The following is a 72,089-nucleotide window of genomic DNA, read 5'->3' on the forward strand; positions in this document are numbered from 1 at the left end:
GAGGCTCAGAGCCGATAGCTCAAGAGGCTAAGGCGCTAGCGACATACACCAGAGCTGGTGGATTCAAATCCAGCCTGGCCCTGCCAAATAATGACAACTACAACCAAAAAATAGCTGGGCATTGTAGCAGGCTCCTGTAGTCCCAGCTACTTGGGAGGCTGATGCAAGAAAATCATTTAAGCACAGGAGTTGGAGGTTACTGTGAGCTATGATGCCATGGCACTCTACCCAGGGTGACAGCTTGAGGCTCTGTCTAAAAAAAAAAGAAGAATGGTTGAATCATTCCTAAAGATTTCTGCTGCCAAAAAGAGGCAACTGAGAAATGTTTAGAAGTAAACCTCAGTTAATGTGTCTTTGATAAATGAAGAAAGAAATTATTGGGCGGCGCCTGTGGCTCAGTGAGTAGGGCACCAGCCACATATACCAAGGGTGGCAGGTTTGAACACGGCCCCGGCCAAAATGCTACAAAAAAAGAGCCACGCATTGTGGTGTGCACCTGTAGTCCCAGCTACTCAGAGCCTGAGGCAAGAGAATTGCCTAAGCCCAAGAGCTGGAGGTTGCCGTGAGCTGTGTGATGCCACAGCACTCTACCAAGGGCAACAAAGTGAGACTCTGTGCCCCCCCCCAAAAAAAAGAAAGAAATTGTATACAAAAATGTGTGACTGACCAAAGTAGTTATGTTTTTGGAGAACATGAAATGTATTGGGGGAAAAACTACTCCCAGGTTCACCTTTGTTAATAAAAAATTTGACAGTAGTTGCTACAAAAACATAATTTGTGATTTTTCTGTCCTGAACCTCATCTTTGCCTTCTCAAAAGGCTCTGGAGAGATAGCTAAGACAGAAAGTAAGAGTGGGGAAGAAAAATCTGGAAAACAAGCATAACGAAGACTATCATGGGTCCAGATCTTTAATATCCAAGACCAAAAATATCATTATTTGGTGACGCAAAGAGGAGAATTTTTGAGAAGGATGATTTTCCCAGAAGAGCCACAGCAGGGGCCTGAAAGTAATATGGAGGCAGGAATCTCTTAGGATGACCCCAGGGTGGTGCCGGGATATCAGTCAGCATCCTGGCATCAAATAGGTAGCAGTCAAGCTGGGTAACTGAAGAAAGGTAAACAAAGCATATTTACTTGTGAGCACAGGTTAAGGAAACTAACAAAGACAGGTGGTGCTGCCCTGGCAGGGAACCGTAACCACCCCCAGGCCTGCAGCAACCCAGGGAGCAGCGACAGCAACAGCAAGAAGCGGACGGCTGCATGGACAAGGCCACCTGATGCCAGCTGGGGAGCTGGGGCCTTGTACTAGTCATAAGGATTTTGATGGTTGGGGGGGGGGAGGGTATGAGACAGAGTCTGGCTCTGTTGCCAGACTAAAATACAATGGCCTCATCAGCTCTGGCTCACTGCTACCTCAAACTCCTGGGTTCATGAGATCCTCCTGCCTCAGCCTCCTGAGTAGCTGGGACTACCGGCATGCGCCACCAGGCCCACCTAACTTTTCTATCTTTTGTAAAGACAGGCTCTCACTTTTGCTCAGGCTGGTCTTGAACTCCTGGCTTTAAGAAATCCTCCCAGGGGGGCGCCTGTGGCTCAGTCTGTAGGGCGCCGGCCCCATATGCCGAGGGTGGCGGGTTCAAACCTGGCCCCGGCCAAACTGCAACCAAAAAATAGCCGGGCGTTGTGGCGGGCGCCTGTAGTCCCAGCTACTCAGGGGGCTGAGGCAAGAGAATTACTTAAGCCCAGGAGTAGGAGGTTGCTGTGAGCCGTGTGATGCCACGGCACTCTACCGAGGGCCACAAAGTAAGACTCTGTCTCTACAAAAAAAAAAAAAAGAAATCCTCCCAAAATGTAAGGATTACAGTGTGAACCACTGCTCCTGGCCTTTGATAGCCTTTTGATGGCAATCTGCAGAACACCAGTGCATACAAGCCATGACCTCATTTTCTTCTTATCTTCTGATCTATCACGGCCTCTTCTGGCTGAACCCACCTGGAGGCCAGGGACAAAGTGGACAGAGGACCTGGAGAAGCAGACGGACGAGATCTATTCTAGGAGCATAATAGTAAGGTCAAGCAAGTGGGAATAACAAGGGTACTACACAGAGACAGACCTTACAAGACTTTTACACTGACTGGTTTTGAAGATAGGAAAAGTTAAGGATGATTTCGTAGTTTCATGCCCAAGTTAGAAAGATAACAACATGAACTGAGCCAGCTTTTACTAACCATTGTGCTCCCAGTACCAGCACAACGCCTCAGGTTTGAAGTCCTTCTATAAACGTTTGTTGGGGCGAAAGAAGGGGTTGGAAGGATGGATGATGAGAGCAAATGTGAGGGAAGATAATGTGTCATATAGTTTTAGACACATTGAGTCTAGAGTATGGTGAAAGAGTCCAGCAGAGAGTTGGAGATTTAAGCCTAGAGGCCTGAAAAGAAAATGAATAAAGATGTGCCTCTAAGAACCATCTGCGCAAAGGTGCCAACTGACACTATTAGTAGATGAAATGGCAGCTATAGAGGGAAAAGAAGTGGGGTCTGATGACAAAACTTAAGATCTCTCTGTATTTACGGGACAAAAAGAAGAAGGGAAACCAAGAAAAAAACAACGTTTTGGGATTTATCAGCATTCCTATATGTTGGGATTATCTATGTTCCTGGCGCAAAAGGGGAAAGGGAAACCAATAAAGGGAAAGAACAACCTGTACCACCATTTGCCATAGTATGAAAATATATTGACACATATTTATACATCTCTCATAGGATTTCTTTTTGTTGACATCGTATAATCTTGCCTAAAATAAGGATAATAACATATGCAAGCTGAAGACCACAACTTACCCACTTGCTTCAGTAAGAAATTTTTTGAAGCCTGAAATCCTGATTTTACTACTTTTGCTCACCTTGACTCTAAAACAACCAACATTAATATCCTTTTAATTTAAAAAGCCTACAGGGGCAGCACCTGTGGCTCAAAGGATAGGGCGCTGGTCCCATATGCCGGAGTTGGTGGGTTCAAACACACCCCTGGCCAAAAACTGCAAAAAGAAAAAAAACCTATAATTTTTATTTTCAATCATGTGCTGAATACCTACTATGCATCCAACACTATGTGAAAGTAAAAATTGGTCTCTATTCTTTTTTTTTTTTTTTTTTTTTTGAGACAGAGCCTCAAGCTGTCACCCTGGGTAGAGTACTGTGTCATCACAGCTCACAGCAACCTCCAACTCCTGGGTTCAAGCGATTCTCCTGTCTCAGCCTCCCAAGTAGCTGGGACCACAGGTGCCCACCACAACGCCCAGCCATTTTTTGGTTGTACCTGTCATTGTTGTTTGACAGGCCCAGGCTGGATTCAATCCTGACAGTTCCGGTGTATATGGCCGGCGCCTTAGCCACTTGAGCTATAGGCGCTGAGCCACTATTCTTTTCTTTTAATTAATTTTTTAATTGTTTGGGGTTCATTGAGGGTACAAAGAATTAGGTTACGCTGATTGCATTTGATAAGTCCCTTTTTTTTTTTTTTTTGAGACAGAGTCTCACTATGTTGCCCTCAGTAGAGTGCTATAGCATCAAAGCTCACAGCAACCTCAAACTCTTGGGCTTAAAAGATTCTCCTGCCTCAGCCTCCCAAGTAGCTGGGACCACAGGCACCCGCCATAACGCCTGGCTATTTTTTGTTGTTGTTGTTGTAATTATCATTGTTGTTTGGCAGGCCCGAGCTGGATTCAAACCCGCCAGCTCCAGTTTATGTGGCCTGCGCCCTAGCCACTGAGCTATAGGTGTCTAGCCAGAACACATTATTCTTAGTAAAGCATCACAGTAATGGAGAAGCATGAACCTTATGTACTCAATTTTGATATGAGGACAATTAATGACAATTAATGACATGGTGAGGGTGGGGAAAAGGGAAAGCAGAGAGAAAGAAGGAAGGACAGAGGTAGGGGAAAGGAAGAGCAGAGAGAGGGAAGGAGGGAGGGGGCTGGGAAAAGGGAAGAGCTAGGAGAGGGAAGTGGGGAGGGGAATGAGGGTCTTGGTGTGTGACACACCTTTTGGGGGCAAGACACAATTGTAAGAGGGACTTTACCTAACAAACACAATCAGTGTAACCTGGTTTCTTGTACCCTCAATGAATCCCCAACAATAAAAAATAAAAAAATAAAACAATTAGAGTTCAATTAAGAACGGACCTGGTGGGCATATTGGCTCACACCTATAATCCCAGCAGCACTTTGAAAGGCAGCGCATTGCCTGAGGCTGGGCGTTCAATACCAGCCTGGGCATGATAGACTCGAGATCTTACTTGACAAAAAATAGCCAGGCATTAGTTGTTATGGAGGCTGAGATGGAAGAATCATCCAGGAGTTTGAGGCTACAATAAATAATGATAGGGCCACTGCACTTCAGCCTGGGCAACAGAACGAAATCCTGTCTCTAATTAAAAAAAAAAAAAAAAGCTGACCAATATGATCCAGACTAAAAGACCAAATAGCATTTCATCCAGTGAAAAACATGTCTACTTTTGTTTTCTTCATTTAGAAGACTGTCAGGGGAATTAATCTTACATAGTTACTTCCTTCCAAACACACTAAACTGCATAGTAAATTTCTCTTTACCTACCTCTCTTCCCCAGTACTCCATAAGATCTCAATCACCTTCCTATCTCATATCTGGCACATAGTAGCCATTCAACAAAATTTTTGTCAAGTGAGTGAATCAATCAAAAACCAACTTAAGCCCAGAGCAGTCTTATCAATATCCTTAACTCTCTTCTGTGGCAAATTCCAAAAGTTTTAAGGTTAAGGCAGTTACCATACATGTCTTTGATGTTAAAGACTTGGTGCTCAGCTCGGCACCTGTGGCTCAAGCGGCTAAGGCGCCAGCCACATACACCTGAGCTGGCAGGTTCCAATCCAACCCAGGCCTGCCAAACAACAATGACGGCTGCAACCAAAAAAAAATAGCCAGGTGTTGTGGCGGGCGACTGTGGTCCCCACTACTTGGGAGGCTGAGGCAGGAGAATCGCTTGAGCCCAGGAGTTGGAGGTTGCTGTGAGCTGCGATGCCACAGCTCTCTACCCAGCGCAACAGCTTGAGGCTCTGTCTCAAAAAAAAAAAAAAAAAAAAAAGACTTGGTGCTGAGTGTTTAAGAAAAAGGCTCAGAAAAAAAAAAACAGCAAACGCTAAAATCCTTTTGAGTAAGAAAAAAGAAGGAACATCTAGTACAACCTTTGGATTTGATTCTATTTCCTAACCCTCATTATATTAATTTGTATTGGTCAATTCTTTTTGAAAGAAAAATAAATCCTATAAAGTAGGCTTGTTGTGGGGGCTCACACCTATAATGCTACCACTCTGAGAGGCCAAGGCATGTGGATCACCTGAGCTCAGGAGTTGGAGACCAGCCTGAGCAAGAGTGAGTTCACGTCTCTACTAAAAATAGAAAAACTATCCTGGCCTTGTGGAAGGCACCTGTAGTACCAGCCATTCAGGAGGCTGAGACAAGAGGATCAGTTGAGTTCAGAAGTTTGAGATTGCTGTGAACTAAGACACATAGCACTCTACCCAGGGCTACAGAGTGAGACTGTATCTCAATCAATCAATCAATCCTGTAAACCACACAATTGGCAGCATCCCTCAAACTTGAATGTACATACTAATCACCTAAAAATCTTATTAAAATAAGGGTTCTAATAAATTACATCTATTATGAGGCCTGAGAGTCTGCATTTCCAACAAACTCCCAGGCAATTCTATGCTGTTTGTTAGTGAATCACACCCATTTAGTATCAAGAGCTTGGATGACACCGCAGAGAATATGTATACAGCTTTAAAGTGAGAGTTAAGATACCTCCTGTTTCCACATTTCCATGTTGTATAACCTTAGATATTTCACCTCTCTCAGCCTTCCTTTTTTCATCAGTGGAAATAATATCATTGACACAATAACAAATAACATAGGAAACTACAATAATAGCTAACACCCAATTCTTACTATGTACCAGGAAATGTTTCATATTTATCAATTTATGAATAGGACTTAGATTAAACAACTTGTCCTAGTAGGTACAGTAAATGGTAAAGTGAAATCTGATTCCAGGCAGTTTAAAATAAGAAATCTAGTGTTTCAATGCCACACAACATTGCCTCTTCAGCCTAACTCCCCTTGTGAAGACTAAATAGGAAGTGGTATTTAGCTAACTTTTCTTGAGAACTCACATGTTCCAGGCCCTAGCCTAAGCGTCTTGTGAGGCACATTAGCCTATGTATCTTATAACAACCCAAAAAGTAAGTGCCATTAATATGCTCATCTTACAAGATTTCAAATAGGCCCAAACAAATTAAATAGCTGAAAGTCAAACAGTGGCTGAGTCCGGATGGGAACCCAGGCAGAGTAACTGCAAAGCCTGGCGCTCTTTTGCCAGAAGAGGATGTGAACCCAGAGCTCTAAATCTAAATGTGACCCCGCGCCCACCCAGGGCGCTCTAACTGCAAGCCCTGCTGACCGCTGACTCACAAAGTAAACCAAGTTTTCATATATTTGGCTTCGTATATATACATGAGTTGTGTCCTTCTTGGACAACATCTAGGGCCCTGAAAGCCAGTTTTGATTCTAGTGAAATAATATGTTTAGCTCTAAAAAGTAGTTATTAGCTAAACGTCTTTACAGCAGATTTACGCTGAAATTGTTAAGACACACTTGATCCGGACCCCACATCTTCCACCGCAGCAGAACTTGAACCGCCTGGGCGGACCCCTGTCTGCCCTCAGCACCGCCCCCAGCCATCAGGCCCTGGAACTTGTAGTCCAGACTCTGGCGTCGCTCCACCTCCACCCGGCCGCGAGCAGAAAGGTCCCGCCTCTAATCCCATCATCTGTCCAACACCGCCCTCTGCCGGCCCCGCCTCTGGACGCCCGGAAGGTGAGCCGGTTCCCGGTGCCCCGGAAACAAACCTTTCTCTTCCGGATTTAGCGTCTGGGCGTCTGCACGTGTTCGCGTTGTGGGTGCGGAGGCGCCGCGGTCCCAGAAGTAACTCGATCTATCGCTCCAAAGCAAGTGGGCCGAGACGGAGCCATGGAGGGACAGAGCGTGGAAGAGCTCCTGGCCAAGGCAGAGCGGGACGAGGCAGAGAAGCTGCAGCGCATTACTGTGCACAAGGAGATAGAGCTAGAGTTCGATCTAGGCAACCTGTTGGCTTCGGACCGGAACCCCCCAACGGGGCTGCGGTGCGCGGGACCCACGCCGGAGGCCGAGCTGCGGGCCCTGGCGCGGGACAACACGCAGCTGCTCATCAACCAACTGTGGCAGCTGCCCACGGAGCGCGTGGAAGAGGCTGTGGTGGCGCGGCTGCCTGAACCCACTACGCGCCTGCCGCGGGAGAAGCCGGTTCCCCGGCCGCGGCCACTTACTCGCTGGCAGCAGTTCGCGCGCCTCAAGGGCATCCGTCCGAAAAAGAAGACCAATCTGGTGTGGGACGAGGTGAGCGGCCAGTGGCGGCGGCGCTGGGGCTACCAGCGCGCCCGAGACAACACCAAGGAATGGCTGATTGAGGTGCCAGACAGTGCGGACCCTTTGGAAGACCAGTTCGCCAAGCGGATTCAGGCCAAGAAGGAACGGGTGGCCAAGAACGAGCTGAACAGGCTGCGGAACCTGGCCCGCGCGCATAAGATGCAGCATCCCAGCGCGGCTGGCCTGCACCCTACTGGATACCAGAGTAAGGAGGAGCTGGGCCGCGCCATGCAGGTGGCCAGGGTCTCCACTGCCTCCGTAGGGCGCTTCCAGGAGAGCCTGCCCAAGGAGAAGGCGCCCCGGGGCTCAGGCAAAAAGAGGAAGTTTCAGCCCCTTTTCGGAGACTTTGCAGCCGAGAGAAAGAACCAGCTGGAGCTGCTTCGAGTCATGAACAGCAAAAAACCTCGTCTGGACGTGACGAGGGCCACCAATAAGCAGTTGAGGGAGGAGGACCAAGAGGAGGCCGCCAAGAGGAGGAAAATGAGCCAGAAGGGCAAAAGAAAGGGGGGACGACAGGGTTCTGCAGGCAAGAGGAAAGGGGGTCCACCCAGCCAGGGAAGGAAAAGGAAAGGGGGCTTAGGAGGTAAGATGAATTCCAGGCCGCCTGTCTTGGGTGGCAAGAGGAAGGGAGGACTGCACCAGGGAGGGAAGAGGAGGAAGTAAAAGTTTCACTTGTAACTGTAAAGCAAAAACTGTGTGTATGCTAAATGTTGAATTCCATGAACTGGAGGTGGGGATGTGCACATTATTAGGGAAATAATTTGCTCAGAGACTGGGAATGAGTTCTTTTTGACTTGGGATATGAGATGAGGGAGGTTTGGTAATACTTCAGGGATTTACAATAGTTTGATTTATACGTTTCTGGATTATTTTTATAACAAACTTGTGTATTTATCAAAGGGAGAGGAGAAAGACTACAACCATTTTCCAAACTGTCTTGACAAGTAACTTCTAAAAGTTACTTAATAAAAGTGTGTGTATATCTTGTGCTGCTTTTAACTTTTTAACTATTGGTAGAAATCGTTAAGGGAAGCCAGTGAACCTGGATACCTGGTACAGATTGTTTACTTTCAGAAAAAACACAAGCAGTTAATTTATAATGGTTTCAGCAAGACCATTTTTATTAGAAAAATTGGTATCTTTTGAAATCAAATGTATTGAAAGTGTACTACAACTGAAGTCTTTTTTAAAAATGATTTCATATTTCTCTATTCTGTCCAACATCTGGACCTGCCAAAGAAGAAAGTAATTGCCTCTGGTTCCTTCCATGAGTTTTAGTTCACTGAACTCATATTGTAGGAAGAAAGACTAGTCTGTCAACACACCTGAGAAATTTGTCACAAAGCCTTTCTGCTCTGTGGGCCCAACAGACTTTGTCCCAGAACATAGTATGTTCTTCAAGCTCATTAAATCTCTCTAAATTCATCTGCACTTCCCCATCTCCCATACCCTCAAGAGGAAGGGTATATGACCCGTCACCACATGTACCCTGTTGTGTGTTGCTGTCACTCCGTGACTTTGTCCTTGTGCACATTAATAAATATGAATTTTCTTCCATTAAAAAAATGATTTCATGCTTTTCAACACTGATTTGCTGTGAATGATGAATTTGGGCCTCATTATATAATGGTAGTCATCCTTATTAATCCAGAAAATGCCTAGATCTTTATTAACAGTTATATCCCCAGCTTTTTTAAAACTTAACTTCAGGTAAAATCTGTTTTGGAAATAGAAAAACTTAAAAATTCCGTATTTAAAACATTATCTTCTGAGGTATATGTCAAATTAATCTGAGTTGGTTTGATTAGGAAGTGAAATACTTAGAGCTGCTCTGGGTCTTTTTCCTGTCCATCAGTCTTCCAGTTTTAGCACAGTAAAATCATCTCTGTAAAAAAAATCTCTCAAAAAGATTCAGATTTCATAATAGATTAATAAGAATGTAGATATTCGGTTGTTAACTATCTTCGGATACTTTCTGATTAAGTTAAAATGTTGAACTTTGCCTTCCTTAATTTTCTTGTCCACTAGGACATAATGGATATGGCCCTCTCAGAGTATAGTATAATCATGGCGAGTTTTAACTACTGGTGAACGTTGTAATGGCACTGTGGAAAGCAAAGCCGTTCACTGAGCATTTAATTTTTAAATTCTGTGTTTTTCTGTGGTTGCCTAATGTTCGGGGATTTTTTTTTTTGTTTTTAGGCTTGCTTAAGCAGTGAGATGCAGCACTGCTCCTGGTTTGGTTTGGTTTTGGGGGGCGGGTTTGTTTGTTTGTTGTTGTTGTTTGAGACAGAGTCTTACTATATCGCCCTCGGTAGAGAGCTGTGGCGACACAGCTCACAGCAACCTCAAACTCTTGGGCTTAAGCGATTGATTCTCTTGCCTCAGTTTCCCAAGTAGTTGGGACTACAGGCGCCTGCCACAACGCCCTGCTATTTTTTGTTGCAGTTGTCGTTGTTCAGCAGTCCCAGGCCGGGTTGGAACCCGCCAGCCCCGGAATATGTGGCTGGCGCTGTAACCACTGTGCTGTTTTTTCTTTTAAAGGACTCGGCTCTGCAAGTTTCTTGTTTACTGTTAGAACAATTTAAATGCAGGGTCTTGATATTTTAAAATACTTTGAGAAGGCAAAGTAAAAACAATATCCTTGTTCCTCTACTCTTCCCCAACATACCAGAAGTAGAGGATCCTAGGTGCTGAGGTGTAAGAGTACCCAAGACCCTACGGAGCAGTGGAGCAGTTACCTTCCACTGCAGCTTCAAAGGTGGGTGGTGGGACTGAAGCTGGGCAGTTGTGGGTCTGGTTGCGAGTCCTCGTGGGATGTGGGAGAACAGTTCGGAGCCAGGTCAGACCTTTGGCAGGTGACCTAGCGGGACGGGTGGGCAGAGTGCCTGAAGGGGCGGGAGGAGGGCGGCGACCAGGATTGGCCAGCCGAGGGGCGGCGCCCGCGGGCAGGGACAAGAACTCCGCGCAGCCATGGCCGCAGCTGCTAGAGCCCGGGTCGCGCACTTGCTGAGGCAGCTGCAGCACGCAGCGTGAGTCCGGGGTCGGGGGTGGGCTGAGGACGGCGGGGTGCAGCCGTGCCCACGCAGTGCCCCTCTGGTTACTTTAAAAAATTGGGGAAGGGGATACCGCAGTGCGCACCCGCCATGCCTCCAGAAATGCCAGGTACACAGTAGTCACCTGACAAATAGTTGATTGTGCAAGTGCACAAGCCAGCCTGGAAAAACAGGGAAGGGGGAGAAAGAAGAGACAGTGGAGACAATTTCAGGCAGAGGGAAGAGCAACGTCAGAGATGGAGAGATAGAGTTCTAGGATCAAAAAGTGAAGTCTGGACCTACCTCCATAGGAGGTGAGGATCAAGACAGTAGCTGGTAAAAGACCATGTGCCAGGTGCACTTTGAATGCACTATTAGGTAATAGTAACTTTAATCCTTATAACAACCCTCTGACGTACTATCTTCAGATGAAGGCATAGAGAATAATTTGACTTGTGCTCTGGGTTCACAGTTCTTGTTCTCAGGCCTATGCTAAGAAATTTGAATTGTGTCCTATAGATAATGGAAAGCTATTGAAGCAGTATTTCTCACCATGAAACACTAATACCTTGAAATTCCCCTTAAGAAAAGAATTCCGTGGCCAAATAAGTTTGGGAAACTACTAACTACTGTATTGTCCTCTTAGAAAGTCAAGATGTACATTGGAACAGGGAGGACTCTGAGAAGTTCTGCAGAAGAAAAAAGTTGTGCTGTGTTCAAATTCTTGATTTTTAAGCCTGTGTCATTATAAGAACTCTGTTATGCAAGACTATTCATTTCCCGTGGAACCAGTGCCATGCAAAATGTTTTTTAAATGGTTGCATAAGAAGAGAGTGTGGTTGGGTGGCACCTGTGGCTCAGTGAGTAGGGCGCAGGCCCCATATACCTAGGGTGGCAGGTTCAAACCTGGCCCTGGCCAAACTGCAACAAAATATAGCCGGGCATTGTGGCCAGTGCCTGTAGTCTCAGCTACTTGGGAGGCTGAGGCAAGAGAATCCCCTAAGCCCAAGAACTGGAGGTTGCTGTGAGCTGTGATACCACAGCACTCTACCAAGGGCAACAAAATGAGACTCTTGTCTCTAATAAAAAAAAAAAAAAAAGAAGAGAATGTGGCATGATTAGAATTATGTTAGCACATTCTGGTGGCAGTGTAGAGTGAAGGGGAAAAACTGTGGGTCATTGTAGTGCGCCAACTTAAAGATAATGGCTTCAGGCACCAGGGAGAGGCAGATAGGAGAACTGTTCGGGAATTGATTAGAATCTACAAGATTTTGTATCTGATGAGTGAGATGGAAGGAGCTGAGATTTCTAGCTCAAGCACCCAGGTAAACAGTGGGCCAGTTACCAAAGTAGGGATTTTAGGAGGGCTGGCTTTGGGAGGAAGATGGCAACTGAGTCTTGGGCACTTTGAGTTTGACATGTCTCTGGCATATCCAGGTGAAGACCAGTAGGTAATTGTGTTCTAAAGCTCAAGAGCAAGTTGGAAATTCATTGTGTGTACAGAGGACGGTTGAAACCACGGCTGTGGGAGCAAAGGCCCTGGTAAACTAGACCTGAAGGAAAGGGCTGAGGGGGGAACTGGGAAGTGGCACTGTCTTTCTTATGCATGTGGTTATTTTTCTCATAGGGTAAACTTTTAAAAAGTGGGAGGTTTCAGATAGAAATCTTGGAAAATTGGAAAATGGAGGCCCACACTTAGTCCAGAAAAAGTGAGCTGGGGCTGCAGTGAGATGGTGGCTGCCTCCTTTGGCCAGGGCATGCACCCCAGCCTCCACTGCCACTCACTCCGCATCGCAGGTGCATTGCCGGCCACCAAGTGGAGGGACGAGAACCAGCACCAAAGGAGACAGAGACAAGATGGGGGAACACCCTGGAGAGAGAGTCACTCTTCATAGATGTACTTTATTTGGCTGTGTTTTCCTCCCTGGGGCACACGAAGGACCAAAACAGCCTAACTAAGCCATCAGTGTGCTTACGTGCCAGTGTGGGGCATGGGGCACAAACCAGTAAAATTTAGAGTACAATAGCTGTTGATAGGTATTAAAGAGAAAATACAGGGGGATGGATGTTGAGGAAGAGATGCAATTTCAGAGATGGTCAGAGCAGCCCTCACTCTCCTAGTTTCCTAGGGCTACTGTCACAAATTACCATGAACTTAGTGACTTAAAACAACACACATTCTCTTACAGATCAGGAGGTCAGAAGGCCAAAATTAGTTTTACTAGACGGAAAGCAAGGTGTAAGCAGGGCCACACATCCTTTTGAAGCTCTAAAGAATCCATTTACTTTTTCCAGCTTCTAAAACCGTAGCTTGAAATAAATAAATAAATAAAGCAAGCCATAGCTTGCATTCCTTAGCTTGTGGCCTTTTCCTCCATCTTCGCAGCCAACACTACCACATCTTGCTTCATTGGTCACATTTGTGCCTTTTCTGTCAAATCTGTCTCTGCATTCCTAGTATAAGGACATGTGTGGTTGCCTTTAGGACCCACACAGATACTCCAGCATAATCTCCCCATCTCCAGAGCCTATCTTGATCACACCTGCAAAGTCCCTCTTATCATACAGGGTAACATTCACAGGTTCCCGAGATGAGGACTTTGTCTTCCGGAGCCCACCACATTCCCTGAGAAAGTACCAGAAAGACCATGGAAGGAGGGCATAAACCATGTGGTTCTCAGGGAAGGTATGCAGAGGTGGAGCACAACTGATCTGGTTTCAGAACAAGAGACTGAGGTAGATGGGGAGGGAACCAAGGATGACCTGGTGTTCTGGCCTGGAAGGATGAAATCGGCATTAAACTGGGATAGGGAAGACCCAGGAGTTCAGCCTTCAACTGGGAAAATGGGAGATGCCTCATGGACATCCAAGTGGAGATGCGCAGGAGGCAGCTGAATCTGGAGCTCAGGAGAGAGGCCCAAGCTGAAAGATAAATGTAGAAGTCATCCACATAGAAGGTATTCGAGGCCTTGAGACCAGGTGATGACATAGGGAATGAGCATGAAGCCAGAAAAGAAGGGTGCAAGGGCTGAAGTCTGAGCCCTCCAAGGTTCAGAGTCAAGAGCATGAAAAGAAAGGAGGCCAGGAACATCTAGTGCAGCAGGAAGAAAACCAAGAGTAGCCAGGGAAGAACGTGTTTCCAGGGGAGAAGAGGAACACGAGGATGTCCCTGACAGGTCAGGTAAGATGAGGATGGAACAGAGAACTGAATTCAGCTGGCAGAGGACAGTATGGAGCTGGGAAGCTTGTCAGTGGAGTTTGGGGCAAAAACCCATTGCAACAAGCACGTGAGAAGAGAAACTAGAAAGGTATGGTTAGCAGGAGAGGAGAAAGATTGGAACAGGAAAGGGAGAGGAAAGAGGGACAGAGGTTTCTGGTTTTGTAATATAATATGGGGAAAATAAGCTGACAAGTAACATCTGAAAGAGAGAAGTGCTGGTGATGTCCTTGAGTGCATGGGCAAGGCTGAGATTTAGTGAGCAAGAGGAGTGTCAGCCTTTGCCAGCCATGCTAGGAGTGTATCAGTGAAACCAGGAGGGAAGCCAGAATAAGAGTGCCAGAGCAGGCAAGGCAGGTGAGGCCCCTACTCTGAAGTTCACGTGCTTCTCAGGAGCCGATAGCCTATTCTCCCCACCCCAGTTGGGCTCTCTGTCTTTGCACATCAAGAAAAGAAAGAGGTGGGCCAAGGAAATGAAAATGTCCAAATTCATTTTTTATTCATTTAATCAGTACTAATCACTATCTTGTGCCCAGTACTGTGCTAACTACTACAAATAAAATTGTGGGGAAGGTTAAATCTTGCCTTGGCATCACTAAATCGACAGTCCACAGGCAGATGGAAATAGGAAAACAGCTAAACAGCTCCAGCAATACAGTGTGATAACAGTGGGGACGCCATACTGTGATTCCAGAGAAGGGGTGGGGGCCTGGGGCCTGGGGCCTCAGGGAGCATTGCCCCTGCTAGGGAAAGTACAAAAGTTATCTTGAAGAGGGAAGGAAAGCGTGTTCCAGACAAGGGCAAAGTTCTGGAGGGGAGAAAGAAAGATTGTGGCTCATACAAGGACAAGAAAAAGTTAATTTTCTAGGAGGCCTAAGCAGAGATGGAGCCGGTGGCCGGGCCAAAGCCGAGACTCCTCCAAGATCCCTGGGGAGCCACTGAATCAGCTTTAAACAAGGGAGCGACATCTTTGGAAACAAGCCCCACCACCACAGTGTGGGGAACAGAGGCGGCAAAGGCGGAGCCTCTGGGAGCTAGTCGGGAACCTGATGGGAGATGACAGCGGCACAGACAGCAGCAGGGTCCCGAGAGAAGGGGTTGGAAAGGGCGAGGGAGGAAGAGGAGTCAGAAGGGTCGAAGGTGGCCCGGGCAGACCCTGAAGAAGCCGAAGCAAGAACAGCGGGAGGGAGCCCGGCAAGCAGCGAAGGGAGCTCGCAGCGCCCCCAGCTGTCCGGCGAGGTGCTGGGCCAGAGAAGTGAGGAACAGCCCGGTTTCGGGGCCAAGGAAAGCGTTGACGACAAGAAAACGCTGCCAACAAACGTAGTCCAGGAGGGGAGCGCGCGGGTGAGGAGGGCGGACTAGGAAATGCTGGGAAGAAGCCAGCCCTGAAAAGGCTCGAGGGGGTAGGAGACAGACCACAAGTGAAGAAGTGGCAATGGGAGTTGGGGTGGCCTGAGAGCTTGAAAAAAATAAGAGAGAGGGGAAGGAGGAAGCACGTGCCCCAGAAGCATTCGCGCTACAAAGCTTTGAGTCTGGATATTTTTCTCCCCTTTGCCTCTCTCGTGGTTGCAAAGCGCACAGCTGAGACCGTTCTCGAAAGTAAAGCCCCCCGGTGCTGGGGCCGGCGCGGGAGCCCAGGGCGGCGCCGACCGCTAGGGGGCAGCCTTGACTTACGGAATCTCGCTCCCGGCCCCGCTCGGTTTGACTTCACAATTCGAATTTTCGAGATCTGGACGGCCGCTCACATCAACCCTTTTCATTCCTTCCCCCGTCTCCCCCTTCGTATGTTTTAATTCCAAATTTGAATTTTTGGCGGGCAGGAGGAAGTCACGCGCGCAGTTATCTCCCGAGACCCCACTACTGATAGGGGCCACTGGGCCACTAAAAGAAACGTAAAAACTTTTTTCTGACCCCCATTCAGAAACGGAGCAGAAGAAAGGCCAGAGAAGGGCCGGGCGCCAGGAAACGGGAGACAGCGGACAGGAAAGGGAGGCAGGAGCCAGGGGAGCGTTTCCAAAAGGAGGGCGTGCAGATCTGCGGAGACGCGGGCTGAGAAGTGGAGGCCCCGGCCAGCAGAGCGTGTCCAGCGTGGGCGCGCCCGGGTCGTGTCGCGGGCGGGCGAGGGTTGGGACCCGATCTGGGGACCTGAGAGTCCTGCCGGCTCGGGGAGGCTTCCCGGAGGCTCGAGTCTGGAGTTTGAATAAAAATGAAACACTTTGAAGACGCTGGGAAAACACAAGAGCGTTCCCAGCGTGGGGGAGATGAGGAGAAGCGCACCAGTGCAGTTAACCTCGGGTCAGTTTGGTCAAAGCGCCTCACCCAGTAAGAGCTGGGGCTGGTGGAAATCAGGGGCCCCATCCTAAACTTGCTGGTACCTCCAGAGAGCGTATCACAGCGCCCACAGGCATAGGAGTGAATGCCTACTAAATATAAATAAATGAATTCGTGAAAGAGTAAACCTGCTCCTCTGGAAAGACGCTGAGTTGACTCTGTAGTGGTTTCTGGTGGGTTTTCACTCTTGCACAGACTCTGCCAATAAACTGCCAGTTTGATAACATCTTAGAACGCAATGTGAGTTACCTAATTTAAGGCTTCTCATTTTGGGGTTTCCAGTCTCACTTTACTTTTGTTTTTTGTCTTTTTTCCTTTTCCCTAGATGCCAGTGCCCAACTCATTCTCATACTTACTCGCAAGGTAATACTTATATTTTTTTAAACTACACACAATTTTGATTTCTACAATTGGCACTTAGAATACATTTGGGCAAAATGTAAATCAGGAAAATCAAGGCGTGTGAGAGGAAGGTTGATGAAATTGGTAATACTCAGCTCTAACGATGCGGGTTACCTGAATTAAGCTACTGGGTACAAGTTTGGCTCAAATATACATTCACTGTCATTTATAATGCTTTTCTATTTTATTTTACTGTCTTTTGTTTATTTTATTCTTTTTTTTATTTTTTTGAGAGGAAGACTCACTCTGTTACTCTGTGTAGGGTGCTCTGGCATCATAACTCACAGCAACCTCAAACTTTTGGGCTTAAGCATTTCTCTTGCCTCAGCCTCCCCAGAAGCTGAGACTACAGGCCCCAGCTACAAACCCAGCTAGTTTTTCTATTTTTAGTGGAGATGGGTCTCACTCTTGCTCAGGCTGGTCTTGAACTCCTGAGCTCAGGCACTCTCCAGAGAGCTAGGATTACAGGCATGAGCTACCACGCACAGCCTGTTTTTCTATTTTAAATAGAATGTTTTGCCAGGCTGAGCTCCCATAGCACAGTGGTCATGAGGCCAACCACATACACTGAGGCTGTGGGGTTTGAACCCAGCCCAGGCCAGCTGAACAATGACATCTGCAACAAAAAATGGCCAGACAGTGTGGCGGGCACCTGTAGTCCCAGCTACTTGGGAGGCTGAGGCAAGAGAATCACTTGAACCCAAGAGTCTAAGGTTGTTGTGAACTGTAACGCCACAACACTCTACCCAGGGCGATATAGTGAGACCTAATCTCAAAAAGAAAAACAAAGAATGTTTTGCGAAAGCCAAAAATGGGGGACAGATAAGATTTTAAGAATGTCTGAGTTCATCAAACAGAATTAATCAAGACGAAGTCTTTAGAAGGTTCTGAGACATCTATAAAAGAAAGAGACTAAAAGAACAGTGTGGTTCCTAAAGAGAGAATGCTTGTTTGTTTCAATTTTTAGAATAATATTCTTTTTTTTTTTTTTTTTTGAGACGGAAGCTTGAGCTGTCGCCCTAGGTAGAGTGCTGTGGGGTCACAGCTCACAGCAACCTCCAACTCTTAGGCTTAAGCAATTCTCTTGTCTCAGCCTCCGAAGTAGCTGGGACTACAGGCACCCGACACAACACCCAGCTATTTTTTGGTTGAGGTTGTCATGGTTGTTTGACAAGCCCATGCTGGATTCAAACCTGCCAGCTCCTATGTATGTGTCTGGTGCCCTAGCCACTGAGCTACAGGAGCTGAGCCAATATTCTATTTCTTAATACTTAAAAATGATGACACATTTCATTTGCCACAAATATCTTAATCATTACCAAATTCACCGAACTCCATGGTCAAAGAGAAGCAGGGAGCTCCATATAGTTTTAGCATGTCCTTAAGAATGTCACGTGAGGCCAGGAGCGGTGGCTCATGCCTCTAATCCTAGCACTCTGGGAGGCCAAGCAGGTGGATTGCCTTGGGAGTTTAAGACCAGCCAGAGCAACGGCAAGACCCTGTACCTAATAAAATAACAGATTGTTATGGGTGGGCACCTGTAATCCCAGCTACCGAGGAGGCTGAGACAAGAGGATTACTTAATCCCAAGAGTTTGAGGTTGCTGTGAGCTATGACACCATGGCACTACCAAGGACAACAAAGTGAGACTTTGCCTCAAAAAAAAAAAAAAAGGGAACGTCACATGAATTACTGACACAAAAGCTGATTTTTGTCTCTTTGAAGGTCAAATCTAAACAGCAAGACAAAGGATGGAAATCAGGGGGTCTGACCATAGGGGATCCCAAGCAGAAACCTTCAGTGAAGGCTGTTGGGGAGTAGAATAGAGAAAGTAACTAACCTGAGCTGTGGCTGACCCTTCAGAACAAGCCTGGGAACTTCCTGGTCATTAACCACCATCCACCAGGCAGGAAAAGCATGCTCAGCTTTTAAGGACCTCTGAACATACGTAGAATTTTGTCAACAGCTAGATTTCTCTAATTCTTAGTCCGTTTCAACAAAGAATTAGAAATTTCCTATCAGAAGATTAAAATTAATAATTTAGAGAAAGACTCACTGTTTTCTAGGATCGTATTTATATCTTAAATCTTAGTGACAGGAATCATAGATTACAAAGAAATGTCCATAGTTGACCACCTCCTTCAATTGACCTAATTTTCATAGACCAGACATGAACCACAGGGGCATTTCAGTACAGTAGGCCTACTTCCTGGTATTGACTACTTTGGTACAGTCTCTTCAGTAGTCAGCTTACAGAGGTTCTACTGTATTTCTTCAAAGCCTAAAAGAATCAAAGATATTTGATTTGTAATTAAGGATGCCCTGATACCTCCTCTCAGGGAGCCCAAGGTAGATTGTTGTCCAGTTCCGCTCTCTTCTTAACAACAAAAGAAAAGTTATGAAAATTGTTTTGTAGACTTATCATATGTCTGACCAGGACTAACATAAATAAATAGACAAAAACAAGGATGAATATTTTGTTCCAATATGAAAAATGACAGAAAATTATGTAAAATCATGTATGGTAAAAACATAATTAAAGCCTGGTACTTTGCAAAAAAAAATGGCAGTTTATGTAAATTTTTACTGAATTTCACCAAGAAAACTAAACTTCATGTATACATAAGCCTGAAAAGCATAAATATTTGACTATAAGTTATCTTTATTTAAAAAACTTGGTTCAGGGCAGTGCCCATAGCTCAGTGAGTAGGGTGCCGGCCACATACAACGAGGCTGGCAGGTTTAAACCTGGCCCGGGCCAACTAAACAACAATGACAACCGTAACAAAAACTAGCCGGGCATTGTGGTGGATGCCTGTAGGCCCAGCTACTTGGGAGGCTGAGGCAAGAGAATCGCTTACGCCCAAGAGTTGGAGGTTGCTGTGAGAAGTGACGCCACGGCACTCTACCAAGGGTGACATAATGAGACTCTGTCTCAAAAAGTAAATAAATAAATAAATAAATAAAAATAAAGAATTTGGTTCACACAAATAATCACAGTTGCAGTAAGTGTAAGCAGGACTCTAAAGAATTCACTAGTAGTTGTTCTCTAACAATAATCCAACTCCAGATTCCAGGCAATATTTTCCCCCTAGAGGATTTTGTACACATTATGTTTTCCAACATATATTTTAATTTCAAGGGAGAAAACATTTAACTATGTTGTCTTCACAGAGTTAGCCTCAAGTTAGCATTTCATTATATCTTAAAATGCAAGTATGGATTCTAATTTGATACACAACAGTGAAACCTGAAAAAAATATGTTGTACTTAAGACTTCAAGGGAAATACTTATGTTTACTGCTAGACTTTACTATCAAAAACCTGTAAGCTTTGTTTTTGAGGCCTACTCTAATGTTAATTTTTACATTTCTAGCTCCTGCACTTTCACCTTCTGGGAAAACAACAGATTATGCCTTTGAGGTAAATTTACTCAACCCATTCTTTCTTTTATGAATGACCTGAAAAAATAAAACTAGAGCATCTGCTAGTGAATTATTATTTCATTTTGAATCTGTTACTAATTGATGTTTCATAATCTCTGTTTTGCCCTATTAACAAAGTACCTTGTTGGAATAATGGGATATAAATCTGAGAGCATGAACAGTGTCTAAAATACTGTCTTCTGTACAGACATCAAAATAGGATAAATTCCCTGTTATATTGTAGAGGAGAAATTCCCTATACAAATTCTCCAACTTTAATATGTTATGGGTGAAATCTTTCATTTTGTAATTATAACAATTCTAAAAGAGGTCAAAGAAATCTGTTGAAGCAAGAGTAAAGAAACAATTAATCTAGGCAGCGCCTGTGGCTCAGTGAGTAGGGCACCAGCCCCATGTACGGAGAGTGGCAGGTTCGAACCCGGCCCCAGCCAAACTGCAATAAAATAATAGCTGGGCATTGTGGCGGGTGCCTGTAATCCCAACTACTCGGGAGAATCACCTAAGCCCAAGAGTGGAGGTTGCTGTGAGCTGTGACATCGCAGCACTCTACAGAGGGCAACAAAGTGAGACTCTGTCTCTAAAAAAAAAAGAAAAGAAACAATTAATTCTGGGAGGCAGGTTCTGAGGGCGTGGCTCCACCTGACAGCAAGCTGGTGGGAATGCAGATGCCAGGTTATACATGAGAGAACAAAATTCAGACGGCCACATTTGGATTTTTTCATCCTGATTTTTAAGGGTCAGCCTATTCAGAGAAAGAAATTTTAACATAAGATGGGTCAAACAAAATGTGTCTTCTTGCCAAAAGTGATCCATTGAGCAGTGTGTGAAAGCTCCTCTCCAACCTGCAAGCTTTAGGAGGCGTGCGCTTGTTATTCACAGTTGTGTTACCAGAGGCTAGCACTGGGATCGGAACACAGCAAACACTCAGCAGCTGCGCCTGGGTGGGAGGACAGATGGATGCATGCTTGGGTAGGTGGCCGGATGAGTGAGCGAAGAGAGGTAGGGAAGGCAGGCATTTGGAGCTAAGAGACCAACTGATGGGATTGGGAAAAGACAAATCAGTCCAATGTGACTGGAGCCAAGTGCAGCGCATCGGAGGCCAGGTTGGGGATGACCCAGAAGACGGTGCTCAGGAGTATGGACTTAGTGCTACAGACAGTGGGAGATAATTTCAGGCTTTGGGAAATGGAGTGGCCAGCTTTTTAATACACCCTACACCTAAATCTTTTTTTTTTTTCCCCAGATGGCTGTTTCAAATATTAGATATGGAGCAGGAGTTACAAAAGAAGTGGGCATGGCAAGTATTTGAGACATCTCCAATATCCTACTGTAAATGTTACATGTCTTGTAAAACAAGTTAACAAACAAAAATCCAGTTTTTGTGACAGAATTTCACTCTGCTGCCCAGGCGAGGCTGCCGTGGCATCAGCCTATCTCACAGCAACCTCAAACCCCTGGGTTCAAGCGATCTTCCTACCTCAGCCTCCCAAGTAGCTGGGACAACAGATCCCCCACATCTCCCAGCTAATGGATTTCTCTATTTTTAGTAGAGACCAGGTCTTGATCTTGCTCAGGCTGGTCTTGAACTCCTGAGCTCAGCCTCCCAGAATGTTAGGATTACAGGCATGAACCACCACACCCAGCTTGAGTATTTTATTTCTTTAAATATGCGATGCTATAGTTCCCCAGAAGAGCTTATTGCAGTTCCAGTGCAATCGAATCTAACTTGTAACTTTTTTGTAGGATCTACAAAACATGGGTGCTAAAAATGTTTGCTTGATGACAGATAAGAACCTCTCCCAGCTCCCTCCTGTGCAAGTAGTTATGGACTCCCTAGTGAAGAACGGCATCCACTTTCAGGTGTTCGATAATGTGAGGGTGGAACCAACATATACGAGGTAATGCTTGCCTTGTTGTCTTCCTTTAAGCGGAAGCCGCCACACATCACTATGGATTAAAACTTGCCCAGGCCTTATTGAATGGCATGGTAATATATTTCCAAAAAACATGACCTAACGTTTTTTTATTTTCACTTCTCCAAGCTTCATGGAAGCTATTGAGTTTGCCCAAAAGGGAGCTTTTGATGCCTACGTTGCTGTGGGTGGTGGTTCCACCATGGACACCTGTAAAGCTGCTAATCTGTATGCGTCCAGCCCTCACTCTGATTTCCTAGATTATGTCAACGCCCCCATTGGGAAGGGAAAGCCTGTGTCTGTGCCTCTTAAGCCTCTAATTGCAGGTAAAGACTGTTTATTTCCTTGTTTTATTTTGCAGTTGGCAAAAGGCCTTAGGAAAAATGCAAGCCAGTCCTTTCAGCATATATGTTTCTAAAGCTTTCTCATTTGTTTATTTCAAATCAATGTCTGGTTTGGAGATCAAAATAAATAGCCATTTATTCCTTTAAAAATTCTAGTCTTTGTTATTATACAGATAGAGACAATTTGTGTCAGTGGTAGGTTTACAGATCTCAGCTATGGAGGAGGATGAAGGTCATCACTTAGGTTCCATAGATCCCTCTGGCAGCAGGTTTGTCCTCTAAACCCCACTGTTTGTCCTATTTTGCCAGCCACTGTGGAGTTTAAGGAGAACATTGCCTGTTATTTTTCTGGTGATGACTCAATCCTTTCTTCCACATAATGGCTCTTCAGCTGACCTCAGGCTTTGTCTCTTCCCTGGGACATGTGGCCAGCATGGCCACATCGCTCTTGCTACATCTACTATGTGGCTGCCCAGGGAAGAGACATAGAAATCCAAATAAGAACAGCTGATTTGTTTCCACAGGGAACCTTGGGGTTTTCTGTTCTATTCTTTTCTCCCATTTTTATGGCTGCTAGCATATTACTATTTAAAGTTTTACAGCTAAAATTCACTAACTGGTACCTGGGAAGTATCCTCAATGCAAAAGTTTTGTCTTCTCCGATCTCCCACATACACTGTGAACAGCCTGTGATGAGCCCCTGGCAGATGAGCTGCTTTGGCCTGAATGGGGAGCAGCGGGGAGCGGCGTAATTGGCATCTGGCAAATGGAACCCTCTGGTGAAACTGTGTCAGCATCACACAGAGGGGTGATTAGTAAAGTTTAGAAACTTGACAGAACTGCAAAACCACAGCGCTCAGCAATGGCAGAGTGTTCCTATGCTGGCTGCCAAGAGAGAATAAAGATGTCTTTTAGAGCCGGCAGATATGTATGAGAGGTACCCCCAGAGGTGCTGGGAGGCCGCCTTTGAATACCCAGCTGCAGCTGCTTAAGTTCTGGCCTAGAGGAGCCTGAGGTTCCCAGAGCTCATTGCTGATAATATGGACACAGACATCACACATCTGTATGATTGACGTACACATCTATTACCACAGACATCACGTCACACAGAGAAATCACACATGCGTGTTAATGCAGATACAGACGCCATACTCATTGAACACACAAGTTCTGCAGAAACAGACGTCATGCATGTACACATTAAACACATATGTGTGCTCAGCGTGCATGTGTGTTTACGCAGACATAGACATCATACATGCATATTAACACACATATGGAGGTCACATATACACGTGGAATGCAGATGCATGGTAGTCCAGACATCATGCATGTTACACACACATGCACATTCATGAGGTGGACACAGTTAGGATACATGTTAAACATTCATGTGCATTAAAGTAGACATGGACATCACCTACATGTTAAACATGCATCCTAATACAGATACAGACCTCACATACAACTATTAATGCAGTCACCTGTTAATATCATACCTGTTAGACTGACCTACATGTTAATACATATGTCAGACAAGCAAGAGCGTCAACAAAACTTCCTTTTCTAACGTTGTTCTTTATTCCTAAGGCTGAATTAAATATTTCCACTGACCTTTATTTAGATGCCTTATTAAAATTACTATTACTTTGTTGAAGTCCCAACTACCACAGGAACTGGGAGTGAAACTACTGGTATTGCCGTTTTCGACTATGAACACTTAAAAGTAAAAACTGGTAAGAACTTTGCCTATAATTTTTTTTGAATTTTCCCTATACCTTTCAACATCCTAATATTTGATCCTAATATTTCAAAAATCAAGGAGTTATGTAGTTAAGGTAAAGGCATGTACATATGCACATTTTTTTCTTTTTCCAAGTACATATAAAGGTATGAAGGAGGTTAATAATCTTTCTCTTTGAGAATTACCTACAAAAGCATATTGAAATGCTATGAACCTTAATTTGCCATTTTCTTCCCAAGTTAGTGACTGCATATTAATGATAAATGGGTGTTTCCTCTCTCTGACATCATTTTTACATTTCAAATCTTTTTCTTTTTCTTTTTTTTTTTGAGACAGTCTCCAGAGTCTCAAGCTGTTGCCCTGGGTAGAGTGCTGTGCTGTCACAGCTCACAGCTCACAGCAACCTCCAACTCTTGGGCTTTGGCGATTCTCTTGCTTCAGCCTCCTGAGAGCTGGGACTACAGGCGCCTGCTGCAATGCCCGGCTATTTTTTCTGTTGCAGTTTAGAAACTTGTTTAGCCTTGATTGCAGTTGCAATTGTCGTTGTTGCTTTAGCTGGCTCGAGCTGAATTCTAATCCGCCAGCGGTGGTATATGTGGCTTGCGCCTACCCACTGAGTATGGGCACCACCATTTCAAATCATTTTTTTGAGACGTGATTTTTATATAATAAAATGCACACATTTTAAAAATATAGTTTGATGAGTTTTGACAAATATCTATGCCCATGTAACCACCACCCCAATCAAAATGGAAACATCCTCATCATGGTATCAAGTTCCTTCATGCTCCATCCCAGCTAATCCCTCCAACCCTATTCCCCGGTAACGTCTGTTCCACTTCTGTCCTCTTAGTCATTTTCAAGCCCTCCTCTTCTCGCTCACTGACTTTTAGATAATATAGGAGAGATGTCCCTCTCCTTGAATCTGGCAGGGAGAAGAAATTGGCATTCACCTGCGCATTTACAGTAACTTCTCTTTTTGGAATTAAATTACATTATCCTTTGACGTTGTTAGAGACAATAATAGTAGCCATCACTTAAATGCTACCTTACAGTTTTTTAAAGACTGTGGCATAATATTATCTCACTTGATTCCTACAGCAGGACTGTGAGGGATGGAAGCCCTGGATTATTATGACACAGTGTAACCATATAGAAAACTCAGAGAGGCTAAGTCACTTGCCCAAAGACACAAAGCAAGTTACAGGACGAGTGATGTGCGATTAAACCAGCTCTCTGGAATTTAATAATAAACAAATAAGCCCTGATTTGTAGTGTTTGCCAATTTCTGTGGTGGAAATGCTTCCACCACAGCCAATGACATCACTCACCCAGGAGCTGAGAAAAGATGCATAGCTCGCCTCCTGGGAACCGGCGGGGAGCAGCTCCCGCTCACCACTAAACCCCGGGCTTCTGACTCCAAATCTCTCTCCACTGCTCTTGTTCCTTTCCCGCATGAGAATGAATCTTGTCATATTTTTATATTTTGATTAAATATAAAATATAATGTGATTTATTCTCTTAAAGGCATTTATTTTTTTTTAATTATTTGGGGGAAAGGGGTTGTTTTTTTGTGCTTTTTAGACAGAATCTCACTCTGTTGCCCAGGATAGAGACAGTTGCCCTCATTGCTTCAGCCTAACTCACAGCAACCTCAAACTCCTGGGCTCCAGCGATTGTCTGGCCTCAGCCTCCCGAATAGCTGGGACTATAGGCACTTACCACCTCACCCAGCTGATTGTTTTCTACTTTTAATAGAGACAGGGTCTCCTTGCTCAGGCTGGTCTCAAATTCCTGAGCTCAAGCGATCCTCCCACCTCAGCTTCAGCTTCCCAGCATGCTAGAATTTCAGGCATGAGCCACCACACCCAGCAATTTATTTATGTTTTTAAAATTAAAGGCCCATATCTTAGCCTCTGTTGCAAATCTGTATATTCTAGGCATTGCTTCAAGAGCCATCAAACCCACACTGGGATTGATTGATCCTCTGCACACCCTCCACTTGCCAGCACGGGTGGTTGCCAACAGTGGCTTCGATGTGCTGTGGTAGGTACCACGGCCACCTAGAGGGCCTTTCTCTGTACTGGGTCTATGGGCAGCGTGTTGTTGCTCAGAGCATTTGCCCAGCATTGGTTGATTCGCACCCAATGGCTTTGACTGTCATTCACTCCTTTACTAGATAAAAACACTGACGCTGTAAAGGGTGGTGATTAGGTGGGGTCTGGTGTGGGACACAAACCAACTCTTCAAGGTGGATGCCCACCAATCATAGCTGTGGCCACAGGGGCATGCTGGAGGAGCAGTTTGAGCTGGTGAGCGGGCATGCAGGGTCTCCGAACCCACCATCTGCCCTGATGGCCACGCTACCTGGGGAATGCCCCAGGCTGCTCGCCACAGAAGAGTGCCTAGGAAGGGAGCTGACACCTCCAGGGTCCTACAGATTGTACAAGCTGTGTCACCCCCTGACAGGCACCATCACTTCACCACAGGGTCTTCACTACAAGACCTTTGTTTTATTGACAAAAAGAAACTGGGTTTGAAATGTTTGGTGACTTGCCCCAAGTCTCACTGCACGCTCCTGGGCTTCAGCCAAGACGTGCTGTTGGCCCCCTAATCCTCGTTTCCACCACAGACCTCCCTCCTGAGCCCCAGACCCCACGTGTACCTCACATGTGGCGGGCTCAGAGCTATCTTGGTCCCTCCACGTGCACATGCACATTTTTTCATGTTTTAACATCTCTGGAATCAGGGCATATCTTAAAACTTACGGTATGACAGTATATTTTTATCCTCAGTGGTATATTTTCTGAAATGGTGTGTCGTATATTGTGTGGCATCTTAAATTTGATGAAATCTGCTAATTCCCTGAATCCTCCCACACTCCACAGCTTCTCCTCCCGAGTCCCCCAGCTTAGCAAGTAGCAGGACTCAGTGTGAACTTCTGCCTTCTCTCGCGCCCACACCCAGCCTGTGGGGTCCCATCTCTTGCCCTGTTTGAATCGCTCTTCTGTCTTCCCCCGGTTCTCAAGCTTCATCGCCCATGCCTTGGTTCAGTTCTGCCCCAGCTCTCGCCTGGATTACTGAGCAGTCCCCTCATTGGTCTCCCTGCTTCCCTCCCAGAGTCCTTCCATCTGTCCTCCACTCTGGCCTCTACAAGCTTCCAGAATGTGATCTGACCATCAGACACACATGCACACACACAGGCGCGTGCACACACACACTCCCTTCTACCTTACCAGATTTTCAGTGGCTTTCCACACCTACTGTCCAAAAGCCAAACTCCTAGGGCCCTGGAATGTCCCCCACAGTCAGCTCTTTATCTGCTTGGAGAATTTGTCTTTCTATCTACTCCTCAATGGAGTCTTTACTGAGCCTCCCTGCCTCTCTCCTCAAGCACAGCTGACCACCTGCCCCTCGTTCTTGCCCCTGTGGTGGCCTGTGTATTGTTTTTGAGACACTCTTCACACGCTCATCTCCCCGCTGCCCTGGGAGCATGGTGAGGATAGGGCTGTCATATTCCTTTCTGTATCCCTGCCTCGTGGCACAGCATCTGTCGCAGCATGGGTGCTGAATCAATCACTGTCGAATGAGGTTCACACAAGCAGGTGGTGACAGAGTCAGGATTCACTTCCAGGTCTGTCCAAGTCTATAATCTGCAGCCTGCCAAGAGACTGTTGGAAATTATGTCTAGCCCTTTCTGTTTGATATCGCTAAAACTTTGATTATTAGCTGTCTCCTAATAATCTATAAATAAAATAAATAAGACTACCTAATTTAACTGTAAACTGCAAAATAAATACATCATGGCCCAAAACAGTCACCTTTGAGTGAATGACTCACAGGCAGAGAGATGTCACTGTCAATCAGGGGGAAAGCAAACTCAGAAGGAAGGAAAATGGTGGCACCATCCAAGGGAGAAAACCTATTCTGAAGACAGACAGACCTTCAAGAGATTCCCCTGGTTAGGACTCCACGGGCCGTGCTGATCATACATTGGCCATCCTAGACTTGACCACAGAGAGAGAAGGTGCTGTTGTGAAAACTCGGGTGTCTGTCACCCTCAACAGTTAGGCTTCTCACTGAAAATCAGTAATCTGGCTTCCAGGTTTTATACAGAGTTTGTGTGAACTCAGCTCAGTGAGCCTGCCCCTGAGATACAGGTCCGCTCCTGGATTCAGAATCAAGATGCAATCTAGATGCATCCATGGCAGAGGTCAGACTCTGGACCACCCCGTCCTGCACACACACACCCCTCACTCTTGCCCTGTTCATGCATTTCCTGTTTAGAATCACAAAGCCATAGCCTCCATCTTCCAACTACTTCTTGAAATTTTTTCTAGTGTTTTCTTCAAAAATTAATGATCTTGTCTCACTTGTAGAAGAAAGTAAATCTCCAGCTACTAGGGAGGCTGAGGCAAGAGAATTGCTTGAGACCTAGAGTTTGAGGTTGCTGTGAGATGTGACGGCACTCTACAGAGGGTGACATAGTGAGACTCTGTCTCAAAAAAAAAGAAGAAAGTAAGTCCTCCATTCTAAAACTGAAAACTATAACTCCTGCAAATCATAGTTCACACTACATTGTGTTCCCACCGCGTCATTATCTAGACAGTGAGGTCTCTACTCATCTCCTGCAGTTCATGGGCTGGAATCCATGGAGGGCTAGCAGGTGGAGGCGGCTCTGAAGCTTAGCGCTTGATATCACCAACCCTGAGTTTCAAGTACATAAGAAGAAAGGATCATATTTTTTTTTCAGGCCAAGAATCAATAATAATAGTGAATAGTAAGCTTTTCAATGTGCAGGCACTATTCTAAATACAGTGTCAAATCATTTCAATTTCCACAGCTGCACCATGAAATAGTACCATTGCTCGTCCCTGTCCTAGAGTCACAGGAAAGGTAGGGCCTCCTGCCATGTCCACAACAGGGAGGTCCAAGTGCCAAGACTTACATCTGGGCAGCTGACTCCAAAGTCTTTGTTCTCTCCCCATGTACCTTACCCTTAGTAGGAGTCTAGTCTAATTATGACCCTCTGGTAATATATTTGATCAGTGCAAGGTATAAAATGGTTCATATCATCTGTAAGAAGGTACTTTCTAGATTCAGTACTTTTTTCATGATTCAAATGTATAATAATTCAGCATCATAAGGATTTATTTACACTGGAAAAGTATGATCTTACACATACTGGTAAAAAACATGGTTGTACTGTCAATATCAACTTGCCTCTCTTAATTTCTGTAGTAAAGAATGACTGTCACAGACAGGAGGCTGGCTTGTGGAATGCTTGCGCCCCTCAGCATCGAATAGCACATCTGGAGGAAAGTGAGCACCAAATGTTTCCAAGACAGCTAGCAATCCTGATTGAGGGAAGGAAGAAGACCATGCTTTCAATCTGTGTATTTTAAATATTTCTTGTTAGCCATGCCCTGGAGTCATACACTGCCCTCCCCTACCACATGAGGAGCCCCTGCCCTTCAAATCCCATGCTGCGGCCGGCGTACCAGGGCAGCAACCCGATCAGCGACCTCTGGTCCATCCATGCTCTGAGGATCGTTGCTAAATATCTGAAGAGGTACGTCGTCCCTAAGGTCATAGAAGCAGAGAAGAAAACCCAAATTTTCCCCTTACATGAAATATCACCTGCCTGTCCTGAAATGTCCTGAGCAGGTCTTTTTGCCAGATCCATCAGTGGGCAGATAGAAGCCCCAGCCACCACCAGCAGCCTCTGGAGGGGTCGGAGGGAAGGGCAGTTGAAAACTGGACTCCTCCGTCAGGACAGCAGAAGCCAACAGGGGACAAAATAGGATTCCCTAGTTTATGAAGGATGCAAATAGAATGAATTGAAGTTTATTCCTCAAAGTCTCAAGCCAAAGCTAGGATGAAGGAAGATGTCCCTTGAGCTGTGGCTACACAGGTCAGAAGTGAGACGCACACAGGCAGCTGTTGGCTGTGGTCATCCAGGCCCTGCCGAAAGGCCTGTGGAACCCACCCATTGGGCAAACTCACATGAACTAAATTTAAGAAATTACTAGGAGAAAATGTGAGATATAAAAAGCAGAATATGTAAAAGGATTCCTAAAAGGTTGTACAAGATTTACGAATATAAATATAGACATACATGCTTTCCTAGTCACGGGCTATGGGGCAGCACCTGGCAGTCGGCTCTGGAGAGAGCAATATACTTAGAGATGAAAGCTTGTAGGAGACATGAGGACTTACGCAAAGTCAGACTGACTTTTGTATTTACACGTAATGGAGAGACAGAGCATGAGCAGGCTAGGCCTAGATATGCACATGGTGTCTCCTCTGGCCTTGAGCTAGAAGCTCCGCTGATAGCGGTTAGGAAGGCACTGAAATCACATTTTGTAGCAGAGCAGGAGGAAGAGACTCGGAACTATTTCAAGCTCTGGGAGATGCCCAGAGAAGTGCAGCTGCATCGGACTAGGCAGGAGCAAACCCAGATTACAGGGAGCCAAGCTTGTCTGGCAGCACAGAGGCTCAGAGAGCCTCGATGGGGGGTGAGGGCCAAAGTGGACAGAGGAAGAGCTGAGAGCCCCATCATCTGCTGCTTCACCTTGTCACATGGGGGGTTAGGAACTAAATTGGGCTTTGCAAAGGAGGTACAAACTCCTAACAATTCCAAATGAAAGGGAAAAAATGTTGCAGTGCTTTTATTTCATAACAGGACTGCTTACTCAACAAAGTCACAAAAAAAGCAAATGAGAAGTTTTGCTTGGCGGTCTCCAGGCTTCCTTCCTGGGCCAGGGTTTCCACGCAGTGAGTGCTGGGAGGCCGAGCATGATCTGAAAGCCGCCTTTGAGGATTTGCTTTTCCAAAGTGACACTGGGGACCCTGGAGCAAGCAAGGGCATCCTACAATAATATCCACTTCCACGGTAATTGTAGAATAGATGTGTAATTCCCAAAGGTACCAAAAGAGGCCCCCAGCCAGTGAGTTTGAGGCAGTGTCACAGGAGGATGGCTGGCCTGGTTGGGTCTGGCTTGCAGGTAGCCCCAGGCAATGGGGCTTACTTCAGCGAGCCAGTCTCCCCATTCACAGCTGCTGTCAAGGTCATTGACAAATGAAGAAGAAGAATGAGTCTCAGGGCCCTTTCCTAGAGCAGCTCTCCAACCTGAGGATCGGTGTTTTGTTTCCCCTGGCACTCTGTATCACATGGGCAGCCTGACAGCATGTTTATTATGTCTTTGCCAAAAGCATTAATGAGAAAATATGTTTCCCTTTGGTTTTCATTTAGAAGACAAGGCATCATTTGAATAACTTACCTAATTTTTCTTCCTCCTGAGTAGCATTTTTTTTTCTAGATCTTTCCTTAAGACAGCTTTTTTATTCAGTAGGAAATGCCAATGTTGATGTGCTATTGTTAGGTGTTTATATTATTCACAGGGCTGTCAAAAATCCTGACGATCTTGAAGCAAGGTCTCACATGCATTTGGCAAGTGCTTTTGCTGGCATTGGCTTTGGAAATGCTGGTGTTCATCTGTGGTAAGAGAATTTGAGATTTTATTTCTTTACTCAAGCTATTGCTTTAAAATTTTTTTAATGTTTATAGTTCAGGATAGGTGGTAAAATTTAAGTATTCTATAGAAGGAAGATATTTAACTTCAAGTCGCTAGATATTTTCTTAATTCAAATGCAATTTATGAGGTCATGGGTTTTTTAATAACAGCTTTTTAAGACATAATTCCCATAGTTTACAATTCACCCATTTAAAATGTACAGTTCAAATGATTTTTAGTATATATACAAAGTTGGGCAAGCAGGCTACAATCTTTTTGAACTTTTTTTTTTTGTGTGTGTGGACAAGGTCTTATTCTGTCACCCAGGCTACAAGTACAGTGGCATTGTCATAGCTCACTACAACTTCAAACTCCTCCTGCCTCAGCTTCTCTAGTAGCTGAGCTACAGGCACATGCCACCGTGCCTGGCTAATTTTTCCACTCTTTGTAGAGATGGGGTTTCACTCTTGCTCAGGCTAGAATTTTTGAATACTTTATCATCCCCCCAAACATCCCATGCCCTCTAGCTGTCACTCACCAATCTCTGCACAGCAACTGCGGATTTACTTTCTATCTCCATAGAGTTCCCCGTTCTGGACATTTCATGTAAATGGAACCATATGACATGTGGTCTTTTGTGGCTGGCTTGTTTTTCTTAGCATAAGGTTTCCAAGGTTCATCGACATATCAATTCTTCATTCCTTTTTCTTGCCAAATAGCATTCCACTGTTTGAATATACCACATTTTGTTTATCTGTCCATCAGTTGATTGACAATTGGGTTGTTACACCTTTTGGCTATTATAAATAATGTTGCTATGAACATTTGTGTGCAGGTATTCACTTCTTTTGTTATATACATAGATGTGAAATTGCTGTGTCATGTGGTGATTCTGGTTTAAATTTTGAGAAACTGCCAGACTGTTTTATATCTGCATCATTTTACATTCCCACCAGCTGAGGGTGAGGGTTCTGATTTCTCTACATCCTTACCAAGTACTTTGGATTTTTAAAATTCAAGTGCACGATTTTTTTTTCACCTAATAGCTCACAGAAATAAAGGGATCAGAATGTTTGTCAGTAGCCCAGAACTAGTCTCTTTAACCAGGACTTTATTGGTATGTTGCTTTAAAATTGAGATGCAGTGAATATTGAGAATTAAGAATAGTTCTTTGGCCAGAGAAGTGCAATTGAATGGTCGTCCTCAAACTTTGCAGCTGCTAAGAGCATAAATTGGTAACATCTTTCAAAAAAGCAAGTCAGCAAAATGTACCCAGAGCCAGAAAAATATTTATATCCTTTGGCCCACTAATTCATTTCTAGAAATCAAGCCTAAAGATATATTCATGATATGATAAAAGAATTTCGTTGCCTAAATGTTACTTACAATTGAAAAATTCAGAAGCAACCTAAATTTTCAACAGTACTTAAGGGATAAAATGAGGATGTTAAAGATAATATTTTAGAACAGAAAATTACATAAGAAAGATTTACAAGTAATACTAAGTAACAAAATTCATGTATAAAATTATATGTACCATATGATTATAAATTAAATATATGCATCAAATGAATAGAAGGAAATGGGATCATGGATGATTTTTATTTTCTACAAGGAACATACACAATTGTTAAAAAGCTACACGAGCCCTTTCACATCATGAAAGTACACTAAGCAATAATTTTCTGGATACTGTGGAGCCCAAGAGAAGTAAAGCACATCCCAAAGTACCCAACAACTCAGAGAACCAACAGCTTCCCATTGGCTTCCAAGGGACGGGCGGCGAGCACCCTCTTTTGGACAGATACTCATTCAGCTCACCACAATATGAAGTCATCCAATAACCTACATTAAGACTTACAGACCATTTTACATGTGTAAAGCATTTCATTTTCAATCAACTAACTTGTCACAATGTTTATTTTCTGAATCATCCAACCAATTATAATGTTTGTTTATTTGTTCACTGAGAATTCAAGAGGATATAAGAAACTTCAGTAAAAACAAAAACCACGATATCTTTTCTTAGTGCCAACTAAATCTAAACAATTCCTGAAGGTATAATTCAGACACAAGGAATCAGTCCAATAGAACTGCTTAGCAAGGCCTCTATAATCATTTATGACTCCACTCTATTAATTTGAAATGTTTGAAAGGATCTGTTGTTAACAGGACAAATCACTGGTGGGTCAAGCTTTCGTGTCATCAAATGCAGCACATCTTGACTCACAAAACTTCCTCTGACATCGTCAGCTGGTGCAGGAGCACACTGCCCAGCAGGTACCAAGGCCAAACAGAAAACACATGCCCAGGGCGGCGCCTGTGGCTCAGCGAGTAGGGCGCCGGCCCCACATGCCGAGGGTGGCGGGTTCAAACCCAGCCCCGGTCAAACTGCAACAACAACAAAAAAAAAAATAGCCGGGCGTTGTGGCGGGCACCTGTAGTCCCAGCTACTAGGGAGGCTGAGGCAAGAGAATCGCGGAAGCCCAGGAGTTAGAGGTTGCTGTGAGCCGTGTGATGCCACGGCACTCTACCCGAGGGCGGTACAGTGAGACTCTGTCTCTACAAAAAAAAAAAAAAAAAGAAAGAAAGAAAACACATGCCCAGAGTGTGTGACAAAAACTTCAAAGTGAATTCTCCATCGTTCAAGATCATAAGGTTAACCAGTGTGTTTGGGGAGCCACTTCTGGATCGATACTTTTTAATGTTGTACGGTACTAGGAGCGTTTGAATTTGAACCTTTCAGAGGTTTAGTTAATGAATACACTAAATGTCCTGTGTGTCATCATATAGCCTTACAAGTATCCAAGAAAGCAAAATATGTTACTATTTGCAGTAACAGTACTGTCCAGAGACTGTAAACAGGCTCTGTGGTAAGATTTTCTTTGGGTTGTTAACTTGAATCCCAGTATCTATATGTTGACATGAGGATTTTCTTTCTTTTCTAGCCATGGAATGTCTTACCCAATTTCAGGTTTAGTGAAGACATATAAAGCAAAGGATTACAATGTGGATCACCCACTGGTGGTAAAATAATTAATATTAATAAATACTTTAACTAACTCTTATATACCTCACAATGTCCTTAAATATATTTGTCTATTCTTGACTATTCAGGAGAAAGTAGCTTAATATTTGGGATAAGCAGAGAAAACGCATCCGTCACCATGCATCTTTTCTCCCCAGCCCCATGGCCTTTCTGTGGTGCTCACATCCCCAGCGGTGTTCACTTTCACCGCCCAGATGTTTCCGGAGAGACACCTGGAGACAGCAGAAATACTAGGTATGAACTATTCCTCATAAATCTAAGACCCCTACCGATGGAGCGTTTCCTAGAGTTGCTTCTGAAGATACACCCTACAGGACAATAACAAAAAATGTTGCTTTGGGATAACTTAATAATAAAATGCCAGTGACTTGCAGAAAGTCCTATCTAGCACTAAAATTCTGTAAATTTGTGCTTCAAGAGTCTGTTCACAATCAAACGGAACTCTGTTTCCATACCAGAGGAAATTATAACTATACATTTTAATGTTATCAATGGCTTTTGCTATGTTTAATGAATGATAGAATGACTCAAACACAGGAAACAACAATAATTTCTCAATCGTAGAGAATCAGAACAACTAGAAACTTGGTAAAAATACCCCAGAAGAGGAATCTGTTTTCCATACTATAGAATAAGTAATGTTTATAATAAGATACCCAGAGTACCTTTTGAATCTTACCAGAGATAAAATGATATTCAGGATAGCTTTAATGGTGAGTAAAATTTTGGTGTTTCCTTTTGTTTTGTTTTGTTTTGTTTGACAGAGCCTTAAGCTGTCACCCTGGGTAGAGCACTGTCGCATCATAGCTCACAGCAACCTCCAACTCCTGGGCTCAAGCAATTCTCCTGTCTCCGCCTCCCAAGCAGCTGGGTCTACAGGCGCCTGCCACAACACCCAGCTAGTTTTTGGTTGCAGCTGTCATTATTGTTTGGCAGGCCCGGGCTGGGTTTGAACCCGTCAGCTCAGGTGTCTGTGGCTGGCGCCTTAGCTGCTTGGGCCACAGGCACTGAGCCAATTTTGGTGTTTTCTGATACAAAGTCTTTTAAATAGATTTGAGGATTTGATTAACTTATAAAAACATCTTATTCCACGGCTTATGTTTAGTTAGAGTAGGGAGGGAAAAGCTAAAAAGAAAACATCATTATGCTCTTCTAACACAGCCGTTGGAGAGATTATTTTATTTCCAGCAAGGTGGGAAGGACCACAGACATCCTCTTGCCAGTGCTCCTGCAGTCCCAGGCGCTGTGCAGGGAATGCTAATGACACAGCTCAGGGCAGAGAGTGGGCAGGGAGCTTTATTTCCTACTGGGTGCTATAGAGAAATAGCACCAAGTATCTAGTGTCCCTTTTTCTTTTCGGGCTGGAGATGTCATTCTGCCATATGGTGGAACTCAGCTCCCTTTGTAAATATGGTAAATGAGAAAAACTTAAGAGAACTTAAAGTTAACATTCCAGGCAACCAGCAAAATTATTGATAAAGCAGTTCCTCTGTTAGACAAACTCCAGGCTGGAAGAACCCCATTCTTTCTCCTTAAATAGAAAATTGTAATGCTATTCCACATTTAGCCATTCAATATTTTTGATTCTGTATGTAATCTTAGATTTTTCTTAACTTTAGAGCTATGGATTCTCTTTCCTAGCATCTCTTTTTTTTTTTTTTTTCTAAAACACTTCATACGAAACCACAGAGGTTTTGGATGGTGTGTTTTATGGCAGCAATCCCAGGGATGTAAAAACCTCATAAACCCCGTATCATGTGTCACCTCTCCACCTAATCCATATTTTAGCAGCCGCTGGGTAATACAGGCTGGTCTTGTCTGGCAAGGTTTAACCTTCTTCCGGCTGCTCTCCCAGCAATGCATGGGAGAGCAATGCATCTTGTTCTGCCTTTTCCTGGATTATTGAAACAGTTCTCACTTTCACAGAAGAGAAAGCTAGAAACAATTTAATAATGTGCTTCAGGATGGAGGTGAACTGTACATTCAGGTCTCCTTTTGAACAATACGAGAGAAAACACATGCGGCATTTGGGGCGGACTTTATGTAATGCTACATTATGTCTATGGAGTGTTCTGGGGAGTGAATGTGTTCAACTAGAATAGACTGGGGTTGGGGGTGCTAAGAGCTGTGAAATCAGTCCCCTTCCTCTGGGGTCTTTCACAGCCACCCTTCCAGAGGTCAGGATGCTATGCATGGCTCTTCCCCATTGCCATCTGTGTGAGTATGTGTATTATGTGTTAATAACTATTAAAGTTGTTGTCAACCCTTGGCAACCTTCTTCCCCCTGCATTGCTATCACTCTTATTACCTACATACGAAACCCTGCTTCCTGACAGTCTTCACATTCTTGGTTCTGCCTAACTGGCTCTATAATATTTATTTGGAAGAACTTACCCTGCCCTATGGCAACGGAGTCCAAAATAAAAGCCCTATAGCTATACAGAAGAAATATTTTCCTCCCTAGTCATATGTAATCCATTTTTTTCAGAGTATTGTCTTCCTTTTCAGTGGTAAATTTTGGAATTTTTGTGCTTCTGTATCCTTGTTTCACAAGGTGTTTACAAAGGGTCCAAGGGTGTCCAACAATGGGCCATATGCAGATTAAGTGAGGACTGTCTTGCTTATCTGTAGGGTCAGAAATTGTGGAGATTGTGCACAGACCCTTTTTCTCTTTTTCATTTTCTTTCTTTTTTTTGCCCATCAGCTTTCGTCAGGGTTTGTATGTTTAATGTGGGGCCCAAGGCGGTTCTTTTTCTTCCAATGTGCAGCAGAGAATAAAAGAGATTGGACGCCCCTGGAGCCCTTTGCTAAGCCATTGCTGTGAGAAAAGACATTGAACACAGACACCTCTAGATGTCAGCAAATTCCAAGCCTTGACCATCACGTCAGCTGTGCTTTCCTGAAACACCCTGTGGGTGTTCATTCCAACTCATCCAAACCCCAGCCTTCTTTCCTGGTCTTCCTTCTGCACCTCTTTCCTTGGCTCTGTTCCTTTTCTTCCCACCGCATGAAGGGCTGGCATGTAGGAACTGGCAGTCCCATGGAAATATAGGAGCCCACTGAGCTCCCCCGCAGCTGCCTTGGCTGAAGGAGGCACGTGGTGCCCCAGCCTGGAGCTCGGCATTAGGGAGATCCAGTGTGTGCACATTATGCGCTCAGCTCATCTTGTGACTCAACTACGCCCAGAGTCTGTTTCTTCCTCTCTACAGTCAGCGCTTCATGTCTTCTAGGAGCTGATATCCACACCGCCAGGCCCCAGGACGCAGGCCCTGTGTTGGCTGATTCACTCCGGAAATTCTTATTCGATCTGGACGTTGATGATGGCCTAGCAGCTGTTGGTTACACCAAGGCTGATATCCCTGCTTTAGTGAAAGGAACGCTGCCCCAGGTAAGACCAGCAGAAAGACATACTTCCCTTGGGACATGTTAAAGTGCATGAAACCCAAGGGTCCTCCAGCAGTACTGCTCTCCAGACAAGGCTCTTTGCCTTTATGTGCTTCCATACTGGGGCTACGGCGAGGCTTTGAGGGTACACCTGGAAGGATCCTTTATGAAAACTCAAGGTAAAAACAACCAACTCAATCGTGAGCTATGGCAAAATTTCCCTTTTCCCCATTTCTGCTCCTTTAAGAGTCCCCTGTAAAACTATGTGAAGCTATTCCAGAAGGACCACCAATAGTATTTTCCATTATGAAAACTTTATGAATTTTTAGTATTTTGTGAAGAATAAGCATGGCCTTACAGTAACACTGTGACAAAACTGCTTTTCAATGGATGTGGGAGATTCTATATTTTATACATACCTGTGTCGCTGTGGGTTGCTTTTAATTTGTTAAATGTTGTTAAAGAGTGTAAACCAAGCTTCCATCTTTTATTCAGCAGAACCGTACTAGGTATAAAGTTTTCTCTCTCAAGGTTCTCATGAAGGAGTAGACCCTTCATTGGCCCTCTCTTGAGCTCGCACGTCATGTCCCAATAGGCCAACATCCCATTCATTGCAATTCACCATACAGTAGAGATCTCAGAGGCATGAGCACTTGGTTGGTGACCCACACCATACTGGTCACACCAGGATGCCCCTTTAGTCCTCCTGGCCAACATGGGAAAGGGAAGGGTCACTTTAACACTATGAGGGTAGGAAGATAAGGCTTTTCTGCCCAAGGTTAAGGCATTCGTGGGTCTCTCCCTGGCTTGGAACAGAGTTAACAGCTGGAATGTCCACTCACACAACATCCTGCCCACCACAAGTGTCAGTGCTTTTCCCTCACTCTACTCCAGGTAAGTAAGGAGTTCAAACTAGCTACTTCTTCCCTACTTCATCAGTGCTTACAATGTTGACAGCCTCACCACTCACGTAATATTTGTGTAGATTGGCTCACAGACTCATCTGTCTAAAGGAGCCAGGGAGGGAATAGCAATGAGCAAAGTAATTTAAGGTGGAGGGATTAGTGGGATTTTGGTGAACTGGAAAACACGTGGCCCATCTAATCGGGTGACCCACAGTTCCACTACCGTTTATTATCACCAAGCAGAAATTCAGGTCCCAGTGTCGGTAGAACTTCCAAATTCCAAGAAAAATCAGCAATCTGGATGATTTTGTGAATTCCCTGGGGATTTTGTTGGTTTCTGATGCACAAATGAAACATGGTCCATGAGCCACCAGTTTCCCTGATGTAAATTCAGGCTCAGTGGGTTCATTTGCATCTAGAAATATAAATTAATGAGAAACAGAGGCATCTTCAAGTGTAGTAGAGCCCCTGGACTAACCCACCAACCCTCATTCTAACCTATAAGTCCAAGGGACTAGTAGCCAAAAAATATTCTCTAAGCTGCCATAGTTATTTTACCCAAACCTGCTAAACTGTAAGTTCCACAAGGGCAGTAATCTATCTGCTTTGCTCATCCATACTCCATCGCACCTAGCACGTGCTAGTAAACATGTCAAATGAACACGTAACTGCTGCCTTCTCTTCAGCCAGCTTAATGGCTGAATGGTAGTAACTTTTTGAGAAGTTTCCTTAGACTTACTAGGACTCAACCAAAGATGGAAGCCATGAAAATTCATCCAGGGATACCAAGACTGGGTGGTCACTACAATTTTAATGTAGCTTCTGGCTTTATGGTGTGGTCCCAGTGATACAGCCCACTCTGCAAGACACCCCTACTCCCCCCACCCCCTGCCTAAAGGTTCTGCTTGTTTAGTCCAGGAAAGTGTTCAGGAGTATGTGTTTGTCCACCTCCAAGAATGGTATCCATGATCTTCTGATGAAAGATATTCTTGCCTATATGACTGCTGGTGGCAAGGAATCTTCCAGCTATCAGCACACGTTGGCAAGTGTTTACTCTTCTATCTGTAATCAGAATTTCACTTTGAAAAGCTATACCCCAAAGCAACAGACTAACATTTGAGACCACCCACTAAAATAGCAAGTTAATTAAGGATCATTCTGAATGCCTCAGTGCACATGTCATACTGGGAAACCACAGATAGCAAAACCTTAATTGGGCAAAACAAATTTTTGTGTTTCACAAAAGATGGGAGGTAAAATAGAATCTTTGGAATATAAGTTGTGTCTTAAAGTAGGAAGCCAAGTTTTCCTCTAGCTATATTCATAAAGCAGCCCCCGGGGTATGCTACCTTTTTCTTTTGAGCATGTTTTCATGGTTAGGAGAAACATAGTTGATGTTAATTCATTGGTATTAGTTTCATTTTGGAGTTGATGTGATTGTGAGATATATCTTCATAGATTTATAGGACTTGAGAAAAAAATCTTAGGAACAAGCTTGTCCGTTTTGCAGATGAAGAACTACTAAGGATTTTGTTTTGTTTTGTTTTGTTATGGTTTGTTTTAGTGTTTGGGGGGTTTTTGGCAGGAGTGAACATTTTACAGGAATACTATGGCAACTTCAGAAAAAATTGTGAAGTGGACTAATTGCGTGCAGTAGACTAATCTTCACTTACTAGTATCTACAGGAGTTAAGGTAACAAGAAAGATATATTGGTTCCTGCAAAGAACGTTTACAGAAGGGTAATTCAGTGTAGTCAACATGTGATAAAGCTTCTTTTCTGTTCAGCAGTGAGGATTGGCTTTCTCTGTCAGGAACAACCAGAGCAGTATTCCTGACCAAACACCACAGCCCCTACTGGCAGCAGCAAATAACAGCCCCTGTGTACAGAGGTTTCCAACTGCCAGAGCCAGGCTGTAAGGCAAGTAAGCAAGAGTAAATTAACCTTCCAAGCTAGAGTTCTGAAACCTCTGGAAAGAAACATTTCAAACATTTCAAATCAAAACATTTCATTACTGAGCAGAGCTGTACCCAATGAGCACTTCCACTCCTTGGTAGACAGGCCAGCTGAAATGTTGTTATTTTACGGATGTACTAAAAGTAGAAGTCTGAATTTATTTCAGTGCCTATGTTAATCAGTAGTGCCATGCGCTTACGTCTATAAATAATAGCATCTCATTCCTTAACACATCTTCATTCTGAGGGAGTTCGGCTTTCACACGGCATAGCTGACCTATGCAGGGAGATGTCACAAACTTTAAGTCCTTGCCCTGTTTAACCAGTCACTGGAGGCCAGCACTGTGAGAGAGAAACTCAGCTGGGCTGGGCCTCGAGTTCCTCTGGAGTGCTGAACTACTTTGTTCATAAAGACAAATAGGAACATGGCAAATGCCTCTGAGCTCATCAGATAAGACTGTCCTCTAAACAGAATAATGAGTAATCATCTGCGCTCATAGCAAACGCTGAACTTCAATTCTTGGCCCTACTACAAACACAAGCAGTGTAACGGTGGACAAGTCTCTTCCTTGCTAAGGATTTCCAGAATTTTTTAGTATGTCTAAAAGATTTGCTGAGATGTAAAATCTTGCCTTTGCCTCATTCATACTCATTTCCTTCCTCTTTGTTTTTAAATCCATTTAAAAATAAATTTTCTTTATTTATTTGTTTTGTTTTTTTTTTTTTTTTTGACACAGAGTCTCACTATGTCGCCCTTACTAGAGTGCTATGGCGTCACAGCTCACAGCAACCTACAGCTCTTGGGCTTAGGTGATTCTCTTACCTCAGCCTCCAGAGTAACTGGGACTTAAGGCGCCTGTCACAATGCCCAGCTATTTTTTGGTGTAGTTGTCCTTATTTGGCAGGCCTGGGCTGGGTTGGAAACTACCAGCTCCGGTGTACGTGGTTGGCACCCTAGCTGCTAAGCTACAGGCGTCAAGCCTGTTTATTTATTTTTCGATAGATTTATTTTTATGTTATGTTCATTTTTATGCTACGTAAAATATATATAACATAAAATATAACCATTTTAACTATTTTTAAGTACACAAATCAGTGCTATCAAATGCATTCACAGTGTTGTACAACTATCACCACCATCCATTTCCAGAATATTTTTATCATCTCAAACAGAAGCTCTCCATCCATTAAACACTAACTCCTCATTCACTCCTTCTCCCAGCCCTGGTAACCTCTAGTCTACTTTCTGTCTCTATGACTTTGCCTATCCTAGGTACCTCTTATAAGTGAAATGATACACATTTATCCTTTCGTGATTGCCTTATTTCACCTATCCTAATGTCTTCAGTGTTCTGAAATATGTTATAGCACATGTCAGAATATCAGCCATTTTTACAGCTGAATAACACTCCATTGTATGAGTATACCACATTTTATTTATCCATTTATCTATCGATGGGCACTTGGACTATTTCTACCTTTTGGCTGTTACGAATAATGCTGCTATGAACATTGGTGTACAAGTCTTTGCTTTCAGTTCTTCTGGGTACACATCTAGGAGTAGAACTGCTGGATTGTGTTATAATTCTATATTTAACTGTTTGAGGAACTGCTACATGATTTTCTGTAGTGGTTGGGCCACTTCACCTTGCCATTGACAATGCAGGCAGGTGCTAATTTCTCATCATCCTTACCAATGCCTCCTGTTTTTCCTTTTTATAATAGGTTATCCCAATGAGTGTGAAGTGGTGTCTTCTTGAAGTTTTGATTTGTATTTCCCTACTGATTTTTGATGCGCTTATTGGCTATTTATATATTCTCCAGAGAAAAATATCTATTCTTTTGCCCATTTTTGAATCGAGCTGCTTGAGGTTTTTTGTTGTTGAGTTGTAGGAATAGTTTTCATATTTTGGATATTAATCCTTATCAGATGTATGACTTGTAAATTATTTTTCCCATTTTGTGAGCTGTCTTTTCACCCTGTTGATAGAGTGCTTCAGTGCATGAAGGTTTTTAACTTTTTATTTCTTTATTTGGTTTTTTATTGAGACAGAGTCTCACTTTATCACTCTTGGTGGAATACCCTGGCGTCACAGCTCACAGCAACCTCAAACTTTTAGGCTTAAACGATCCTCTTGCCTCAGCCTCCCTAGTAGCTGGGACGATAGGCACCTGCTATAGCGCCCAGCTGGTTTTTGGTTTGTTTGTTTTGTTTTTTTGTTTGTTTGTTTTCGTTTAGCAGGCCCTGGCTGGGTTCAAACCCACCAGCCCCAGAGTATGTGGCTGGTGTCCTAACCACTGAGTTTACAGGTGCCCAGCCGAGGTTTTTAACTTTTATTTGGTTCAGCTTATCCGGTTTTTTTTTCCCCTTTTGTTCTCTGTGCTTTTGGTGTTGTATCAAGAAATTATTGCCAAATCCAGTGTTGTGAAGATTTCTTCCGTGTGTTCTTCTGAGAGTTGTAGGGCTCTCCCGCTCTACCTTTTTTTTTAGTTTTATTTTTTTAATTAAGTCTTTTGGACATAGATCATAAATACATTCATGCCCATTTCAGTGTGTTGATTATTTGTACAGATTGGAGTGCTTAAATCATACTAATCAGCATAGCTCTACCTTTTGAATTAATTATTTAATACATCCTTTCTTCTTCCCATTCCTCCTTCTACCTGGCAAACAGGTACTGAGATCTTACTGTGTCTGAAGCACCGTGTGGGACACAGGGAGGAGGAAAATGAAGTCCCTTTACTCTCCCCTGAAACTTCAGCCAGCTACAAATAAGATATAAATGCGGTCATTTCATATAATGATTAGTGCTATGAAGGAAAACGTGGGTCATGAGAATGACCCTGTGGTGACAGCACAGCGGGAGCGTGACCAGCCGGGCTCTGACCCGCAGAGGGGAGAGGCCCCGAGGCAGGGTCCAGGTTCGGATGATCGTGGAACCTGAAATGGGTCCAGGACAAGGGAACCCACCGGAGGGAGTCGGGGCCGGGGCGAGAAACCCGGTCGGAGCAGGGCGGCCGCGACTCAGCTTTCTTACTGTGGGAAGTTCCCCGAGAGCGTCAGGCTCAGGAGCCGAAGATCTGATTTATTGGGGGGGAAAATCCCTCTGGCCGCCGCGGAGAGAACGATCTCTAGGGGGCGGGAGGACGCGAACGTGCGAACGGGCGTGGGGGGCGTTTCCAGCCGCGGGGCCGCCGCGCGGCTGGACGGGGACGGCTGTGCGTCTCCTTCCCGGTCTCAGAGAGGGGGCTCCCTCCAAGCTGGGGCTGACCGACTCGTGACAGGTTGGACTTGAGAAGCAAGGGAAAGAGGAGTCAAGGACGGCTGCTGGGTTTAGGCCTGAGCTACTGAGTGTGCTTGCTGAGATGAGGGAAATGGGGAGGGGATCGGCGTTCGTGAACTCGAGGCGCTGACGCCGCCTCCCCACCGTCTTGACTCAGCCACCCTGGGCGCGGGCCCCAGAGCAATGACCGGGCAGCCCGGTCCTCCCGAGCTGCCTCTTCCCCCAGGTGCGCTCCCACACACGTGCTGTCCACAGGAGCACACCAGGGACCCGTGAAAATGGAACCTCCAAATGGCAAAGTTCTCAACTTCGTGTAGCCACAAAGTACTTATTGTCAAGTCTTGTAGTCCGCTGTCCCAGAGGGATAAAGGAGCCACCGATGGGAATATAAATAACAAGGGGATGTGCTGGCTGTCTTTACGGATTTGACTCTAATAATCTACTAATTGTTGGAGAAATTAAGCAAATCATTGATTTTTTTTTTTTTGAGAAAGTAGAAGATTTCAGTTAATAGGAAAAAAGGAGTCACTTGGCCAGGCACAGGAGCTCACACTTGTAATTCCACACCTTTGGGAGGCTGAGGTGGGAGGATCACTTGAATCCAGGAGTTGGAGACCAGCCTGGGCAACATAAAGACCCCATCTCTACAAAAAAAAGTATTTAAAAGCTAGCCTGGAGTTCTAGACCAACCTGAGCAAAGAGTGAGACCCCATCTCTAAAAAGAGCCAATCGCTGTGGAGGCACCTGCAATCCCAGCTACTGGGGAGGCTGAGCCAGGAGACTCACTTGAGCTCAGGAGTGTGAGGTTGCTGTGAACTATGCCCCCACCGCACTCTACCAAGGGGGTCAAAGTGAGACTCTGTCTCAAAAAATAAAATAATTAAGTAAAATCTAGCCAGGAATGGTGGTATGTGCCTGTAGTCACAGCTACTTGGTTGGCTGAGGAGGATCACTGGAGCCCAGAAGTTTGGCCACTGCACTCCAGCCTGGATGATAGAGCCAGATGCTGTCTCCAGAAGGGGAGGGGAGGGGGAGGGGGAGAGAAAGAGAGAGGAAGACAGAGAGGAAAGAGGCAGGGGAGAGAGGGGGAAAGAGAAAGAAAAAGGGAGGGGAAAGGAATCACTTGTTTCATGTAGCTTGAAAGTTAATGTTCTACTGAAATCCCTTTGAATATACTTTAAGTCCCAGTTGAAAGTGAAGGACGACCCAGTTTTTTACCTTGACAGCACTCTCTGCCTGGGACAGAGCTCTCTCTGCACACAGACCCTAGCACTGGTTGTGGACTGAGCTAGTTTGATCCTTATGCCAAGGTGTTTTCCCCATGGTTGGTTTGGTTCTGAACATTTGTGCAGAAGGCTGTTGCCAGGGCTTAAAGCAAGGGTTGATGGCTTTTGAAAGCTTAAGTCAGGAAGCCGCATTACTTGGTAAATAAACCTCTGCGTTGAAGACCAGCTAGTGCAGTGTTTTTCAACCTTTTTTCTCTCATGGCACACTTGTTAAACTTCCATGGCACATTTAAATTATGTTGATTTTTTAAAAACAGTAAAAAAAAAAAAAAGAATTTACTTTCTGTGCTTCAAACTTGTTTCAAAAATAATTTATTAATGATCTTTAAAAATTTTTTTGTGGCTGGCTCGGTGCCAGTAGCACAGTGGTTACTACACTGGCCATGTGCACTGGGAGTGGTGGGTTAGAACTTGGCCTGGGGCAGCTAAACAGCAATGACAACTGCAACCAAAAAAATGGCCAGGCGTTGTGGCGGGCGCCTGTAGTCCCAGCTACTTGGGAGGCTGAGGCAGGAGAATCGCTTAAGCCTAAAAGTTTGAGGTTGCTGTGAGCTGTGATGCTACAGCATTCTACCGAGGGTGACATAGTAAGACTCTGTCTCAAAAAAAATAAAATAAAATTGTGGCACACCTAAGATCCTTTTGAGGCCCACCAGCTGAAAATCAGTGAGCTAGTGCAAAACATATAAGAAATAACACTTTTAAAGATATAACTGTTACCAAGTCATTGTTTCTTATAACGAAGTTAATTTACATAATTTTATAGCTTTTACAAACTGCCCTTTCAAAGCCCTGGGTAACTCCTTTTATTTACTGTTTCAGGAAAGGGTCACCAAGCTTGCTCCACGTCCCCAGTCAGAAGAGGATCTGTCTGCTCTGTTTGAAGCTTCAATGAAACTGTATTAATTGTCATTTTAACTGAAAGAATTATCATATTACTTTTCTAATTTTAAAAAAGGGAAGGAGAAAGAAAGAAAAATATTACTTTAATCTTAGGTCAGATTCATTTTATTAAAATTTCAGTAACTAATACATAAACAGTAAAAACAAATCTAATGGGGTAAATTATTAGAGACTAATTCTCTGGTGAATAAATTGTTCTTTGGGGGAAAAACACCAACATCCTACATGGAAATTTACTCTTTTGAAAAATGTTTCTAGGGAGTTCTAGTTGCTCCACATTTTCACAAACAGTTGATATGATCGGTCTCTTTCAACTTATAAATTCTAATCCTGGTGCACCCTGTAGTTTTAAATTTTATTTTTCTGATGTCTAATCATGTTGAGCATCTTTTCAGGTGCCTATTTGCTATCCTTATACTTTTGTGGTAATGTACTAACCTCTTATGTTAATTCTAGAAAGTTTTTTTGTAGCACATGTAGAATTTCTTTTACATGGATAATAGTGTTGTCTATGAATAAAGACAGTTTCACTTCAAAAAAAAAAAAAAAAGAAAAATGTTTCTAGGGCGGTGCCTGTGGCTCAGTCCGTAAGGCGCCGGCCCCATATACCGAGGGTGGCGGGTTCAAACCCAGCCCCGGCTGAATTGCAACCAAAAAAATAGCCGGGCGTTGTGGCGGGCGCCTGTAGTCCCAGCTACTCGGGAGACTGAGGCAAGAGAATCACTTAAGCCCAGGAGTTGGAGGTTGTTGTGAGCTGTGTGATGCCACGGCTCTCTACCCAGGGCCATAAAGTGAGACTCTGTCTCTAAAAAAAAAAAAAAACTCTGTGCCCTGGATGACTGGGGCATTAGAAAAAATAAAAAGTAAATAAAAAAAAATGAAAAATGTTTCTAGTGCTTAGAATAAATTAATTTGATAAATTAATTTAAAAGCAGGTGTTTTTGTTTACAGATTTCAGCCTCGACAATAGAATCTAAGTAGCTTGATAATCTTTCTCCTTGCTATTTCTAAACCACAGAAACCGCTATGAGTTCATTTTCCTTCACAAAGATTATTACTCGTGTTTGCCTCCTCAAGCTTTGGTAGTATAAATCTCAGTGTACTTGCAGTTTTACTCACATTTTAAATTGAATTAAAGTTTTAATCTTATCAATGAGTAATTGTATATATCATTACATACGATTTTTAAAAGCAGACAAGGAAAGTATTACTGCGCCACTCAGCCTGCCAAGGCACACCTTGTTATCTCTAGAAAGTATTTTGTTGAGATTTTAAAATAATGTTTACTGGAGATTTTCCCTAATAATTGACACAAATGGAAAATATGTCAGTACCAAAACCTGGTGATACAAATATAAACACCAAAGAAAATCATTATTCATATTGTACTATCCAAAACATAGCTACCTTAAAATTTTGTGTCTGTTGTTTGAGTAAATAGGCAAGCATGAGACTACTGAGAATATTTCGGCTACACCTTGAAGACCATATCTAGCTAGAATTCCTGTCCACTTTTTGGGACAATCACGGATATTGAGAGAGCAAAAGCTATATGGGAATGAGGTTGAGACCAGCTGAGCTATGAATACTTTCACAAAGCTCGAAAAGAACATTGCTAATCATATAGTGCACATCCTTGGGACTAAGTTTGTGTTGCTACTTTGACACACTCCTACTGCATATTAAAGGTGAGCTTATTTTTTCTTTAAAGTCCTAAAATGAATTATTCTGCTTGAATGGTCCGAGCTGTTCTAAAAAGCCTACTGCTAACAGTGCTTAACTAAAGTCAACAAAGAGAAGATAAGGCTTACTGGTATTGTTTGTTGAAATATTAACACCAATTCCAGCTGTAAGAATGATAAATACTTTAATAAAGATAGCTTGTTCCTCAAAAAAAAAAAAAGAATGTCTCAAAATACATTTGGCATAACAAAAACAATATTATAAGATCATATATTTAGGGTGGGGAAGGGGAGAGCCAAAAGGGAAGGAGGGGAATGGGGGGTCATGGTGTGTGACACACCTTTTGGGGGCGGGGCACAATTATAAGAGGAACTTTACCTAACAAATGCAATCAATGTAACCTGGTTCTTTGTATCCTCAATGAATCTCTAACAATCAAAAAAAAGATTTTATGGTGGCACCTGTGGCTCAGTGAGTAGGGCGCCGGCCCCATATGCCGAGGGTGGTGGGTTCAAACCCAGCCCCAGCCAAACTGCAACAAAAAATAAAATAGCCGGGCGTTGTAGCGGGTGCCTGTAGTCCCGGCTGCTCGGGAGGCTGAGGCAAGAGAATCACGTAAGCCCAAGAGTTAGAGGTTGCTGTGAGCCGTGTGACGCCACGGCACTCTACCGAGGGCGGTACAGTGAGACTCTGTCTCTACAAAAAAAAAAAAAAAAAAAAGATTTGTTATATATACATATATATATATATATGATCTCTGAATTCCCCCCACTGGTATGTACCTGTTGAATATGATTTCCCAAAGTTTACATTTCCCGGGTTTTTCTGTTATTTCTGGAATATTTTAAAAATAATTTCACATAAGCATGCAAATGTACAATTTAGGTATACTCATATAGAGGAACACGTATACTTTTACATCATGTTTTTCAGAAATACTTCTTTTAGTTTTAATATTTGCATGTTGCTAGTTCACATTATTTGCAAAACTGAAAGTATATAAAATAAAATAATAAAGAATGCAGAGAAAAAATGACCCAAACAATGGTTCTAGGGCCTAAAGGTGATCATTGTTGTTACTAAAGTAATATAGTTCAAACTCTATAAGAATACACACAATTTGGGCGGCACCTGTGGCTCAGTGAGTAGGGCGCTGGCCCCATATGCCAAGGGTGGCGGGTTCAAACCCAGCCCTGGCCAAACTGCAACAAAAAATAGCCGGGCGTTGTGGCGGGCGCCTGTAGTCCCAGCTGCTTGGGAGGCTGAGGCAAGAGAATCGCGTAAGCCCAAGAGTTAGAGGTTGCTGTGAGTCGTGTGACGCCAGGGCACTCTACCCGAGGGCGGTACAGTGAGACTCTGTCTCTACAAAAAAAAAAAAAAAAAAAGAATACACACAATTTATTGATACTCATATATAAGAACCCATACGCTTTTACATCATGTTTTTCAGAGATAGATATTTAATCTGTAATATTTACACATTGCTAGCTCAAGTTGTTTTCAGTGTTGAAAATACATAAAATAAACAAAAGAAAAGCAGTTCCTCTTAGAGCTGTAACCAGCTGGTGCCCACTATCGCTACTGCTATTCAACATAGTGCTATAAGTTCTAGACTATACTATCAGGCAAGAGGAAGACATTCAGGGTATTCAAATGGGGATAGAGGAGGTCAAACTCTCACTCTTTGCAGATAATATGATCGTATACTCAGAAAACCCCAGGTCTCAACCACAAGCTCCGAGAAGTGATCAAGGAATATAGTAAGTAGGTTCTCGGGATACAAAACTAATGTCCACAAATCAGTAGCCTTCATATATGCCAATAACAGCCAAGCTGAGAAGCAAATCAAAGACACATTACTCTTCACAGAAGCTTCAAAGAAAATGAAATATCTGAGAATAAACCTAACAAAGGATGTGAAGGATCTCTATAAGGAGAACTACAAAACCCTGCGAAAAATAATAACAGAAGATACTAACAAATGGAAGAACACACCATGCCTATGGCTGGGAAGAATCAGCATTGTTAAAATGTCCATACTGCCTACCCAAAGCGATCTACAAATTTAATGCAGGCACTGTTGAGGCACCAATATCATACTTTTAAGAACTTGAATAAATGGAACTTCATTTTATATGGAACCAGAAAAAAAAAACTGAATGGCTAATGCAATTTGAAGAAATAAAAACTGGGCGGCGCCTGTGGCTCAGTCGGTAAGGCGCTGGCCCCATATACCGAGGGTGGCGGGTTCAAACCCGGCCCCGGCCAAACTGCAACAAAAAAATAGCCGGGCGTTGTGGTGGACGCCTGTAGTCCCAGCTACTCGGGAGGCTGAGGCAAGAGAATCGCTTAAGCCCAGGAGTTAGAGGTTGCTGTGAGCTGTGTGAGGCCACGGCACTCTACCGAGGGCCATAAAGTGAGACTCTGTCTCTACAAAAAAAAAAAAAAAAAAAAAAAAAAGAAATAAAAACTAATCTGGAGGTGTCATGTTACTAGAGTTCAGGTTATACTACAAGTCTATAGTTATCAAAACAGCATGATACTGGCACAAAAATAGGGATATAGACCTACAGAATAGAATAGAGAACCTAGAGATGAACCCAGCCACATATCGCCATCTGATTTTTGATAAACAAGACAAAAGCATACAATGGGGAAAAGAATTACAATTTAATAACCAGTTCTGGGAGAACTGATTAGCCCCATGTAGAAGACTGAAACTGGACCCACACTTCTCATCACTGACAAAAATTGACTTTTACCAGAAAAAAAGATTTAAATTTAAGACGCAAACAATAAAAATTCTAGAAGTATGGAAAAAACTCTTGACACTATCGGGTTGGGGAAAGAATTTATGAAGAAGATCCCCTTGGCAATTGCAGCAATACCAAAAATAAATAAATGGGACATGATCAAACTAAAAAGTTTCTGCACAGCTAAGGGTTACAACAAAGCAAACAGACAACCTTCAGAACAGAAGTTATTTGCATGCTATGAATCTGACAAATAGCTGATAACTAGAATCTGCAAAGAACTCAAATTAATCAACAAGAAAAGAGCTAATAATCTCATTTATAGGTGGTCAAGAGACTTAAACAGAAACTTCCCTGATGATGACAGATGAATGGCCAACAAACACATGAATAAATGCTCATTGCCCCTAATCATCAGAGAAATGCTAATCAAAACCACTCTGAGATATCTCCTAACCCCAGTGAGAATAGTCCACATCATAAAACCCTAAAGCTGCAAATGTCGACATGAATGTGGAGAGAAGGGAAAGCTTTTACCCTGCTAGTGGGATTGCCAACTAATATATACTTTCCCTCTTTCCCTCTTTTGATGGAGAATCAAAAAACTAAAAGTAGAGCTTCCATTTGATCTGGCAATTTCATTACTAGGTATTTACCCAGAAGAAAAAAAATTATTTTATCCCAAAGATATCTCCACTAGAATGTTATTGCAGCTCAATTCACAATTCCCAAGATGTGGAAACAACCCAAGTGCACATCAACTCATGAATGGATTAATACCTGTGGTATATGCATATCACGGAATACTATTCATTAAAAAAGATGAAGACTTTACATCTTTTGCATTAGCCTGGATAAAGTTGAAGAACATTCTTCTTAGTAAAGTATCACAAGAATGGAAAAGCAAGTATCCAATGTACTCCATACTAATATGAAACCAATAAAAAAATAACTACATGACAACACAAGAGAAAAACACAAGTATATAGAAGTGGGGAAGGTGTGGAGGAGGGAAAAGAGAGAGGGGAGTAGTGAGGGGGATTGGTAAGCTGTACCTAATGTGCACAGCGTAAGGGTATACAGCACACCCCCTGAATGAAGGGCTTGACTACAACTTGAACTTTATCTTAGAAACACAAAATGTAACCTAATCATTCCTAGTCTAAAATTAATCTGAAATCGAGAAAATCAAAATAAAATAAATTTTTCAAAAAAATTTGGAGGATGTAGAGAAAAAATGACTCCAATAACAGGTTCTAGAGCCTGCAGGTGATACTCATTGCATACTACAGTAATATGGTAATGAACGTTACTTCATTTCTGTAGTTTGGAAATAGTTCCTGAGCCATAGAGAGAAAATATGTTAGACCTCCCTATTCACCAAATATTTTCAACTATCCACCAAGGACATTTCCTGAGACATTCCCCTTTGGTTTAGGAAGTCTATATGCTTACTTTCTTTATCTCCAGTCAAGACACATGTAATTTATTTTTACCATGATTTTATGGTTACAATGATTTTATGGTCACCATGATTAAAAGAGGAAAAATATGAAGCACATACGTAATATCACTGTTGGCACATCAGACATTGTGTAAATTGGTTCACATGTAATATTTCATTTTAGACAAACAGTAAGCATTTTCCCTAACTTTACAAGTGAAAAAACTGACATTCAAAAGATTCATTAACCTGCTGAAGGTCCCACAGTTGATTGCAGCCAGAAATTCAATCTGGATCAGTTTGACTCTTAAACTCCATCTCAAGCTCAAAACCACGATCAATTGTAATTCTTGTACCCGATTTCATTGACTGCAAACCAGTGTGTGGGGGTTCAGAGATCATACCCCTCATTGGTATACACCTGTTGAAAGTGATTCTCTGAAGTATACGTTTACTCATTTATGTTTTATTTCTGTTATTTAGAAATTAATTGCACGGAAGTATACAGAGTTCTTCATATACAGGAACTCATATACTTTCACATCATTTTTTTCAGAAATAGTTCTTTTAGCACTAATATTTACACTTTGTAAAGTTAAGTTAGTTATTTGTAACATTTGCGCAAGTTATTTGCAACATTGAAAGTATGTAAAACAAACAAACAAAAACCATAGAGGATGGAGAGGGGAAAATGACCCAAGTAGGTGTTCTAGGGCCTGAAGATTATTCTCATTGCTTTTACTAAAGTAAAGGGGTTCATACTGCGATGAAGTTTATTTCATTTCTTTAGTTTGGAAATAGATCTTGAGCCATAGAGGGAAAATACATTAGATCTCCCTATTCTCCAAATATTTGCAACTATCCACCAAGAACATTTCCTGAGACATTTTTCTTTGGTTTAGGAAATCTGTATGTTTACTTTATCCTTGCTTAAGCCCTAGAGTTCAAGGTTGCTGTGAGCTGCTCTACCAAGGGCAACATAGTGAGACTCTGTCTCAAAAAGTTTTATATATATATATATATATATATTTATATATATTTGCACATTGCTAGCTCAAATTATTTGCCACATTGAAAGTATATAAAACAAGAAAAATAAAAGATGTGGAGAATAAATGACCCCAGTATGGGTTCTAGAGCCTAAAGTTGATTCTCACTGTCTTTAATTAATTAATGTCATTCAAACTGCCATGAAGTTTATTTAGTTTCTTTAGTCTAGAAATAGCTCCTGAATCATAGCGGTAACATACTCTAGACCTACCCCTAACAAAATATTTTCAACTATCCACCAAGGACGTTTTCTAAGACATTTCACTTTGCTTTAGGAAGTCAATATGTTTGTTTCTTTACCCTCACATCAAGTACAAAAAGACAAACTTAATTTATTTTTACTGTGTTTTTATAGTTACATGATTTTATGCTTACTATGATTAAAATATGATGTGCATACTTAATAATCACTGTTGGTACATTAGACATTGTATGAAGTGGTTCATGTATAATATTTCATTTAGACAATCAGTAAGCATTTTCTCCCATTTTGTAGGTGAAAACACTGACGCTCCAAGAACTTCATTAACAGGCTTAAGATCACACAGCTGATTGCAACCATAATTTCAGTCTGGATAAGTTTAATGCTAAAGCTCAAGCTCACACACATAACCACCGAAATACTGTAATTCTTGTACTCCATATTATATGCAGCATAGCAATAGGAGGCTATAGAGATCATTATGATCTCTAAACCCTTTCATTAGTAAACAACTGTTTTGTTGTTGTTATTGTTGTTTGAAACAGAGTCTCACTTTTTCACCCTGGGTAGAGTGCCATGGCATCATATCCCACAGCAACCTCAAACTCTTGGGCTCAAGCAATCCTCTTGTCTCAGCCTCCCAAGTAGCTGGAACCACAGGCACCCTCCACAATGCCCGATTTTTTAGAGACAGATAGTCACTCTTGCTCAGGCTGGTCTCAAACCTGTGAGCTCAGAGGATTCACCCGCCTCGGCCTCCCAGAGTGCAAGGATCACAGGCATGAGCCACTGTGCTCCACCTGGCATAGAACTGTTGAGAATAATGCCACAAAGTATACTTTTACTGTTTCTTTTGTTGTTCTTGTTAATTCTAAAATATTTCAAAAGTAATTGCACACAACTATGCAAACACACAATTTATTAATGCTCATATCTAGGAATAATTATTCTCTTACATCGTGTTTTTCAGAAATAGTTCTTTTAGCATTAATATTTATACATGGCTAACTCAAATTATTTGCAACATTGAAATTACATAAAACAAAAAAAATTGAGGATGTAGAGAAAAAATGACCCCAATATGGGTTCTAGAACTTAAAGTTGAGTCTCAATGTTTTTACTAAACTAATATGGTTCAAACTGCAATGAAGATATTTAGTTTCTGTAGTTTGGAAATAGTTCCTGAGCCATACAGGTAACATATATGAGACCTCAATATTATGCAAATATTTTCAATTATCCACCAAGGATATTTCCTGAGACATTTCCCTGTGGGTTAGTAAATAATTATATTTACTTTCTTTATCCTCATGGCAAGTTTCGTCCACAAGACAAATTTAATTTATATTTACCATGATTATATGGTGACAATGATTTTTTTCATTACCATGTTAAAATATGAAAAATATGGAGTGCATACTTAATAATCACTGTTGGTACATCAGACATTATATAAATTGGTTCATATGTAATATTTCATTTTAGACAAACATTTAGCCATGAGGATAAAGAAATTAAACATATTAATTTCATAAACAAAGGGAAATGTCTCAGGAGATGTTCTTGGTGGATAACTGAATGTATGTGGAGAATAGAACACGTTATCTCTATGACACAGAATCTATTTCCAAATTAAGGAAACTAACTTTCATTGCAGTTTGAACCACATTACTTTAGTAAAAACAATGAGAATTGTCTACTTGAGGCCCTAGAACCCATATTTAGGTAATTTTTTTCTCTACGTCATGTGTCATTGGGTCATGTGTCATTTTAGCCATTTCCCCCCACTCTACAAATGAAAATAACTGAGACTCAAAGAAAATCATTAACCTGCTGAAGGTCACACAGGAAATTTCAATCTGATCAGTTTGATTCGGAAGCTTAAGGTCACAACCAGTAAATACTGTAACTCTTGTACTCCATATTATAGGCTTAATACCAATGAGAGGGATTCAGATATTGTAATGATCTCTCAACCCTCCCCATTGGTATGCACCTGTTGAAAGTAATTCCCTAAAATATACTTTTCTTCTTTTGTTATTTGAGGAATATTCAAAAAGTAATTACACACAAGTATGTAAACACACAATTTATTGATACTCACCTATAGAAAGTCATATACATTTACACAATATTTTTCAGAAATAGTTCTTTTGGCATTAATATTTATACATTGCTAGCTCAAGTTATTAGCAGTATTGAAAGTATATAAAACAAAAGAAAATGGAAGACGTAGAGAAAAAAATTACCTAAATATGGGTTCTAGGGCCTCAAGTAGACAATTCTCATTGTTTTTACTAAAATAATGTGGTTCCAACTGCAATGAAAGTTAGTTTCCTTAATTTGGAAATAGATTCTGTGTCATGGAGATAACGTGTCTTATTCTCCACATACGTTCAGCTATCCACCAAGAACATTTCCTGAGACATTTCCCTTTGTTTATGAAATTAATATGTTTAATTTCTTTATCCTCATGTCAAGTATCTGAAAGACAAATTTAATTTATTTTTACCATCATTTTATGGTTACTATGATAAAATATGAGAAACACGGTGTGCACACTTAATAATCACTGTTGGCGCATCAGACATTGTATAAATTGGGTCATGTGTCATATTTCATTTTAGACAAACAGTAGCTATTTTCCCCATTTTACAGAAGAAAAAAAGTGAGACTCGCAGAGAATTATTAACCTGTTGAGTGTCACACAGGAGATTGAAGCCAGGATTTCAATCAATCTGGATCATTTTGACTTTAAAGCTCAATCTCAACTTCATAACCACCAAAATACTAAATTTCTTACACTAAAATTCTTGTTCAGAGATCATATCATTACAGTCTCTGAATCCCTCACCTCACTGGCATGCACCTATTAAAAGTGAGTCCCCAAAGTACACTTTACCCTTTTTGTTATTGTTGTTTTCTTGAATATTTAAAAAATAATTTCATGCAGGTATACAAACGTACCATTGATCGATACTCAGACATAGGAACTAAAATGCTTCTACATCACATTTTTCAGAAATACTACTTTTAGCATTAATATTTACATAGTGCTACCTCAAGTTATTTGCCACATTTAAAGTATATAAAATGAAAAAAACTGGAGGTTATAGAAAAAAATGACCAAAACATGCGTTCTATGGACTAAAATTGATTCTCATTGTTGTCACTGAAGTAATGTGGTTCAAACTGCAAGGTAAGTTACTAAGTTTCTTTAGTTTGAAAATAGTTCCTGAGTCATAACGGGGAAAGTACATTATAACTCCCTATTCTTTAAATATTTTCAACTATCCACCCACGACATTTTCAAAGACATTTCACTTGGCTTTTGTAAATCAATGTTTATTTCTTTATCCAAGACAAATTTAAAATATTTTTACCATTATTTTATGGTTACAATGATTTTATGCTTACTATGTTTAAAATACAAAAAATATGGGGTGCATTCTTTTTTTTTTTTTATTGTTGGGGATTCATTGATGGTACAATAAGCCAGGTTACACTGATTGCATTTGTTAGGTAAAGTCCCTCTTGCAATCATGTCTTGCCCCCAGAAGGTGTGACACAGACCAAGGCCCTGCCCCCCTCCCTTCTTCCCTCTCTCTGCTTTTCCTCCCCCCCAATAACCTTCATTGTCATTAATTGTCCTCATATCAAAATTGAGTACATAGGATTTATGCTTCTCCATTCTTGTGATGCTTTACTAAGAATAATGTCTTCCACTTCCATCCAGGTTAATACGAAGGATGTAAAGTCTCCATTTTTTTAATGGCTGAATAGTATTCCATGGTGTACATATACCACAGCTTGTTAATCCATTCCTGGGTTGGTGGGCATTTAGGCTGTTTCCACATTTTGGTGATTGTAAATTGAGCTGCAATAAACAGTCTAGTACAAGTGTCCTTATGATAAAAGGATTTTTTTCCTTCTGGGTAGATGCCCAGTAATGGGATTGCAGGATCAAATGGGAGGTCTAGCTTGAGTGCTTTGAGGTTTCTCCATACTTCCTTCCAGAAAGGTTGTACTAGTTTGCAGTCCCACCAGCAGTGTAAAAGTGTTCCCTTCTCTCCACATCCACGCCAGCATCTGCAGTTTTGAGATTTTTGTGATGTGGGCCATTCTTACTGGGGTTAGATGGTATCTCAGGGTGGTTTTGATTTGCATTTCTCTAATATATAGGGATGATGAACATTTTTTCATGTTTGTTAGCCATTCGTCTGTCTTCTTTAGAAAAGGTTCTATTCATGTCTCTTACCCATTGATATATGGAATTGTTGGCTTTTTTCATGTGGATTAATTTGAGTTCTCTATAGATCCTAGTTATCAAGCTTTTGTCTGATTCAAAATATGCGAATATCCTTTCCCATTGTGTAGGTTGTCTCTTTGCTTTGGTTGTTGTCTCCTTAGCTGTACAGAAGCTTTTCAGTTTAATGAAGTCCCATTTGTTTATTTTTGTTGTTGTTGCAATTGCCATGGCAGTCTTCTTCATGAAGACTTTCCCCAGACCAATATCTTCCAGTGTTTTTCCTATGCTTTGAGGATTTTTATTGTTTCATGCCTTAAATTTAAGTCCTTTATCCATCTTGAATCAATTTTTGTGAGTGGGGAAAGGTGTGGGTCCAGTTTCAGTCGTTTACATGTGGATATCCAGTTCTCCCAGCACCATTTATTGAATAGGGAGTCTTTCCCCCAAGGTATGTTCTTGTTTGGTTTATCGAAGATTAGGTGGTTGTAAGATGTTAGTTTCATTTCCTGGTTTTCTATTCGATTCCAAGTGTCTCTGTCTCTATTTTTGTGCCAGTACCATGCTGTCTTGATTACTATGGCTTTGTAGTACAGACTAAAGTCTGGTATGCTAATGCCCCCAGCTTTATTTTTATTACTAAGAACTGCCTTAGCTATACGGGGTTTTTTCTGGTTCCATACAAAACGCAGAATCCTTTTTTCCAAATCTTGAAAGTATGATGTTGTTATTTTGATAGGAATGGCATTGAATAGGTAGATTGCTTTGGGAGTATAGACATTTTAACAATGTTGATTCTGCCCATCCATGAGCATGGTGTGTTCTGCCATTTGTTAATATCCTCTGCTATTTCCTTTCTGAGGATTTCATAGTTTTCTTTATAGAGGTTCTTCACCTCCTTCGTTACGATGGGGTACATTCTTAATAATCACTGTTGGTACATCAGACATTATATAAAGTGGTTCATGTGTAATATTTTATTGTAGACAAACAATAAGCATTTTCCCCCACTTTACAGTTGAGAAAACTGACACTCAAGAGCTTCTTTTTTTTTTTTTTGAGACAGAGTTTTATTATGTTGCCCTTGGTAGAGTGCCATGGCGTCACAGCTCACAGCAACCTCAAACTCTTGGGCTTTAGTGATTATCTTGCCTCAGCCTCCCAAGTAGCTGGACTACAGGTGTACACCACAACGCCCGGCTATTTTGTTGTTGTTGTTATTGTTGTTTAGCAAGTCTGGGCTGGGTTCAAACCCACCCTCCGCAGTGGGCATACAGTAAGCATCTTCCCCCATTCTACAGAGAAAAAAACTGAGACTCAAAGAGATTGATTAACCTGTTGAAAGTCACAAAGGTGACTGCATCCAGAATTTCAATCCAGGTCAGTTTGACCTTAAAGCACAAGCTCATAACCATACTGTAATTCTTGTGCTCCATATTATATGCTGCATACCAATAGGGCATATGGTATATAACTATTGAGACTGATTCCCCTAAATATACATTTATTCGGCTTTTTTTGTTGTTGTTATTTCTCAAATATTTTAAAAAATAATCATACACAAATATGCAAATTTATCAATGCTTATATCTAGGAACTCTTATTCTTTTACACGTTGTATTTCAGGAATAATTCTTTTAGCTTTAATATTTGCACATTGCTAGCTTAAGTTATTTTCAACATTGAAACTATATAAAACAAAAAATAAAAAGGAGGATGTAGAGAAAAATGATCCAAATACAGGTTCTAGCACCTAAAGTTAATGATCATTGTTTTTATAAAGAAATATGGTTTAGGCTCAGCACCTGTAGCTCAGCGGCTAGGCCACCAGCCACATACACCAGAGCTGGCAGGTCTGAACCCAGCCTGGGCCTGCCAAACAACGACAACTACACCCCAAAAATAGCTGAGCATTATGGCGGGTGCCTGTAGTCCCAGCTACTTGGGAGGCTGAAGCAAGAGAATAGCTTAAGCCCAAGAGTCTGAGGTTGCTGTGAGCTATGATGCCACCACACTCTACTGAGGGTGATATAGTGAGACTCTGTCTCATAAAAAAAAAAAAAAAAAGGAAGGAAGGAAGGGAAGAAGGGAAGAAGGGAGGGAGGGAAAGAGGAAGAGAAATATGGTTCACACTGCAATGAAGGTTATTTAGTTTCTTTAGTCTGGAAATAGTTCCTGAGTCATACAGGCAACATATATTAGACCTCCCTACCCTCCAAATATTTTCAACTATCCACCAAGGACATTTCCTGAGATATTTATATCCCTTGGTTTAGGAAATCAATATGTTTACTTTCAAAGACAAATAAAATTTATTTTACCATCATTTTCTCGTTACAATGATTTTATGGTACCATGATTAAAATATGAGAAATATGGAGTGATATTAACAATCACTGTTGGTACATCAGATATTATATCAATTGGTTCATGTGTAGTATTTCATTTTAGATGAACAGTAAGCTTTTCCTCCACTCTACAGATGAAAAAACCGAGACTCAAAGTGATTCATTTACCTGCTGAAGGTCACACAGGTGGCAACAGCCAGAATTTCAATCTGGATCAGCTTGATTTTAAAGCTCAAGCTCATAACCACTGAAATACTATAATTCTTATATTCCATAATATAGGCTGCCTATCAATGGGAGGGGGTTCAGAGCTCGTTTTACCCCTTCACCATAACCAGCTGAAAAACTGTTCAGGTAAATGAGAGAATTCATATTCTGTAATGTGATAGATCCAGGGCTTGAGAGCCCTGGTTTTCACTCCAGTCTCATCTGAACCTATTTTATTCAACCAAGGCCTCTTCTAGCTTGAAAATACTGACTAGATGTTATGTATTACCTAGTCATTACTGTGAGATTTTTGACTTTGGGAAATTTGATGTAAAGTCATTTAAGGTACAAAAATCCGCTCTCTCCTCTTAACTGTTCAATGCCTTTGCTATCAGTGGACAGATGTCTCAATGTGACTCAGCAGAAGTGTTTGCTATTCATACTGATGGCTCCACAGAGGACGAATTTAAAGGTCAAGCATGAAGAAACAGATTTAAGAAGTCTTAATGTTTTTTATCTTGAGACCCATCATTTTGGCCTTTACAACTAGAGAATGTGGAAAAGATATGTTTGGTGACTTAACCAAAAACACTTGCATGTTTTAGAGATAATAAAGAAGAGCATTTTTCTAATTTCATCCTATTTTTCTATTGATTTCCTTTAAGAAATATTTTTAGGAATCACAGACCCATTCATATGGATGAAATTATTTGCCAAGACAAGGAACATTAATAGAATGGTATCAAAGAGTTTTTAAAATACCACTTTTATAAAACTATCATATATGGTAGCATTTTCTCTTAAAATACATGCACATCACTAATTAATAGTACAGTACAAAATACTAATTTGTTCCAAGCAGTTCATGTTTCTATGATTTACTGCTAAGTGCCACAATAAATAACTGACACCCTCTACACTCCCATCCTTTCCCATCCTTCTCTGTGCTCAGGAAGGGCTATGTTGGATTTGGCCTTGAGTGGCTGAGGACACAGTTCTGGGGTGTTTTCAAGTGGTCAGTGAAGTAAACTTGCTCTTGTAAAATACAGACAAGTACAGTATCAAAATAGAGAGAGAGGGCACACAAAAAATTGCTTTTCTGGCCTTTTAACCCTGGAAACGATGAATGGTTGTTTGGATTAGAAACTATACCCTATTGAGGGGCTGTTACCTCGTGGGTATATGTTCAAAAGGGGGACTGTTCACCTCTGGGTTGACACTGCACAGACTGTCAGTCTCTGATGACCAGCAACCCCAAGCCAGACAGCTGCCTGGGGGTGGCCAGTAAGTGCCCAGTCCTCTTGGGAGACGGTGAGCCAACCAGGTCATCACCATCACAATGGTCCTGGGGGGGCACTCGCCAGACCCAAGCACTCTTTGAATAGACAGAAAATCAGTTCCTGAAGCCCCAGGTTGAATTACTGGCAGCTGTGGGTGGGAGGATCTCGTTTCTTGTGCTTTTATTCCACTGTTTTTATGACCATCCCATCACTCTCAGAATAAACGCAATCCCCCTACAAATTGCAGGAACTGTTGGGGATTTTGTCCCATGTGAAATCCCTCATGAAGCTATGTTCAGGAAAGCTAACTTCAAAGTAACCCCATTTCATTCATTTTGGCTTTAAGTTTATGGCTTTTTGAATGTGTTAATTGGTTTTCCAATTTATAAAATTGAAAACTGATTAAAATAATCATGATTTAAAAGCAAGAAAAGAACTACTCATCATGCCGTTACCCAAACACAGCTGTTAACATTTGATATATTTCCTTTCCATCTTTCCCATTTGGGTGATGTAATCTTTAGCTGTTTTTTTAAAGCATTTTCCAAGTTGTCATAATCTTTATAATCATAATTTTTAAAGCTGCACAGTATAAAAATAAACAAATAAATAAAGCTGCACAATAGTTTATTGAATAGAAATTTGATAATTAATCCTTATTAAAAGCCATCAAAAGTTCTTGCAGTTTTTTTCTTAACAATGACTTAGCAATGAATAAATGAATAAGTGTATATTGCTTTTTTCTTTTTTTTTCTTTTTTTCTGTTTTGAGACAGAGCCTCAAGCTGTCTCCCTGGGTAGAAAGCTGTGGCGTCACAGCTCACAGCAACCTCCAACTCCTGGGCTTAAGCGATTCTCTTGCCTCAGCCTCCCAAGTAGCTGGAACTACAGGTGCCCACCACATCCCTGGCTATTTTTTGGTTGTAGTTGTCATTGTTGTTTAGCAGGCCCAGGCTGTATTCAAACCCGCCAGCTCTGGTGTATATGGCTGGCACCTTAGCCACTTGAGCCACAGGTGCCGAGCCAGTATGTTGTTTTTTTATATTCTAAATTATTGGCTCGGCACCTGTACCTCAGCGGCTAGGGTGCCAGCCACATACAGCAGAGCTGGTGGGTTCCAATCCAGCCCGGACCTGCCAAACCACGATAACTACAACCAAAAAATAGCCAGGCATTGTGGCAGGCACCTATAGTCCCAGCTACTTGAGAGGCTGAGGCAAGAGAATGGCTTAAACCCAAGAGTGTGAGCTATGACATCATGGCACTCTACCAATGGGCAACACAGTAAGACTTTGTCTCAAACAAACAAACAAACAAAAAGAAAACATATTCTAAATTATTATTATTAGGTTTTTTTTGAGACAGAGTCTCACTATGTTGCCCTCGGTAGAGTGCTGTGACGTCACAGCTCACAGCAACCTCAAACTCTTGGGCTTAGGCAATTCTCTTGCCTCAGCCTCCCAAGCAGGTGGAACTATAGGCACTCGCCACAATACCCGGCTATTTTTGGTTATAGTTGTCATTGTTGTTTTAGCAGGCCCGGGCCAGGCTCAAACCTGCAAGCCCCTGTATATGTGGCCAGGGTTTGTGTATGGAGCCCTACTCACTGTGTATGGAGCCCTACTCACTGGGCTCCAAGCCCATATTCCAAATTATTTTCTTAGGCTATATTTCCCCAATTGAATTTTTACATGATAATATAGATATTTTTATGGCTCTTGGTTTATATTGTCAAATTATGTATAACTCACTTTTGATTTAAGTGTTGCTTCCCCTTTCTTTAATCTTACTTGTCTTCAAAATAAATACTAGTGCAAACCAACAAGAAATAGAATGAAGTTCATTCCCACAGATTGCCTGGGCTAGACTATTTGTACAGAACTGGAAAAATCAACAGTAGTTTTTCTTTCATGTCAGTATATCTTAACAGTTCACGTGACCAGGGTAAAATTTTCAAGTAACCTTAAGAAACTTGCTTTAGTGTTATATCATTTCCTGTTAAGTGAAACTATAAATCGCCATATCTACTCTTTTTTTTTTTTAGAGACAGAGTCTCACTTCATTGCCCTAGGTACAGTGCTGTGGCGTCGCAGATCACAGCAACCTCCAGCTCTTGGGCTTAGGCAATTCTCTTGCCTCGGCCTCCCAAGCAGCTGGGACTACAGGCACCTGCCACAATGCCTGGCTATATTTTGGTTGTAGTTGTCATTGTTGTTTGGCAGGCCTGGGCTGGATTCGAACCCACTAGCTCTGGTGTATGTGGCTGGCACCTTAACCACTGATCTACAGGCGCCGAGCCTCCTCCACTGCATTTTTTCATACCTTTGTTAAAAATCAGTTGGGCATATTCATGTGGGTCTACTTCTAGGTTTTCTATCTGTTTCATTGATGCATCTGTCTATCTCTGCCAGGACCACACCGTTTTGATCACTATAGCTATGTAATAAGGCTTACCATTGGATCAACTGATGTCTTCAACTTACCTTCTTTTTAACATTTTCCCTTGTTGTCATTTCAACAACCTTATGAGTTTTTATTGCCCCTTCCCCTTCACCCAAACACATAGGCACACACACGTGCCCCGTGGCTCACCCGGCTTACTGCAATCACCTTCAACGGTTTCCTCCGATCTTAACCCCCTGCAGTCCATTCTCACCCTGGATCCAGGAGGGTTTTGATAAAACACAGATTATCTAACTACGGTTTTTCCTAAATTAAAATCTTCCAACAGCGGGTGGCGCCTGTGGTTCAGTGAGTAAGGTGCCGGCCCCATATACTGAGAGTAACCGGTTCGAACTCGGCCCGGCCAAACTGCAACAAAAAAATAGCCGGGTGCTGTGACAGGTGCCTATAGTCCCAGCTACTCAGGAGGCTGAGGCAAGAGAATCAGCTTAGCCCAAGAGCTTGAGGTTGCTGTGAGCAGTGATGTCACCACAGTCTACCGAGGGCGACAAAGTGAAACTCTGTCTCTAAAAAAAAAAAAAACCTTCCACAGCTTCTCACGGCCTTCAAGAAAAGGCACATGCCCCACAGAAGACAGACAGGGCCATGACAGTCCTACTCCCCCAGGCAGCCTCCCCAGTTTTTTTTTTTTTTTTGTAGAGACAGAGTCTCACTTTATGGCCCTCGGTAGAGTGCCGTGGCCTCACACAGCTCACAGCAACCTCCAACTCCAGGGCTTAAGCGATTCTCTTGCCTCAGCCTCCCGAGTAGCTGGGACTACAGGCGCCCGCCACAACGCCCGGCTATTTTTTGGTTGCAGTTTGGCTGGGGCCGGGTTTGAACCCGTCACCCTCAGTATATGGGGCTGGCGCCTTACCGACTGAGCCACAGGCACCGCCCCAGCCTCCCCAGTTTTTCACACACTCAGAGACTGTCTTAGACCTCCCTAGTTATTTTCAGGCTCTTGCTGTGACTGACCCGACCAGACCTCATGCAAACTCCTCTCCCTGTCACCTCTCCACCACCTCCCTGGGCAAAGCAAGGATCCGGAGTGTGAGGTCTCCTCTGAACTCCGGTTACATCCTCTGCGTGCCTCCACGCACTGCTCTGGGTTGCGAACACATCCTACTCCATGAAATCAGATATTTCCTTGCCTCTCCAGCCCTCTAATATGTGAAAAGCCTGTCTTAATCATCACAGATCCCGAGTGCCTTGCATGATAGCTGCCATATACAGCAGTGAGTTACCAGAATAGAACAGAACGGTCTCATTTTTTTCTCAAACAAATTGATTTTTCTTCTTCTTCTTTTTTTTTTTTTTTTTTTTTTTATTCAGAAGCTCACTATGTCACCCTTGGTAGAGTGCTGTGGCATCACAGCTCACAGAAACCTCAGACTCTTGGGCTTAAGCGATTCTCTTGCCTCAGCCTTCCAAGTAGCTGGGACTACAGGTGCCCACCACAACACCCAGCTACTTTTTTGTCATAGTTGTCATTGTTTGGCAGGCCCAGGCCGGGTTCGAACCCCTCAGCCTTGGTGTATATGGCCGGCACCCTAGCGCTGAGCCACAGGCGCCAAGCCACAATTTGATGGTTCATTGCCCAAGTCTGAAACTTTTTTGAGTAAATAAATGAGAAGCCTGTGCACTGTAGATCCTCGGCTTCAATCAACAAATGGTGAGAGGCTGGACACGGTGGATCTGAGACAGGTGGGTGGCCTGAGCTCACGAGTTCCAGACCAGCCTGAGCCAAAGCAAGACCTCGTCTCTAAAAATAGTCGGGTGTTGTGGCGGGCGCCTGCAGTCCCAGATACTCAGAAGCCTGAGGCAAGAGAATCACTTGAGTCCATGAGTTTGAGGTTGCTGTGAGCTTTGATGCTACAGTACTCTACCAGGGATGACAAAGTGAGACTCTGTCTCAAAAAAAAAAAAAAATGGTGAGACCAGCATCTCTTGCCTGTTATATCCTGATATGAAACGACTCTGGCAAAAAGCAAAATGTGTCTAGGGTCTACTTTTTCAAGTCATAGTATCTGGTCCATTGAGAATGTTGGGGGAGCAGCCTAGGGAGTCAGCATACAGAGAATATAAGTCAGCGTACAGAGAATCTGCTAGCTGAGCCACTGAGGACCAACTTTATAAAGAACAATTATTTACCTACACAAAAGAAAATCTTCTTACCAGTAGTAATGTTACTAACACCTTAGCAGCTTTTCCATTATGCATCTGACATTTCCTCTTTCTTCAAAGCCTAATTTGAGCACTTACGATGTTTTGAAATGAAATAATAAAGCCTTCAACACACAATAAAAGTTATGCAATATTTATAATCAGAGGACTCTAGAGTATATTTAAGTTAAAGAACATATTGAATTACCAGGCCTTCCCTTTTAAATCTCTGAAAACCTTCAGCTTTAGAATGACATCAAACTCTTCTCTGGTATCTTAACTTTTATGTGGCTTCTTATTACCTTTTTATCCCTTCTAAAACTCCAAATCCCTTCAACACAGCTTTGGCTCCTTGCACAGCTGAACTGGCAGCAGGCTGATCTTTTTATTGGTGGGTAATGGATTTAGTTTGATTGCTGACACGGGAACAATGAGAGGATAAACAATTCCATTTGTGGCCGTGAAATTCCCCATCTGTTGAGTGCGTTCATGACTGCAGAGTACTGGGCAGAGACAGATGAATGAGCCGGCCATGCCTGATGTTAATGACACCCGTCACACAAGCCCAACATGTGGCTTCATAAATCAAGAGCTAACAGCAACTCTGGTTGCTCATGTCATTAACAAGCCAACATTTACATACCTAAGAGTCTGCCCTAACATTGAGCTTAGAGACCTCCCTTGCAATTCTGATCTCAACAAAACCCAACGGTAGTAAAGAAAGCCAAAAAATCATGCTTCTAAGTTTAAAAAAAAAAAAGAAAGAAAGGGAGCGGGGAGGTTAGGGTGGAGGGAGGGCAATGGGTGGAGCCACACCTATGGTGCATCTTAGAATGTGTACAGGCAAAACGTACTAAATGCAGAATACAAATGTCTACATACAATAACTAAGAAAATGCCATGAAGGCTACGTTGAACAGTTTGATGAGAATATTTCAGATTGTGTATGAAACCAGCACATTGTACCCCTTGATTGCACTAATGTACACAGCTATGATTTAACAATAAAATAAATAAATAAATAAATAAAAATGAAAAAAAAGAAAACTTTTTGAGTTGCACCCTCAAGTATTTGCAGATGTAATCATATGATGCCTAGAAGTGGTTTTAAAATAAAATAGGATGGGGAGTGGGTGGAGGTATAGACATAAAAGGATTAGCCATGAGTTAATAGTAATTGTTAAAGTTAGGGGATGAATACCTGAGGGTTCATTAGAATATATTCTCTACCTCTCTATATGTTTAAAATTACTCATAATGGAAAGTAAGAAGCAAAAAAAAAAAAATCATTCAAAGATAACTGGAAAATGAGACCGTCCATTATTTAGCATAAATATTTTTTTTCCACCCAGAGTCCCTGGTTTCAGATTCCTTCCGCAGAGGAAGCTCTAGGTATGTCTTCATCAATCCTGATATTGTTAGAAAGACTAAAGGGAAGAAAAAAGAAAAATCTGTGTGCCTAGGAACCCATCTTCCATCCTTCAGATTACATATAACTACAGTGCTATTATAACTTCCAATAAAATCACTGAGTACCTTCTGCATGCCCACACAGGGGTTCCCATACTGAATAGAACACATGGTCTTTTAGGGGCAAGCAGACAAATAGACACTCAATCTGTCACCCTCTCAATCTGAGGGTGACAGTGGAGTACAGGCCCCATAACTCTGGGAATCTTCCAGTTAGCATGTTGCTGGAATGGAGAGTCTAGAAGCGAATGGAGAGATTTTGGCAGGTTGGAGAACCTCTAAAACTGTGCTGTCTGATACAGTAACCACTAGTCACATATGGTTACTCAGCCCTTGAAATTCAACTAGTTTAAATTGAAATGTTGGCGTAGCATGTGTAGCTCAGTGGTTAAGGTGCCAGCCACATGCACCAGGGTTGTGGGTTAGAACCCAGCCCAGGCCCACTAAACAACAGTGACAACTACAACAAAAAAATAGCCAGGCATTGTGGCGGGTGCCTGTAGCTACTTGGGAAGTTGAGGCAAGAGAATCGCTTAAGCCCAAGAGTTTGAGGTTGCTGTGAGCTGTGACACCACAGCATTCTACCAAGGATGACACAACGAGATTGTCTCAAAAAAAAAAAAAAAAAGTGCTGTAACTGTAAAACACGCACCAGAATTTCAAGACTTAGCATGAAAAAAAGTCAACTATCTCAATAATTTTTCATATTGGTTACATGTTAAAATGATAGCATTTGGGGCCGTGCCTGTGGCTCAGTGGGTAGGGCCCCAGCCCCATATACCAAGGGTGGCAGGTTCAAACCCGGCCCTGGCCAAACTGCAACAAAAAAATAGCCAGGCCTCATGGCGGGCACCTGTAATCCCAGCTACTTGGGTGGCTGAGGCAAGAGAATCGCCTGAGCCCAGGAGTTGGAGGTTGCTGTGAGCTGTGACGCCATGGCACTTTACCCAGGGTGACAGCTTGAGGCTCTGTCTCTACCAAAAAAAAAAGATAGTAGTTTACCTGTATTCAGTTCAATAAAATACGTTATTAAAGTTACTTTTAGGCTGTGCGTGGTGGCTCACACCTGTAATCCCAGCACTTTGGAAGGTCAAAGTGGGAGAATTGCTTGAGATGGAGAATTGGGAGAAGGTGTTGAGACCAGCCTGGGCAACAGTAGCAAGAGTCCACCGTTAGAGAAACAATTTTGAAAAATTACCTGGGTGTAGTGGCATGTGCTTGTTGTCCCAGCTATTTGGGAAACTGAGGCTTGAGCCCAGGGACTTCAAGGTGACAGTGAGCCACGGCATGACCGAGAAAGACCATGTCTCTAAAAAAAAAGTAAATTAAATTAAATTAATTTTATCTTTCTTTGAACTTTTAAAGTGTGAAGAGCACACCATCTTGAGTTAGAGAAATGCCTAACTTTGTATTTCTATGAAGATAGTGCTCTCGAGGTTTTAGCACAAGCCAGGTAAGAGTATGAGTTGAAAACCACCTCAAAGCAACTCCAGGCTGTGCTGACCCCTGGAGTCATTAGAAAAGGGACTAGAGTCACTTAACATCTCCATCTGAACATCCAGTTGCCATCTCAAACTTCACAGGTCCAAAACTGAGCCCCTGCTCTGTAGAGTATGCCATAGTCGCCACCCAGCTTCTTCAGGACCACAGCACCGTCCCAGGTGCTGAGATTCATCAGTAGGTGACCAACAGCCCAGCCCTGTGACAGAGCGTGCCTTCCACAGAGGAGAACCACCTTGCCCAAGGTTTTGTAAACCAAAAATAAAATTCTAATCCTCGAACAAACTGAACAGGCCCCACTCTTAGAACCCAAAGAAACCTACAAACCTGACCTACCAGCCAGGCTAGGACAGGAGGTCAGACACACTTCATTTTACTCCTCCTTTGTTAGGGTGTATGCTATACACAGTGACTGACTAGCATTAATGTTAAAATGGATATCACAAGACTCACAAAACAAACCTTTTGTGGCAATAAGATATCAAATTGTACACAGGACCGAATGCCATGCCCGACAAGCATTAAGTCACCCCCTACACTTAAAGCATAAACTTTGTTCCAGTTGCCACAAGGTTTTCCTTTTTCTCTGGCAGCTAAGCAATCACTGGCCTCGAGATAAGTGATATTAAAACAATTTGCAGCTTCACTGCCAAATTCTGCCTCCACCACTGTTCCACAAGCCAACAACCACAGTTCTGATTGGACAAGAGACTGATTTTTAGTGACTTTCTCCTGGTAAGAGACCACCACCCATTTTATAGATATGACTGGTTTTACAGAGGCTGTGCACTTGAGTGCCTTTGCGTCCTAAAAAAAAAAAAAATTGATATATAATATAGTGCTTCACTGAGATACATTTCAATATTAAATCTTCCCAAATTGAATATAATCTTACATTCCATGCCTGTTTGCTCGCTAAGCATGCGTCAGGACCACCTTCATGAATATTCATATCCTTCCAGAACCTACTGAATAGATACAGTTAGCCAAATTGTTTGGTTTAAATCCTGCCGGTCCCTTCTTTCTTCCAAGTGCCTGTCTCTGGTCCTTGCCAGAGGCTATACTTCCCAGCCTGTCGGAATAGCCATCTTGACAGATGTAACCCTTTGGAAGAAATGAAACTTTTCTAAGTTTGTAGATCTTGTTATTTTCGTTAACGGATTCAACGCTTCCCAGGACCACCTGTACCCAGTGACAGGCAGTTCAAAGGTCAAGCAGGAGGTCTGCCCTGCTAGTTAAACTAGCCCCAACTTGAAGGGCCCGCCCAACATCAGAGTCCCCTGTGGGGCTGGCTTAGTCCCTAGCTGGAACCAAGTGCCAGCCATGAAACTCCCTCGGTCAGGTCCTGCTTACTTCTCCTCCTCTCTGGCTGTTGATGGTGAGCACAGTGGCCGGCAAACTTCCCACAGCTATTTCACCTTGGTCTGCTACCCAGCAACGGGGCCTGCAACTCAATCTTTTTCCCAAATCTCTTCCACTTTCCATCTTCTCCTGGTGCCATCTTTATTATTCTCTTTCTTCACTCCCACAGCCTACTGGTCAAAAATACTATTGGTTCTACCTTTGATTTATATGTAGAATCTTATCAGTCTTCAGGATCCCCCCACTGTCCTGTCCAGCTGCCCTCCCCACTTGGGCCCTTGCTGCCCTTGAGCCTCTTTACAATAGAGCAACCAGAAAAAGATCTCAAGTCAGGTTGTGACTCCCCAGATATTTGCAGGCTTCCTCTTTTCCCTCAGGCTTTTTACTCAAGATCACCTTTTTGATGAGGTCTTTCTTGGCCACCCTATTTAAATTTTCAAATCTCCACCTCAACTCTTCCTTGCCTTGTTTTTTTTTTTTCTCCTGTTAAATCTTATCACCATTGAATATCCTTTAGATTTTACTTATCTATCTTAGTCATCATCTCTATCACTCAGGGTAAAAGCAGGGGATGTTGCTGGAATGCATAGGACAGCCCCTGCAGCAAAAACCCTGGAAGTGTGCAATTAAGAACCCTGCCTTAGGCCATCACCACGGTATTCTGGGTCTTGGGTTCCCATCTATAAAATGGGGATACTAGTATTGGGCCTACTTATCAGGTCATCAGAATTAAATAAACAGTGAGCAATAGAGCTTGGCACAGAGTAAGTGCTATTTTACTAGGTTAAGCCTGTGTCTAATTATCTCAATTATGGCAGAACCCAAAAAGGCGAGTTTTTCTTCTCTCCTACTCAAGCCTTAACTGTACCTTCTAACACATGAGCATCACTGGTCATCTATATAATATGGGGCATGCTCATCACAAGGGTCAGAAAAACTACTAAAATAGGTTTCTCTGATTTAGCAAATAAAAATACAAGACATCAAGTTAGGTTTATTTTGGGGTTTTTCGTTTTTGTTTTTTTGTTGTTGTTTCGAGACAGAATCTTTCTCTGTTGCCCCAGCTAGAGTGTAGGGGTATGACCATAGCTTATACAATCTGACACTCCTGGGCTCAAGCCTCAGACTCCCGAGTAGCTGGGAGTTAACAGAGGCAAGCCACTATGTCCACTATTTTTTTTTTTTTAGACAGAGTCTCAAGCTGTTGCCCTTGGTAGAGTGCCATGGTATCACAGCTCACAGCAACCTCCAACTCTTGGGCTTAAGCCATTCTCTTGCCTCAGCCTCCCAAGTAACTGGGACTACAGGTGCCTGCCACAACACCCAGCTATTTTTGTTGTTGTTGTTGTGGTTGTCATTGTTTTAGCTGGCCCAGACTGGGTTCGAGCCCATCAACCCCCGTGTATGTGGCCGGCGCCCTACCCACTGAGCTAGGGGCACCGCCTTTCTCAATTTTTAGGAGAGACAGAGTCTCACTCTTGCTCAGGCTGCTCTTGAACTCCTGAGGTCAAGCAATCCACCTACCTCAGACTACCCGGGGTGCTAAGATTACAGGTATGAGCTACCACATCCAGAGCTAAGTTAGATTTGAATTTCAGTTTACAATTGAACGTAGGTATGCCTCATGCTATATTTGGTACATACTTACAATTTTTAAAACCTATTTTTTATTTATTGTAAAGTAGAATTTAACTGGGTACCCTGTATTTTATCTGAC

The 72,089-nt window shown here is 42.6% G+C and overlaps 2 protein-coding genes across 2 annotated transcripts; both read left to right on the forward strand.

Annotated features, from left to right (window-relative positions):
• The first annotated feature begins 6,954 nt into the window (after window positions 1-6,954).
• On the forward strand, window positions 6,955-8,494 carry RRS1 (ribosome biogenesis regulator 1 homolog). Its single transcript, XM_053558568.1, has one exon. It carries the CDS (start codon window positions 7,072-7,074, stop codon window positions 8,167-8,169), a length of 1,098 nt encoding a protein of 365 aa, XP_053414543.1. The 5' UTR covers window positions 6,955-7,071; the 3' UTR covers window positions 8,170-8,494.
• A 1,937-nt stretch (window positions 8,495-10,431) lies between these two features.
• Window positions 10,432-47,082, forward strand: ADHFE1 (alcohol dehydrogenase iron containing 1). The gene is made up of 14 exons (XM_053558567.1): window positions 10,432-10,538; window positions 16,415-16,452; window positions 19,868-19,914; window positions 21,181-21,234; window positions 21,681-21,835; window positions 21,980-22,176; window positions 23,853-23,930; window positions 25,879-25,984; window positions 29,358-29,510; window positions 31,343-31,441; window positions 34,404-34,482; window positions 34,642-34,738; window positions 37,735-37,892; window positions 46,140-47,082. The coding sequence occupies exons 1-14, from the start codon at window positions 10,480-10,482 to the stop codon at window positions 46,221-46,223; spliced, it is 1,404 nt and encodes a 467-aa protein (XP_053414542.1). The 5' UTR covers window positions 10,432-10,479; the 3' UTR covers window positions 46,224-47,082.
• The last annotated feature ends 25,007 nt before the right edge of the window (window positions 47,083-72,089 follow it).

Source organism: Nycticebus coucang, chromosome 13 (genome assembly GCF_027406575.1).
Source record: "Nycticebus coucang isolate mNycCou1 chromosome 13, mNycCou1.pri, whole genome shotgun sequence".
NCBI lineage: Eukaryota > Metazoa > Chordata > Mammalia > Primates > Lorisidae > Nycticebus > Nycticebus coucang.

Coding starts and splice junctions, on each gene's coding strand:
- RRS1 (XM_053558568.1), top strand. CDS start 7,072: ATGGAGGGACAGAGCGTGGAAGAGCTCCTGGCCAAGGCAGAGCGGGAC.
- ADHFE1 (XM_053558567.1), top strand. CDS start 10,480: ATGGCCGCAGCTGCTAGAGCCCGGGTCGCGCACTTGCTGAGGCAGCTG. Junction 31,442..34,403: donor AATGCTGGTGTTCATCTGTG/GTAAGAGAATTT, acceptor TTTCTTTTCTAG/CCATGGAATGTCTTACCCAA. Junction 34,483..34,641: donor ATGTGGATCACCCACTGGTG/GTAAAATAATTA, acceptor TTTTCTCCCCAG/CCCCATGGCCTTTCTGTGGT.